At 34.2% G+C, this 72,089-nt stretch overlaps 1 protein-coding gene across 1 annotated transcript; it reads right to left on the bottom strand.

Moving 5' to 3' along the window:
- Positions 1–41,742: 41,742 nt before the first annotated feature.
- LOC149254401 (uncharacterized) lies at positions 41,743–48,424 on the bottom strand. The gene is made up of 4 exons (XM_089454770.1): positions 48,259–48,424; positions 47,846–48,149; positions 42,722–46,901; positions 41,743–42,627 (listed from the first exon to the last, which is right to left on the bottom strand). Exons 1-4 carry the CDS (start codon positions 48,422–48,424, stop codon positions 41,743–41,745), a joined length of 5,535 nt encoding a protein of 1,844 aa, XP_089310896.1.
- Positions 48,425–72,089: the final 23,665 nt, after the last annotated feature.

Here is a 72,089-nt window from a genome sequence, read left to right as displayed (position 1 = left end):
TAACTCCTGTACTGTCTCCCTAATATCTGTGTCGGTGTTCCGTGGCTCCTCGCCCAGCTGTACCCACACTTCAGGATTGCCCTCCTAAAATGACGTGGCTCTTGTCCCTATTGTGGATCTGAGTGGTGGGTTACCTGTTCTCCTCATACTGGTTGTTCCTGCTTCCTACGTGCATATCACAAAATTTGTTATTTCCTTGATTCCAGAGGTCTCAGTTTAGCAACCTGAGCTGCTCTAATACCATATGCCACATATCCATATGAAAGGAATAAATACATATTAATTTTTTTTTAATTATCAAATTTTAAACCTTTACTTGAAAACAGCTACTATGACAAATATATCAACTGGATTTAGTTTGATAGTCTTACCACATGCGGTTATGTATTGGTACATTTCTTATAATTACAAGGGGTCAATGCAACATATAATTACTATAGTCATTACATATTGGTTTCCATCGCAAAATTGTTTAATCTATTTCATAAACCCTTACCTTAGTCGTTTTGTACACAAATACAAATATTTTTACACTGTGTAAGCTGCAACTGGTACCGCCTCCTTTATGGTAGTCTTTAATAGGGTCTGGCCACCTGCCTAGGGAAGCGAGGCTGCTCCTTCGCGAGTCTTCGTTATGATCTACAGCTGGCCTCCAACTGCATGGTTGACCGTGCCCCATCGAGGGCTCTCCTTGCTGTTGATCATCCGATGGTGGAGGCTGAGTCGAAAGTCTTTAAGCCGTAGCCAGGTTCAGATTGGGGTTTTTCTGTTGGCATTTTTGTTGTGGAGGGGTTCGGCTCCAGCTTCCAACAGAGGGTTTCATAGTGAGTAATGCTTAGCCCCTTCGCATCTGTTAAATTTCTGAGAGCTTGTTATTTTTGGTGTGGCCTTGCCGTATCTTACTGTCTCTGCTCGCCATCAGTTTCTATCATGGCTATAAAAGTTGGACTGGGTATGCCGGGGAAGCTTCTCGACAAGCCGGAGGTATTCAACAACTACCTGGGTAAGTGACTGCAAATTAGTTTATGTTTTTTATTTTGTTTTCGGTGTCTGCTTCTCATTATGTTTATGAATCCCTGACTTTCGCAATGCTCTGCCAGGTTTCACAGGCTTTGATCCTGGTGGTTTCTCTCCGGCTGTCGCTTCTCCAGGTCCATCCATCGACTTTAAATGGGTATGAGATACAGTGAAAATGGTTCCAGGGTTTGAGGCTTCGTATTTGTCATAAGTCTTGGACCTGTCTTTTATTTATTTGGTCTATGCTATTTTCGTGGAGTTGAAATTCTCCTACAAGCCCGACTCAGTTTTGTTTGAATTATGTAAACCTTCATTTGATGAGGTTCTAGGTCTCTTAGTCTATCCGAAGACAGTGCTTTAACTGGTTAGGGTTAGGCCTTAGAGATTTGGAAATCTTTGTTCGGTTATAGTTGTTTTTATGTAATTTTATAACCTAGGGTCTACTATGCTTATTCGACCACTGCAAGATTTGGGGTCTGTCGACTGGGGTTTTGGCTATGCCGGCATTTCGCATATGTGTCCTGTTGAGAGAAAACTTCTGATATTACTGTTACTGTATTATTTTTTTGGTGAATACGAGGAATCCTCGCGGAAATATGACTGTGCATTTTGATATTTGCAAACGTTGTATTGTGAATATTGTACAAGAATTTTCCTTATGCATTTTGTGGAAATTTTCTACTATGTTCCTCTCTAAATTTTTCAAGGGTTATTACTTCCTTTCTTCTGTTGAAGTATCAATGGGTGGATTTTCTGAAAGATCTTTATGCATTTTCTATTAGTTATATAAATCTTCAGGAAGATAGTCTAACAATTTTTCTAGTAAGGGCTATTTTTTTTTATTTAAGGAATAACAGAGTTGTGTTCTTTTTTTTTTTCTTGTATAAAGATATGTATTTATCTGCTAGGTTCAAAACAGAGTTGTGTTCTTATTTCTTTTATAAAGATATGTATTTATCTGCTAGGTTCTTAGAGAACATTCCTTAATTCTGTTAATGTATGTTGTAATTTTATTTATGTTTCATGCTCCTCTGATGGAGGTTTTACTTGCTACCTAAAGGAATAATATCTAGCTTCATTGTCGTTCTTTTCTAATTTATTCTACTCAATATTGGTTATTTTATACTGTATTCAAATGTAACAGAGTTACCCTCAGATTTTCTTTCGCTAGTATTTACATGTACAGATATTTAAAGCATAAATATATTTATAACCATGTACTTAACCAGATATAGAGTAGTTATACTAATTATAATATTGGAACTTAAATAGCTCCATTATCAGCTAAACAAAATAATCTTTCCAGATTTGTACTTGTTTGGCTATCTGAACCGAATAGAATTGTTAATCTCGACTTGCCTCCCAACCTTGAGACTTGCGCTGCAATGCCTCTGTCTCCCCCTAAGCTGCCCATTTGCTGCTCTTCTTTTGACTATCTGAACCGAATAGAATTGTTAATCTCGACTTGCATCCCAACCTTGAGACTTGCGCTGCAATGCCTCTGTCTCCCCCTAAGCTGCCCATTTGCTGCTCTTCTTTTCAAGAAGTTTCGATCTTGATCCGTAGTAGTTATCTGGTCCTGACTAGACTTAACTACAACAGTTCATTCCTATCCTTACAACGCAGTTCTTTTCTTTTCTCCCTTAAGTGTTTCTCCTTCCCTGATCTCAGATCCCCTCATCCTCTTGATCTTTTGGGATAAAACCTTTCTTAGGAGTAGTTAGGGTTGGATACCTGCCCAACCTAACTATTTCTTGAGAATTACATCCATCACCCTTTGACATATGTCTTCTCATGAAATTATATTAAATCACTTTCTTGCCAAAATTCCAGTACTGCATTTCTTTTAATAATTTAAAACAGAAATTCTATTTATTATTAAATCAGTTTCTAGTTTGTTTTAATATGCAATAAATAAAAGAAATATTCACATTTACGGGGGATATCACAACTACTATGAATATTCTAGCATATTTAATGAAGAGTACATCTCCACCATCCACTCAATAATTTTTGATAATTAAATTAAAATTCTAGAAGGTCTATTTTGAAATAAACATACCTATCAGCACAATAAAATATTTTAATGGACAAAGAGAAGAAGTAATTGAAAACAAAATCTAATTGTTTCCAATAAAAATAATAAGAAAGAGATGTGTACTTCAATGAATAAGCATTTTAATATGTTCAATGTGATTCATAAATATATTGTTTCCATGTGAACTATTTATTGAGCCCGGATGAGAGACTGATTCTACAACCTAGTATGAGGGGCATCTGTAAGTTTGTCCAAGTTTGTCCGTCAGTAAAAAAAAATAATGTCGACTATAATATCACAAATGAATATGTAAGTTTGTCCGTACGTCCAAAAATAATATTGGCTATAATATTAGAAGTAAAAAAAAAAGGCATGGGTAATTTTATAATGTCAGCTATAATAACGAAAATGAATATGTTAGCATGAAGGGCGTGTGTAAGTTTGTAGATACGTCGAAAAATAATGTCAAGATGTTCAAACCTTATACATTTAAAAAATATTTTAATAGGATATCTATGTGAACTAATTTATGTCAATATCAACTTAATATATATCTATATGAAGAAAAAAAATTGTTAAAATAAAATATTTTAATGTTGTATAAAAAAAATATTCAATATGGGTTATCAATAAAATATTTTAATACGAATTAATATTGACATATACTTAAAAATATATTAATAATAAAAAAACCATTTTAATTTTCCCTGCAAGTTATGTAAAATATTTTAATGCCAATTTTGTATATATCATTTTAAAAAATGATGTATATATAAAAAAAAAGATATTTTTTATGGTTAAAATGTTTATTTGGTCCTATATATACTCTATATAGCATTCAAAATACAAATTACGTATTGTATTTTGCATTCTAAAAAGGTTTGCACATGAAGAAATTTGATCCTATCGAAAGTAATGCTTCCATGTGTTGCCATGAGTTATCATTGAGAGTTCCCAAGTGTTAATCTAGAAGTTATTGTTTCCTATGTATGAGTTGTAGTTATGATCTAGATGTGTGGAAGTCATAGATTTATGTCCTATATTTGTGTAATTGTTGTGATCAATAAAGATAATAAAGTGTGTTTTGGTGTTGTGTGTAATTACCCTTTGATCTCTCTCTATTTTCTAACATGGTCTCAAAGAAGGTTCAACCGTGACTCCCATGATACTCCTTTGTACATCGATCAGTTTAATGGTGTTTGATCTATTGTTTGTATGAATATTAGATTTGTGTATGGATTGTGGATAGTTGCATGCAAAGGAGAATTGCAAAGATCTAGTGTTGCTACTGTTGTGTGAAGTTCCATTGTGGACAAATATTTATAAAAGAAGAGGAGATCTATTTGTGAAGAAGTTGGATCAACATAGATTTGGTTTGATCTAGTGTGGATCTACAATTAAGAACAATGTCTACATGTTTTAAATGGTGGTTCTTGAGATTATCAAATGGTGCAAGATGTACAATTGTAGCATGCAGGTGGAATGTTGGCGTTTCTCATTCTAGATCTGAAGTAATAAAATATTGTTGTATTGTTTATCCAGAGGTCGAGATCCAAACACTGTAGATCTTATGGAAAATACCAATATGCAAAGTTATTACCATTATATTTGATGTGATCTGCACAAATTAATAAAGAGAAGTCATTGATTTTGTCTTTGTACCCTTTGGTGGTTGATGTTTTTGTTTTTATTGGCTATAAAAAGGGTTGATGGTTCTTAAGTTGTAAGCCCCGGTGTTTGAAACATCAATTCTTTTGTGTTTTTATTGGTTATAAAAAGGGTTGATGGTTCTTAAAATGGAAGCACCGGTGTCTGAAACATTAATTCTTGTGTGTTAGTAAGGTCAAGTTGTTTGATCAACTTTTGAAAACATTCAATATCCAGACTTCCATCCTAGCCATTGACGGATAACTGAAAGCAAAATCTATGACATATGGTGGTTGGTCCATAGGATGGTTCATTACTTGACGACTCTTATCGTGGAAGCCTCGATAAGTTGAGGTGTCAATATTGTTGGTCTTGCAAAGTTCATCAATGATGGTCAGAGGAAATTATAGTTTAAATGGAGGTCAAGCGAAAGCTCAAAGATGTGATGGTGAAATAGCGGTGTTTGCAAGATTCCAGAGTGGATGTGAGTGCTAATGAAAACCAATCATATATAGATTATCATTGTTGTTGTAATGTGTTTTCAATGTTTTCCATGTAAGCATTAATGGAGGGTATTGGACGTAATGCTTCCATGTGTTGTCATGAGTTGTCATTGAGAGTTCCCAAGTGTTAATCTAGAAGTTTTTGTTTCTTATGTATGAGTTGTAGTTATGATCTAGATGTGTGGAAATCATAGATTTATGTCCTATATATGTGTAATTGTTGTGATCAATAAAGATATTAAATCGTGTTTTGGTGTTGTGTGTAGTTGCTCTTTGAACTCTCTCTATTTTCTAACAAATCCCTCTCAGCTCATGTTAGATTCGTATGTAAGATGGGTCTAAAAAACATAAAATTGCGTTTCAAGGGATTTGATATGTCCAATTTTAATAAATGCATACTTAAGATAAATTTAAATTTGTGTAGTTATTGTAAAATTATTTAATTAGTTTTATTTATTTGAATTAAATATTTGTTTTTAATCTTGATTTAACTAATTAAAAAAAAACTAAGTATCGTAACATTTATTTTTAAATTTTAAAAACTCATTTGGTCGTGAAAATACTTTAATTTTAACTGAGTGAAAATAAAATAAAAACAACTCAATAATAATAATAATGCTCACGAGGAATACACTGTAATGGGGCTTATTGTTAAGTCACTCTTTGATATAAAAGTCACAAGTTCGAAATTTTGTGAGAAAAAATCCAATGATGTTAAAGGTTGGTGTGGCCTAGAAGAAATGCCATCCCTAACATAACTTAGATGCCTCTAAATCACGCTTTTTCAAACTATAAGTTAAATCAAATATAATCTCAAATGCACTCAAACCACTCAACAAACCATTAATGTCTCGATCACTCTTTCACCCAAAAGCAAAGCTGCAAGGCTCGTGACTGGTAGTCCTTCCGCGTACTTTACTGTAAGTTACTAGTCACTGCAGTGCAATATCAAATATCTATCTTTATTGATAAAATATATTGCGTCAAACAAACAAAGCCCTCGGTCATTTCACTTTTGAAAGGGGAAATGAATTTTCAATACAATGGGCATCTCTATCGCCATTTTGTCATCATGTTAAAACACAAATTTCCAGAAGGTAGTCTTGTGATTCGGCCCATTGTTCACAAATCAAAGAATGCTTTTCATTATTGAAATGTACGCTGTGAAATGCAAGATTCAAAGTTGGGTGCATTGTTTGAGATACGGTGTCACACACTATGTCACGTGTATTTGTCGGAATTTCTATATTCGTAAAAACCACGAGTATGAACAAAAAGTTACCCTGACTATAAACATGTCTGCATGCGCTAAGGCTATTGGTACTCTTAACGCCCCATTTCATCGAATAATTATGGAATTTGTGTGCTACATTCTCTTTTACCTCACTATATAAAAAAAAAAAAAACCATCACTCAACTGTGGTCTCTTGTTCGACCATGTCCATCTCTTCTATAGTTCATGAAAGGTATGCTCCCATCAGTGAGTTACAACTTCCACCTTGGCTTAACCCTGTGTTGGGACAAGGTCCCTCCTTCCTCTACTTCCTAATGAGTATAAGAGTATTTGCTGGGACAAGGTCCCTCCTTCCTCTACTTCCTAATGAGTGTAAGAGTATTTGCTGGGACAAGGTCCCTCCTTCCTCTACTTCCTAATGAGTGTAAGAGTATTTGCAGTGAAACATACTAAGAATCAAGACCAGAATTGTAGCGATGTTAATAATGCCAACTATTGAAGCAAGTCTCAAAGCACTCTAGCTTGCTAATAACCCCTTGAGAGAAACACACTTGAGAAAGGGGAAGTCAAGTCAAACTCAAATGTACCTATATAGGAGATGAAAGTCCAGAATACCAAGATACAAATGGAATAGGGGTGAAATTGGGAAGAGATAATTCACATATCTTTTAAAAATGTTGAACCATAATTCTCAAGTGACAACCATCTTGCTTGAAGTGCTCCTAGGCCAAACCAGGTCGTAATAATGTTCATGTACGAGGATGATCATTTGAGCATGCAAAAAGTAATTGAAATGACCACCCTTAAGTGCTCTAATAGTCCAACTAACACACATGTCGACTAATTCCACCATTTGTCCTTACCTCGCAACCATCAAAGGTGGTAGTTGCATGGAAATAGTAGTCCCTCCATACGGGTATCAATATTATTCAACCCCCATGAAGAGGTTAAATTTAAAAATTTTATATATAAGAGATTTAGGCATAAAAATAATTTTAAATAAAAATTTATGAGATAATTGTTTGAAAAACCATTTATAATTACTTTTTTTTAATTAATTAAAAGTAAGATTAAATGTAGAAAATAAGATGACTAAATTTTACATTTAATTTTTTAATTAAAAAACTTCAATATAATTTTTTTATATTCAATTAATTTCATTACATTAAATTATTTTTAATCTTTGAAAACTTTTGTATTTGTTTTGAATTTTTAGGAGTGCAATGATTCACAAAATTTGGCTATATGGTTTTTTTTTTTGGAGGGGTTTGAAATCTAGAATTTGACTATATGGTTTTTTTGGTGGGAGAGATTTGTAAATTTTGATCCAAAAAGCTCTCAAAGATGAGAAAACAATCCAAACTCTTAGCAATGTGATCATTCTCAATTTTGTTGTTTGATTAGGTGGGAAGGATTTTTGAAGGGATAATTTCCACCAAATCAAGTTGAATCCCAAATTCAAATGTTTGAAGGGATTGTTAAATCGTTATTTGAATCTAAGTTATCGAATTCATTTGGTCTCTTCATCCCCCCTAATGGGGTTTCATCTGCACCTTCATTCCTCATGGGGTATACCATCATAGATTTGTGTTTTCCCCCATTCTTTGGGGAGGTTATAGATTCCACAATTAAATCTACATGACTAGCATTAATATTGTTCTTTGGAGATATATCTTGCATATTTCTATAGTATAGTCATTTAAATAAAATAAACACAATTATTTTGGAGATTGATAACCCTTTGGTTTGGATTAGAGACCCTTTTTCCATTTTGAATGAGCTCACATGTAAGGGCAAGAGTCCTAAAGATGACCTATTTGTTCACAATTCAAGCACCAAATAGTTGTGTTCTTATAATATAAGACCTAAGTCCATTAGAAATTTTCACGTTCTAAATTTATTTTGTCTAGTAACCCTTGAATGGTATCAAACTAACATATGTTTGGGCATATGCAAAGAGACATGTTTGAATAATAATGACCAATATCTACTTTTATCTTTGCTTAATCCTTATATTACACTTAATTTCTTCTTATCAAACACCATTACTTTTGAACTTAACAATAATGTTTTCACATAACCATTGCATATAGATGCAACTATCAACTCTAAATTAACCTTTAGATCTTCTAGTCTGTTCCCAAGGTTTTTTCTAGATGCAATATCAAAATATTTATTAAGGTCGTTGAAGCAACAATGTAAATCAATTTTATTATCTCGACTCTCTTTACAATAATCCTAAGAGTAATCAAGCAATTTGATGTTGATATTACAACTCATGATTCTAAAGTAACCTTTAGATATTCCAATCTTTTCCAAGGGTTTTTTCTAAGCATTGTATCTAGAGATTTTTTAAAATAAATGAAGCAATAAGGAGAATTAATTTTATTATCTAAATTACTTTGCAATAACTCAAGAGTAGTATCCCTGATGGGGTGTTTGTGGAGATTTAAGATCCACATTGAGGGATGAGCCAATATTACACTTGAACCATAGGCGAGGGTGGGTGGCATGATAAAATTTAATTCAGGTGTATTAGTTGGTGTGTCAATACGTGGGAACATGAAGTTTATTAAATCTCAGTAGGTATGAAGGAAGTCAGTGGCCTATTCATTTGTGGTGGTGAGGACTCCTCCTCGTCCTCTTCTAATACTTGTTATCATTGTAAGGTGGCTTGGTTTCAATCTCTAGTTTTTCTAGTGGATGCAAAGTGATGGTGTATCTCGGTTGGAGAGTGGTTGTGTTGTTTCTTGGTTTTGATGGTAGTCAAGGAAGAACTTGGTGTGTTCTTACTGGGGTGATGGTGCTTTAATAGTGGGGCTCATTCTCTTCTCTTTGGTAGGCTTTCATCTTGGGTGAGTTCCTTGTCATTTTTTGATTCACGTTGGGTCTGGTTTTTAGTTTTGTCACTGTTGTTTTACTTGTGTCTCCATGTAAGGTATTTAATTGGGTTTGTTTATGGTCATAAGGAAAATTCTGGGCTTTTTCCTCACCCTGTGCTTTGTGTCTGGGTATCGTTTTTCAATTGGGTACGCCCTTGGTAATGTGTGATTACTAGTCTTTGAGGGTCATAATTTTTGTTGCAGTTGATGGTGGATACTTCTTTGGGTTGTTGGGTAGTGCTATATTGGTGGAAAGTGGGTTTTAGAGCAAAGTTTTTTCTATTTTGGTCCCTCTTATTGTTTTTGACTCTCTTTGATGTATTTAGATTTGGTATACTACCTTCGTAGTTTATGAGTTTACTGTGTGGGGAATTGGACAATCTATTGAGTGTTGGTCCTTACATCTGGTCTGTTGGTGACAAAACTATTGTCTTTTGGTTTGGTATGGAAGGTTCTTGACTTCTTTCCCCTCACAGTTTCATTTGGCATGGGTTATTGAGTCAGTGTCCTATGTGTTCTTTTCCTCTGACATCATGCCTCAAAGGCAGTAGATGAGGAGTAGCAAAGGTGGCTTTGATAACTATGGTTATAAATGAGTTCGACCATTTGATTCTGAATCTATTGCGTCTACCTTTGTTGTGGTCCCTTGGAAATTTAGGGGTGATATCCTTCTTCAAGAAAGCAAGGAAGCAAGTGATCGCCCTTACTTTTCAGATTCTGAACTAATATATGAGGAGGAAAAGTGGTTTCCTGCCCTTGGAGGTTCTGTCGACGATGATGGAATTTCTTGAGCTCTCTGGATATTAATCAACATCTCACAATGTGGCTTTGACTTGTCTTTCGTGATAAGCAGGTCAACAACTATAATGTATTTTTTGGTTTGGAGGACCTAAATCGAATGCTTCAAAACATGTGTTTTTTGCCAGACAATGTTGATGCTCGCTTGTCAAATATGGAAGGATTTTTTTCGAGTGATTCTGTTTTCGGGCACTTGACAGACCCTCTAGCAAGTGATAGCACATTGACTCCAACCGTTCCCTTTCTAGATCACGAAGAGTAAATATTTGATGGTGTATGGCTATGATCTGAGTTTTGAGACTTATGATTTTGTTTGGGTAAGCCAAGTTATTTTAGCATGTATCTTGGTTTTTTTAGAGTGGAATTTCGATGGTATGTGTTGTTTCTATGGTGCAAGGCTAGTATGTGTGCCTCTTTTTTTGCAGGGGTCTTTTGTTCCTACTTGCATTGGATTCTTTTTGGCTTGCATCGTTGACATGGTGTCAGGCAGGTTTGTGTTGCTTTTAATGTGGAATGAGGATGTTATGGTTAGCAATATTACTCCTGGTTTTGATTGTTTTTGAAATCTCTTTGGTTTGAAGTGTAGACATGTTCAAAACTAATTTGGGATGCTCTTTTGTTAGATTAGTATATATGTTTCTTTTAGTGATAATGGTGAGTCTTTGTAGCTATTGGGATCCTGCTGGTTATGGTGGTTGATGTTGTGTTTCTTTTGGTGATAATGGTGACTCTTTGTAGCTATTAGGATCCTATTGGTTATGGTTGTTGAAGTTAAAGATACTATGTATTTTTTTGTATTCCAATTAGGCTATGAGATGTCACCTTATGCTTAACTTATGATGTAAAAATGGAGTCGGAAAGAGTCTCTAATGAATTTGAAAAGAATGTGTGTTGGTTCTTAGATTATATGGCATTTTTTCCCAACCTTTTTTGTACAATTTTTCTTACTGAATGCAATATAAAATATTTAATTATAAAGAGAGTTTTTTTTTAAAGAACAATTATGAGAAAATGTAAATCAAAATGGTAATATAATTTGAAGAATTATTTTTATTAAACCATTTCAAAAATAAAATTTATAGATTTTGAAATCTTTCTTTCACTTTAATAGAATGTGTATTCAACTTTTAAAATAATTTTTAAAAGCCTATGGTGAAAAAGTAAATATTAAGGTTTCATTTTTAGAATTTGACATAATACTTTTTAATATTCTTAAAACAGTTTTTGATATTTTTATTATTTATTTAAAAATTTGTAAAAATTTAAATCAATTAAAAAGTTAAATTATTAGAACTTTTACTATAACTTTTGTATCTAAATAATATTGAAAATTAACTATCTAAATAATATTGAAAATTATGATTAGAAGTATGATCGAAATGCAGAACAACTTTGTTATATAAGGGGATATTTTATTTAATAAGTTACTGTCTGTGTTCAGTGATTAGATACCTGGTTTCAGTATCACTATTTATAGTGCATCCATTTTTAAGATTGCAATAATTTAGTATTTTCTGCGCATTTATGATAAACCTATGAAGTTCAATGCTAAAACATAGCCATTAATCTGCATATTCTCTCAATAGCTTTTAAAAAAGGCAAATCATGCTTTCCTGATTTTCTTTTGGATAATAAATGCTTTGTTGTTTATATGGCCACCTTCCCATTCTTGCCCCTCTAATATTTGTAACTTTTCCCTTAACATTATCCTTGCAGAGTCCTCGTCCCTCACGTTGGGAAGAGTGCCACATTTTAGCGTTCAAATCCATTGCAGGTCGTCCAACAAAACTGATGAAACTTTGATTACGGACAATCCTGACATAAAAATATTCTAGGTAAAAGGTTCCCCGTTAAAAAATATATTTTTCCAATAGAACTTTCTTTTTAATGGGAGTGATTCATTCTTCTGGGATACCGGACACTTCTGTCTTCTTTATGTCTGACCTCTCTGTTTTTAAATGTGAGGGATTCAATGTGTTTATCTTCTTGGATATTGGACACTGCTGTCCTCTTTATGCCTGACATTTTTTGGTACATTTCTGGCCTCTTTATCGGAATATTTTTAAAACCCTTTCTGCTTCTTGTTTTATGGGATTCAACGCATAGATATTTTTATAGCTCCATCTATTTGTCTGTTTGCTGCTCCTTTTTGAGTGTTATTCTGCCACCATTTTCAATCACCTAAGTATATCAGATTTCAGTTTGAATATTCTTATTTTTTGAAGGCTGATATATTTTTTTCCTGGTATTTATGTATAATTAAATTTTTGAAAAAATAAAAATAAAAGATGGTTTTTTAACTGGAATAGTTGATGGGATTAGTAATTTACTTAAATATGTGAAGCAGTAAACAAATTACATATATCAAAAATTCATAATTCAACGTGAGATAACATCTCCATGGGACAGTGTCACACTTCTAAGCTGTACATAAAAAAAAAAAAAATTAATTACAGCAATATTAACCTCTACTACATAAGGTTCTTACAATAGCATTTACTTATGTTTGGATACGCATTAATCATAAACACTTATTTACCAATACAAAGTCCCAAATACGCAACAGTCATAATGAAATATAATCCACAGACATCACTTTGAAGGTTTGCGGAAATATACATTCGTGGACTAACTATATGAACATGTATATGTTGAAATGGTATCATCCACATATGTTATAATGGTAACTCGAGAACCAATTAACGCACAGTTGGCACTGTCAGTCTTAAAGGCGTATTTATGGTCACAGCTAAAAAAAACTCAGGGACTTTGTCCGGCGTTTAGCGTCGATCCAGCTGGAGGGTTTAACGTCGTCCATTTGGAGGGATGAAGGGCAGATGGCAAGCTGCCATGTGCGCATGTACTCCGAGCTTGACCCTCGGGCTTGCCATTTTCGCGCCCGAAGTTTCCACCGAGGCCACCGACAATCGAACGGCTAACAAAAGCTTACTGCAGATCTAAGGTTATAATTGTGCCACGAAATGGTGAGGTAATGGAGCTATTTAAATGAATGTTTTTCCTTTCGGTAGCTTTGGTTCTCATTTCATTACCTCTGCTTCGCCACAACGCTGTAAGTCTTAGCTCTGTCGTCATTCCTTCCGCATCCAGCTACACCGCTCTTTGGTCTCAGACATGCAGCTCCTGCCTTTCGGTTCGACCCCTTCATCCTTTGAAGTTATCGGGCATTCTTGCTTAAACGACACCAGACTTGGCTGCTGAAGGTATTAATGTCTTTTCTCTGTTCTTTACATTCTATCATGGATTTACACCAGGGTATTCCGTTTATTAATCCGGCTAAAGTTCTCGATGCAGGTGATTCTTCATTAATCCATAGTGCACGAGGGTTTCTCCAGACAAATGGCTAGCCTTTCGTCAGGTACGTTCCGATACTCTCCCCACTATGTGTATTGGATTTACTTATCTATGACTGAGTTATCTTTTTATTCCCTTGGCAGGGATACCGGGCATTAATTTCTCGGGTCTGTCCCTGCACAAGCTCAGGGTCTTCCCTGATGGCCACTGAATGTAGCCCTTGGTAGATGGACTCCTCCGTGAGGAGGTCCTTCCTTATGAGCTTGATTCGTGTAGCCATAACTTATCATCAAATGTAATTATCGTTTAATTTATGTACTGGTTTCCTTTGAACACAAACTGTGACTCTGAACTGAGAGGGTTTGATCTTGTATAAATTTTGTGAAATATAGTAATCTTGTTTGAATATGGTATTTTCATCACGGGAACCCCGTGGGTTTACTCTACTCGTTTTATATCTTTCTGGTCATTCGCCTTCACTGAACTGTTACAGGCTTATTGTTTGATGTTAATATATGTGTTTAATATAGTCCTTTAGCAAAGAACGCGTAGGTATTTCTTTTTCGATTATCTGAGCATAAAGATTTCTAGTTCTTTTCCTCGATTCTTGAATATAAATACAGGGTTTTGACATATCATTCCCTGTTGATAACTTCCTGCTGTCACCGAAATGATTGAACTGTTTACTTCTGTTTCTGTTTATTTCGAATAAAGAATGCAAGTTTTTCATGTGAACTTTTAATACTCTTCCCTACCGATTGCATGTTATTTCAGTCTCTGTCTATAATACCGAAGTTAATGCTTTTCCTTGTTTTCTATTAAAGAAGATTAGTCAGATGTCCTTCAACTATTTCTATTTTCTCAGTATAGAACAATGCAAGGAATATTTCAATAGATATATGCATTATAAGCCTTACCTGCTTATCTGCAACCTACTTGTAATGCTTGTCAATCCACCCGTCCGTAGGAAGAATTCTTCTTTGATCTTCCACCCCCAAGCACTTGCAGGTCCTCTCGACTGCAATTACACTGGTCTCGCCAGTAATCGTTATCTGGTCCTAACCAGAGGTAGCGTACACAGGAAAATTCCTTTCCTCCTATGCCATCTGATCCTAACCAGACATAGCATGATCATTTTCTTTCTTCCCTGCCATCTGATCCTAACCAGACTTGGAAAATCTTTCCCCTTTTTCCTCTGGGGCCTCAACTACCTCCCGAAGGTAGTTAGGGTTCCATTGTAACTGCTTCCACAGTTACTAACCATGATTAATCATAGGCTCAGCTCAAATAATACTAACACAATTGTTTTTAATTAACATAAAATTAATAACAGAGTTATATACTTTTTCAAATAAAGTCTTTGTTCATAATTACTTTTACTATTTACCAACATTAACTTTTCACGAGGGATGTTACATCTCCCCCTCCTGAAAGTCTACATCGTCCCGATGTTGTTGTTCATTCAAAAACAGTCTGGGATAAGTATTCCTCATCATTTGTTCATCCTCCCAGGTGGCCTCTTCAGGCCCAAAGTGCCGCCACTGCACTTTAACCTGGCTGATGACCTTTTTCCGCAGCTCGACTCTTCTCTGATCTAATATGTTGACTGGTTCGACCAATAACTCTCCTTCCGGTTCCACCTGAAACACATGACAATCAGATCAGCTGCTTACTAGTATTCTATTTCAGTTTACATTATATAACAGTCTTCCCTTACCTGAATGTCCTGCCAACTTATTATATGCCTAGGGTCATACACATATCTCTTTAAAATTGATACATGGAAGACATTATGAACCCGAATATGGCTGGGTAGGGCGAGCTGATAAGATACCGGCCCTACTCATGCCAGAATTTGGAATGGTCCACAAAAACGCGGTGCCAATTTGGCACAAGCATTCCATTGGAGGGTACTTTTTCTAGCTCGAATTCTGATGTACACATGTTCACCCACTTGGTACTCTTTAAATGTTCTCTTCCGATCTGCAAAATTCTTCTGCCTGTCCTGTGCCATCTTTAGATTAGCTCGAACTTTTTTCACCATAACTTCCATTTCCTCCAACATCTCAGGACCCAGCAAGAATTTGTCCTCCGGTCCACCCCAACTGGAGGGTGTGCGGCATTTCCGGCCGTAAAGTATTTCGAATGGGCTCATCTTCAAGGATGAGTGATAACCATTGTTATAGGCGAATTCCACTAGGTGTAAATACTCCTCCCATCGCGTAGGTTGCTGCATCACATAAGACCTCAGCATGTCTTCCACTACTTGATTCACTCGCTCAGTCTGTCCGTCAGTTTGCGGATGATATGCGGTGCTGAAGCTCAATTGAGTTCCTAGACCTTCAAATAAGGTCCTCCAAAAAACTGAGGTAAACTTAACATCACGATCAGATATTATTACTTTCGGCAGCCCATTAAGTTTAAATATACTTTGCATGAAAATGTTTGCAATTTGAGCTGCACGATAAGTGGATTGAACCGGTATGAAGTGAGCTAACTTGCTGAGTTTATCTACTACCACCATTATAGAATCATTGTTCTTTTTGGATTTCGGCAAACCGGTAATAAAGTCCATGGTTATGGTCTCCCATTTCCATTCTGGTATGGGTAATGGCTGTAGTAATCCTGCAGGGTGCTGATGTTCAGCCTTCACCTGTTGACACTCTAAACAGCGCGCCAGGTATTCTATAACATCCTTTTTCATGCCTGGCCAGTAATACTCCTTCCTTAGCTAGGTGATTAATTTCTGGTAACCAGGATGTCCTGCATAAGGACTTCTATGATTTTCATCCAGAATCGTTTCTTTAATACCGCTCTGATTGGGTATATAAATCTTCTTCTGGTAGCACAAAATTCTGGCTGCATTCAAGGTGTAACCTTGTTGTATTGAACGGGTATCTGAATTCTGCACCAAATGCTTCTTTCGCAAATAAATCTGATCTTGCGCCGCAGCCTCCTCGATCTCTTTGTCAAGGGTGGACCATCCTTGACTAATACCAATCTCATAAATGCAATGCACTTTTCGGCTCAGTGCATCAGCTACTCTGTTCTCCTTTCCCTTTAAATGTTTAATTTCGAAATCGAAATTTCCCAAAAAGTCCACCCATCTTGCTTGTCTTGCGTTTAAAGTGGGTTGACTAAAGTAACTAGTCAAGCTGTGGTGATCTGTCATTAAAAAAAATTTCCTCCCTACTAAATAATGGCGCCACATCTTCAATGCATGGATCACAGCGGTTAATTCCAGATCATAGGCATAATATTTCTGCTCATGTTCTTTTAACTTTCTGGATTCATATGCAATCACTTTACCTTCCTGCATTAGCACTCCACCCACGCCCTCCTTACTGGCATCTGTACAAACTACATATTCCTTTTCGGGATCTGCCACACACAACACAGGTGCGGTGGTAAGTAAATGTTTGAGCTGTTCGAAACTCCGTTGACAGTCTGCTGTCCATTTAAACACTTTTCCCTTCTTTTGCAAGGAGGTAATAGGGTAGGCAACTCTGGAAAAACCTTCTACAAACCGCCGGTAATATCCAGCCAGCCCCATGAAGGATCGAATATCTGCTACATCCTTGGGTGTAGGCCATTCCATTATAGTTTTAATCTTTTCGGGGTCTACAGCTATACCTTCCTTCGTAATAATGTGGCCCAAATACTGGATCTGTTCTTTATAAAAATCACATTTGCTGAATTTTCCATATAACTGATGCTCCCGTAATGTCTGTAACACTATCCTCAAATGTTCCTCATGCTCCTTGATATTCCGGGAGTATATAAGTATATCATCAATGAAGATCAATACAAATTTGTCTAGGTATTGATGAAATACACTGTTCATCAAACACATGAATGTTGCAGGTGCATTAGTTAATCCAAAAGGCAGTACCACAAACTCGTAGTGTCTGTAACGAGTACGAAAAGTTGTCTTGGCTATGTCCTCATCTTTGATTCTAATTTGATGGTAACTTGATCTTAAATCGATCTTTGAGAAGATTGTCGCCCCCTTTACCTGATCAAACAGCTCATCAATGCGGGGTAGGGGGTATTTGTTTTTAACCATCAGTTTGTTCAGCTGCCTATAATCTATGCACATACGCAAAGTTCCATCCTTTTTCCTTACAAATAGCACAGGAGCTCCCCAAGGAGAGACACTGGGGCGGATATACTTCTTTTCCAGTAGCTCTTGCAGTTGCATTTTTAACTCAGTTAACTCCGGCACACTCATCCGATAGGGTGCTCGGGACACTGGGGCTGCTCCGGGTATCAGCTCAATGGTGAAGTCTAAATCCCTTTTGGGCGGCAGCCCTGGAATTTCTTCAGGAAATACATCTGCAAAATCTTGCACTACTGGTATATTTTTAACAGTTGCAACCATATCCACAGAATCTGCGAACCCCACTTGTACTGCATAAATCTGGCATTTCTTTCGGATACACTTAACCAGCTGTGAGGCCGTGATCGGCCGAATCTGTACTGGTTTCTGGATGCCTTAAATCTCTTTTCCCACACCCAGTTCATCTCGGTAAGATACTGTTTTTGTTTTACAATTTATTACAGACCATCGCCGTTCCAACCAATCCATTCCTATCAGCACATCATAGGAACCAAGAAGGAGTACGTTTAATTCAGTTGTTATTGTTTGGCCAGCTAACCTTAATGGACAGTTGCTGACTTTAGTTAGTACTCGTCTTTTGGCCCCAGTGGCCAGCTGTACTAGCCAAGGGCTTTTAAATTTAGTAGTTTGCAAACCACAGCTTTCCACAACTTTGGGACTTACATAGCTTAAAGTAGCTCCTGGATCTACTAAAATAGAAACAGTTCGATCAAAGATCTTACCTTCAAACTCTATCATTGTTGGCTGGTAATCAGCTTGTCGATCCTCCAATGCTGCATTGATTCTGGGCATAGATCGAGCCACATCTCCTACTGTCGAAGCTTCATAGATCTGGGACAACTGATCGTTGTCCTTCCGATGAGGGCAATTTTTAATATAATGGGGTCCGCCACAACCCCAACACTGAACAGGTGGCCGAGCTGAGCCTTCATTGTCCAATCTAACTTGCTGTTCACTATATTTGGATTCTGCAGGAGGCTTGAATCTGTTCTGATTTTTAGTTGGATTTCTAGTATTGGCTCCTTTCGAGAATCCTTTTTGAAAACTGATGCGTGCTCCCTTACTTCCCATAGGCATTTTGCTGCCCCGCTTATCTGTCCAACGCTTCCCAAAATTTTCTCCTTTTGATTTGTTTTGCTGATAACACAGTCTTGCCTTTCGAATTGCTTCATCCATCGTCTTCGGATTATCGAACTCTATTCTTTCTCGCATTGCCAGAGGTAGGCTACTAACAAATCTTTGTACCTTAGCCTTCTCCTCACGAATATATGGCACGTAACGAATCAGGGATGTGAATTTAGTTACGAACTCGTCAATGGTCTGCTGTCCAAGCCGCAGATCATGAAATTCTCGCGCTTTTTCATCATAAAAGCGTTCTGTCAGATACTTCTCCTTGAAATATCTTTGAAACATTTCCCAGGTCACATCCTGTTCACTCACTCCCCGCACCATCTTGACCTCCTCCCACCATAGCGTGGCTTTGGCCTGCAGCTGGAATATAGCCAGTCTTCCCTTAAGATGATGATCATATTCGTATACTTGAAAATACTTATTCATATTAATTAGCCAAGCCTCTGCAGCTTCTTCTGATTCCCCATCGAAATGAGGTGGTTTAATCTTCCGAAACTCCCCTTGTAGTTCCATCCGGGGTCTTTTTGGGGTTTGATATTCAGAAGCATTGACAGACTTCTCTCCTCGCGTCTCTGCTCTGTCCTCTGCTTCTTCTTGTTCAGTATGATAGCTCTGTTCATCTGTTACCCGTGGCTGTTCGGGCCTCGGATGTGACTGCTGTTGATGTTGCTTATCGGATAAGCTTTTCAGAATCCTCTCCTGTTCTACATTTAATCTTGCGTTATCCGCACGCAGCCGGGCCATTTCGTCCTTTAGCTCCTGAACTGTCCTCATTAGCGTCGAATCAGTATTGCGGCCTTCTGCTCCCAATTGCACCCAAAGCTCAGGATTTCCCTGAGGTTGCCTCATGTTATCAGGTGGTTCCAAATTTCCATAAGGAGCACTATTTTCTCTCCTCATTCTGCTACTACCTGCTTAAGAATAACTCATTAAACAGATATAATTCATCTTTAGCGTATTCTGAACTTTTATCATGATACTGTTTATATTTATGTTACTGTAATTTTGAAATTTTCCCAAAGGTCACAGAGTTGTAAACCTTGGGCTCTGATACCAATTTGTCACACTTCTAAGTTGTACATAAAAGAAAAAAATTTTAATTACAGCAATATTAACCTCTACTACATAAGGTTCTTACATTAGCATTTACGTATGTTTGGATACGCATTAATCATAAACATTTATTTACCAATACAAAGTCCCAAATACGCAACAGTCATAATGAAATATAATCCACAGACATCACTTTGAAGGTTCGCGGAAATATACATTCGTGGACTAACTATATGAACATGTATATGTTGAAATGGTATCATCCACATATGTTATAATGGTAACTCGAGAACCAATTAACACACAGTTGGCACTGTCAGTCTTAAAGGCGTATTTATGGCCACAGCTAAAAAAAACTCAGGTACTTTGTCCGGCGTTTAGCCTCGATCCAGCTGGAGGGTTTAACGTCGTCCATTTGGAGGGATGAAGGGCAGATGGCAAGCTGCCATGTGCGCCTGTACTCCGAGCTTGACCCTCGGGCTTGCCATTTTCGCGCCCGAAGTTTCCACCGAGGCCACCGACAATCGAACGGCTAACAGAAGCTTACCGCAGATCTAAGGTTATAATTGTGCCACGAAACGGTGAGGTAATGGAGCTATTTAAATGAATGTTTTTCCTTTCGGTAGCTTTGGTTCTCATTTCATTACCTCTGCTTCGCCACAGCGCTGTAAGTCTTAGCTCTGTCGGCATTCCTTCCGCATCCAGCTACACCGCTCTTTGGTCTCAGGCATGCAGCTCCTGCCTTTCGGTTCGGCCCCTTCATCCTTTGAAGTTATCGGGCATTCTTGCTTAAACGACACCAGACTTGGCTACTGAAGGTATTAATGTCTTTTTCTCTGTTCTTTACATTCTGTCATGGATTTACACCAGGGTATTCCGTTTATTAACCCGGCTAAAGTTCTCGGTGCAGGTGGTTCAACGTTAATCCATAATGAACGAGGGTTTCTCTAAACAGCTGGCTAGCCTATCGCCAGGTACGTTCCGAAACTATCACCACTATGTGTATTGGATTTACTTATCAATGGCTGAGTTATCTTTTTATTCCCTTGGCAGGGATACCGGGCAATAATTTCTCGGGTCTGTCCCCTGCACAAGCTCAGGTTCTTCCCTGATGGCCACTCATTTTAGCCCTTGGTAGACGGACTCCTCTGTTAGGAGGTCCTTCCTTATGAGCTTTGTTTGTGTAGCCATGACTTATTGATCAAATGTAATTATCGTTTAATTTATGTACTGGTTCCCTTTGAACGCAAATTGTGACTCCGAACTGAGAGGGTTTGATCTTGTCTAATCTGGTTGAAATGTAGTAATCTTGTTGGAATATGGTATTTTTATCACGGGAACCCCGTGGGTTCACTCTACTCGTTTTATTTCCTTCTGGTTATTCGCCTTCACTGAACTGTTACAGGCTTAATGTTTGATGTTAATATATGTGTTTAATATAGTTCTTTAGCAAAGAACGCGTAGGTATTTCTTTTTCGATTATCTGAGCGTAAAGATTTCTAGTTCTTTTCCTCGATTCTTGAATATAAATACAGGGTTTTAACATATCATTCCCTGTTGATAACTCCCTGCTGTCACCGAAATGATTGAACTGTTTACTTCTGTTTCTGTTTATTTCGAATAAATAATGCAAGTTTTTCATGTGAACTTTTAATACTCTTCCCTACCGATTGCATGTTATTTCAGTCTCTGTCTATAATACCGAAGTTAATGCTTTTCCTTGTTTTCTATTAAAGAAGATTAGTCAGATGTCCTTCAACTATTTCTATTTTCTCAATATAGAACAATGCAAGGAATATTTCAATAGATATATGCATTATAAGCCTTACTTGCTTGTCTGCAACCTACTTGTAATGCTTGTCAATCCACCCGTCCGTAGGAAGAATTATTCTTTGATCTTCCACCCCCAAGCACTTGCAGGTCCTCTCGACTGCAATTACACTGGTCTCGCCAGTAATCGCTATCTGGTCCTAACCAGACGTAGCGTACACAGGAAAATTCCTTTCCTCCTATGCCATCTGATCCTAACCAGACTTGGCAAATCTTTCCCCTTTTTCCTCTGGGGCCTCAACTACCTCCTGAAGGTAGTTAGGGTTCCATTGTAACTGCTTCCACAGTTACTAACCATGATTAATCATAGGCTCAGCTCAAATAATACTAACACAATTGTTTTTAATTAACATAAAATTAATAACAGAGTTATATACTTTTTCAAATAAAGTCTTTGTTCATAATTACTTTTAATATTTACCAACATTAACTTTTCACGAGGGATGTTACAGACAACCACTACATCTCAGAAGGATAACATCCCAATGGGACAACCACTACATCTCACAAGGAGACGTGCCCTCCCAAAAAAATGCTACCTAATCATACAAATAGAAAGAGTTGGACACCACCAAACAAGCTACCTAATCATATAAATAGAAAGAGTTGGACACCACCAAACAAGATCAGTTGCACAACGTTTTCTGATTACAGGAAATAAATAATTTGACCTACTCAATCTTGGGGGTGATTAGATGCGCCTCTAGGTTGGCCACTGAACATATATTGATGGCATGAGACTCGAAGATTGCTATTGATTGGTTTAATGCCTTATATGTGATTTTTGCTCTCTCCTCCTCTCACTGGATGGAGCAAATCACTGACATGTCTGCTCTCTTTTTATCCATTACACTAGGAGTCATTTATTAAGGCGGAGGAACAGCTAAAAGTGGCTAGAATCCCAGAACAAAAATTGCAAAAAAATTTGTAGAGGCATTATTTTAATCATGTTTTTGACAGTGGAAATAGATTTAGCACTATCAAAAACTTTTAGGGCACTTAAAATTATGAAGTTTGACAGCGTTTATTTATATTTACAAAAATCCCTCCCAGAATTTTTCAAAATATGACCAGAATTTCCATAACTTTCAAGGAAAAAAAACATAATTGCTAGACTACGTTATTACATTCTACCACATATACATATACCAGGAGCAGAAAGATTTAAGCTACAAGTAGAGCCCGGCTAATGAGCTTCCAAATCCTAGACAATGAGGTTATGGATTGTACAATGGAGTTATCTGCCAATCGAGGTCTTTCACACATTGATAGATATTTCTTCTTTTTCTTGATTTGGTAATTGCTGCGGGGCATTGTTGGACGCACATTGCAGGATACATCACAGGTTTGCTCTTGCTAACTATAGAATTATGCTAATTTCTGCTATGATTTTAGGATAAAAATAGTTGCTATTTTTTTACATTTATGTAATTTGAAATAGATAGAAAAAATGGTAACTTACTAGACATATGTGCCTGTAACAATGCGTTTTATTTTTTATTAATGAAATAGTATTGTTTATTTATTTTCTAAATCTACTAAACCAACAGAGAAACAATCTCAGTGGTTATATTTCTTTAATGGATACCAAGAACTGGGTCAGCCAGAGGTTATCCCTCAATTGGAGGTAACATTCTATGAAAATTCTTGAACACATCGTGCTTAACCTTTTGGAGGTGACACCGTTCACAAACAGAGTTTCATATAATTCACTGTAATTTATTTTTCTTTTCTTAATTTATTTTCTAATTATATTTTGTTTAATTTATTTTTTAATTATATTATTTTGTTTAATTTATTTTTTAATTATATTGTAGGATTTAAAATAGAGATACGTAATTTTTTTAGTGTTAAATTTCAAAATATTTTTTAAATGAAAAGTTAATATTTATTATAATAATATATTAAAAATAAATTAGGTAATTAATTAGTTTTAATTAAAATCATTTTAAAATATTAATAATCACATTATTATTGTATTTGATCAGATCATTATTGTATTCGATTGTTGTGGACATTACAATTTAGCCTAAAAAAATGTGGTAAATATATTTCACTCTTCTTTTAAGTGATAAATAAAATATTTCAACGTCTAAGAAGTAACAACATTTTATATTAAAAGTTATAAAAATATATATATATTTTCACTACACTTAGTCAATAAATTTTTATTGTAAAAATATTTCACTCACTCTTAGACATAAATAAAATATTTCAATGTTTATGTGAAATAACATAATTTTATATCAACTTTAGTTAGCGAAAAGTAATAAATAAACAAAATCTTTCACTTTTACCATGCTCACTCCAATATGGAGGAGATGTGAAAATATTTCACTCTTAGTGATAAATAAAATATTTCAATATTAAATAGTTAATAAATACCCATAAGCATCAATCCATGATAAACATCAAGCATTTATTGCAAGAGACAATTCACTTTTCTTATATTAAAAAAAAAATACACATAAAAATTAATTAAATTATAACTTGATTTTAAACTACTATTATTATTGTTATTATAACCATTAATATATGAGTTAAACAATATTCTTAACCATGAATATTCAACCCATTTTACCGTGGAAATTCTTGTAAATAGTTTTTGTTACAATGCTATGGGTCAATAACATATACCCAATATGACATGTGTTGATAGGACATTCTATTTAAATAATTAATTTGATAATACAAATAATTAAAAGAGCATAATTAACTTGGAGATAAAGCTTAACATTTCCTTCATATGTGTATACTATTATGAATATTTTAGTAGGTTATTTGTCTAAAATGATACTCTGAGATTAGCCAACATATTTATATCCGGCCTCCTATAAATCTTTCTTTTTGTTAGATTTAGATTAAGATTATAAAAGGATAAATTCTCCCAAATCCAAACAGAAATATATTGTTCTGGCCTGCACTAAAGGCTTAATGATCTAGGCATTATCTTAGAGAAAAAAAGGCTTAATAGTCTAGGCACTATCTCATCTGAAATTGACCAACATATTTGTGTCTGGCCTCCTATAAATCTTCCTTTTTGTTAGATTTAAATTAAAATTATAAAAAGATAAATTCTTCCAAATTCGAAGGGAAATACAAAAAGTTTAATGATCTAAGCACTATCTCAGAAAAAAACACCGTAAAATAGACATGTTTGTGAAAATGAGATTTTAGCAAAAAAAAAAAAAAAAAAAAAAAAAAAAAAAAAACAAAAAATAGTCAATTAGTAATGACTCATTGCTTAATGACTCATTACTCAATAAGGTAAGTATTCAAGTGACAAAGTCTAGCGAACCCTTGGCCGTAAGTCAAGAGGCGAGGGGCTAGCGTAGATTGAAGTATGAATTCCTCGAATAAATTCACATAATTTTGTCTTTCTTGGGGTGTTAAAGACCTAGACAATTTTATATATTTAGGCTTAACTATTCTATGTTAAAGGTTTGTTATTCATTTAATAATTTTAAGCCTATTTTGAAATAGACAGTTATATTATAAGTGTAATAAAATATTTAATAGATAAATTAATTTTTTTTTTCTTTAAAAATAATAAAAAAGACCTATTTTATTCAATTTTAATATTAAATTAATATGTGATATTTCAAAAATATTATTAATAATAATAATTTAATATGAATGATAAATAAAATATTTCAATATCATCTGTTAAGTGATATTGACATACGTTTAAAAATATATTAATAACAAAAAATACATTTTAATATGGTTAATGTGATTTATAAATAAAATATTTATATGTGAACTATTTATATATCTATAAAAGAATATGAAAAAATTAAATTTTGAAGGTTAACACATTTTAAGTATTTTCACTATTGTACATTTTGGTCTTTTTTTCAAGCATAATTTTCTTTCAACTTTGTCTAAATATTTAAACTGTGTAGACCACATAATCTAAATATCAAATGAAATTTTCAAAGTGTGAAAGCCATTTATAGATTTTAAAATGTAATATATCACTACATGGATTTACTAGAGTGATCAAACCATTTTTCATATTGTACTTCATAAACGTATGATTAAGATAAATTAAAAATTACTTTATTTATATATTTATTCTAATTAAGTATTCATGATTTTAATTTTGATTTAACTAATTTTTATATGTTAAGAAACAAAAATACTTATCATAACATTTAAATTTTAATTTTAAAAACTCATTCCATCTAGAGTTGTTCTCAAAGTTAATTCATTCAAAATAAAATAAAGTTAACAAAATAAAAATAACTTTATAAAAATAAAATAACTGAGCTGACATGCTCATTCTACAGCCCAGTATGATGTGTAACTCGTCCATCATTAAAGTTGAAATTTTTTACATCTTGATCAAAATAAAAAAATCTAAAAATCTAAAAAAATAACTATACAAAACATTTAAATAATGTTGGCTCATAAAAAAATTGCACATCACGAAATTGGATCCCTCTCAACTCATGTTAGATCTCTATTTAAGATGGATCTATGCTGGCAATAATTGAGTCGAGAGGCTCATTCTACATACGAGGGGATGTGTAAGTTTGTTTGTAGGTCCATGCCCCTTTAAAATAAAAATAAAAAATAAAAAATATGTTTTAAATAGAAAAATAATTTTGGTTATAATTAAAAAAATGAATATACTATAAAGTAATTATAAATAAAAAAAATAAATGTGTGAATCACATATTTAAATCTTATATTTTTAAAAAAATATTTGAGATCTATGTTAACTCATTGTATTTTGCACTCTTGCTCTCGAGTCATATTAGATCCGTACTTAGAATAAATTTATGCTGGTAATAATAACAAGTCAGGATATTTAAAATCTATAATATTAATTCATTTATTCATGTGGAATACAATCAATTTAAAAGAAAGAATTTAACCAACTTAAATTCATCTTAATTTAATGTATCAAATATAAATCAAATCCCTTTAAATAATTTGGTTTCTATTAAATAGAAATCAAATCACTCTAGATGTTTAAAAACTATGAAATTAAAATAAAACTAAACTAATCATAACACATCACAAAATATTTATAACTACAATCTCTTATATTATTTATAATATATAAAAAAGTGTTTTAAATGTTTTCTTCTCATTTTTAAATTAATTTTTTTCCAGAGGAAATTTTTTTAAATTAATTTGATAATATGTCGGTCACTCTTTCACCCCAAGCAAAGCTGAAGGGCTCATAACTGGTAGTCCTACCGCATACTTTAAGGCACTGATCATGCAGTACAATTATTCTATAATTGAAACACATTGTTCTCTTACGAAAATAACAATTAATTGAAATTGTTATATTGTAATTGGTTTTTAGTTAAATTTATATGACTTTTCATTATTTTTTGTTTTGCAATAAAGTTTTCTAAAATTATTATATTAATTTCATTTTATATATATTAGATTTTATAAATTTTATTATTATTTTTAATTTTTATAAAATTTTAATTAAAATTGTCAAAAAAATATTTAATTTCAAAATTATAAAAAATAAAAATATTTCAAAGTGTCACTTATTTATAAATTGTATTATGATTGAATACCTATGATCTTATCAATTTATAATTTAATACCTATGATATTATTAAGTGACTAATTTTATATAATTTTTATTAAAATTATTTAAAAAATAATCAATTAATAAAAATTCCAACTCGTTATTAAATAATATTGTCCCTGTCCTCGCTGGCCCCACGTGATGCCATGTAGATAGTTAAATGTTAAATGTTCTCTTTCTACCTTTTAAACCTTAGGTAGCATCACATGTAAAATTATTACTCGGTTTTCACTTTTGATGTATATATGTTATATCTTTTAATATTTTGATGTATATATATATATTATATTTTTTAGTATCAATAACGGGTTGGATCACTTTTAAAATCTATAATAAATGAAATAATAGATAGTTATACGAAACAGCAATTTCATAGCTAAATTGTTGGACAAGTCAAATAATTATATATGTATGTTTCGTAAATTATTGTTACAACTTATTTTTTTTAATATTTGTTTATTTTTTTCTCTCTAGTAATACAATTTTTATTGTCTTTGATGTGTTCTATCTCAAAATCAAAGTTGGTGAAGAGGGCTTGCCATTTTATGAACTTTGATTCTTCTCGTTTCTTTATATTTTTACTTACCACTTTTTTCATGTCTGAAGCATCAGTTAGGAATACAATTTTTAGTGCCTTTGATGTGTTTTATCTCAAAATCAAAGTTGGTGAAGAGGGCTTGCCACCTTACGAACTTTGACTCTCCTGGTTTCTTTATATCTTTTCTTACCACCTTTTTCATGGCTGAAGCATCAGTTCTAAGAAGGAACTTTTTGTTTATTAGGTGTATATCGAACTTTTCATTGCAATTCCATGTATCTTTTACTTCCTTTTCAATAGTACAATAATTTTTCTCTACAACATTCAGGAATACAATTTTTATTGCCTTTGATGTGTTATATCTCAAAATCAAAGTTGGTGAAGAGGGCTTGCCACCTTACAAACTTTGACTCTCCTAGTTTCTTTATATATTTGCTTACCACCTTCTTCATGGCTAAAGCATCATTTCTAAGAATGAACTTTTTGTTTATTAGGTGTATATCGAACTTTTCAATGCAATTCCAAGTATCTTTTACTTCCTTCTCAATAGTCGAATAGCTTCTCCCTACAACATTCCACATGCCTGAGGCAAACTTAATAATTTGTTCCTGGCCTTCCTTGAGTTGTTTGAGGATTCCTCCTCAACCTATATCATTAGCGTCTATTTCAGCGATCTTTGGCAAACTTTCATCTTAAACATAGAGGACAAGAAGATTTTTTACCTTTTATTTTATTTTTGTAACAACCACTGTGTGCATCATACTCTGTGGTTTTGGTTTCTTTTTCAGTTTTTGATTTAAATCCTCCTATCTTGCACATAGTCTTTATAAAAGTTACAAACATAGTTTAGATAACCCATTAATCTTTGTAATTGGGTTTTGTCCTTTATTTCGTCTGGAAATTTGTTTGCAAATGCCACTACGTGTTGTTGAATAACAATCTGACCATTTTCAATGATGTGTCCAAGGAATTTAACCTTGGTCTGGAAGATTTCCATCTTCTTTTTGCTGAGAACTAAACCACTTCTTTTGACAACTTGTTTAAATTTATGTACATGCTTGAAATGTTCATCAATTGATCTAGAAAATATCAAAACATCATCAATATATACAATAAGCCAATCAAAATATGGCTTAAACACTTGATCCATCACCTTTTGAAATTTGGAAGGAGCATGCTTCAATCTAAATGGCATGACATTCCATTCATAATGTCGAGAGGGGACACTAAAGGTTGTTTTAAACTTGTCTTCTTCCTTAATTTAAACTTGTCAGAAACCTGATTTCATGTTAAATTTTGAAAATATCTTGGCTGCTGTAATTCTGGATATCAAATTTTCTTTGTGAGGGATAGAATAAGTGTCATCAACCAAAACATTATATAATGGCTTGTAATTTATTGCTAGTCTAAGTACTCCTCTAATTTGTTCGAAAAACTTATTCACAGAGAATCCATAATAGTTCATGGGCTGCCAAATTCTCTTATTAGCCTTCTTTTTAGGAGGTTTTGGATTTCTCCTAGGCGATTTTTTCTATATTCTTCGTTCATTGGAATAGCTTTGCTTTTACATGGCTTCCCTATGTATTCATATTTGTAGGGTAGTTCTACACAATACTGTTTTTTGTGCCAAAAAGCATTAGGTCCCTCTGCACAACATTCTGCCTCTAACTGTTTTCTCAATTCTCTTATTTTTCTTATTACTGAAACTTGTTTCAGTCCTTCATTTATCTTTAGGTAGGATTTTAGATCTTTAAATTCTTCTATCCTTTTTTCTGATTTTCCTATCTCTTGCCTGGCTTGGATCATTATAGAAATCTTAGGGGTGGAGACAAATGGTAGAGTGATGGCATGTAAATACCCTTCTTGATTTGGAACTGAGATATAATATCCTAATCTTCAATCATCCAATTTTGTTAAACCATGAGGTTCAACAACTAAAAATGGGTTTCCCAGGATGCAGTCTACTGGAATACTTCCTACTTTGAATTTGACATCAATGCAATAGTTTTCTAAACAAATAATGGCTTTAGGAACTTCATACTGGAAGTTGTACTCTTGTGTTCCTATCCCTATGACTTCTCTTTTTTCCTTTGTCCAATATTTTGCAGGGATTGATTTTTTGTTCAATACATTTATATTTTCCCCTGTGTCTAACAAAGTCTTTAGGGTAAAGACTTCTCCCTAAATCTTGAATGTAAGCATAACATGATATGATGATGTTGTACTATCATAATTTTCATGTTATTTAGACCTGGATAGTCATGTGATCTAACTTCATATATTTCTACATTTGAATTCTTTTTTAAAGAGGATTTTTGTTATAATATTTCATCTTCTTCCATTTTACCTCTTTCTACTCTAGAGACCTAAGCTTTTATTTCACTGTTTTCTTTTTTCAGACTTCTTATCTCTTGACTAACTTCATTTATAGTCAGAATTCTTTGCTTGTCTTGCCAGTGTATTCTTTGAAATGACTTAGTATTTTTCTCATAAGAAGCATAAAACAAGGGGCTTTCGGTGCAATACCTTTTCCTGAATTTACAAATGTAGATCCTTGGTTTTTTAGCATGGTCTGTAAAAATGTCTCCATCAATTTCTCCTTCATTTCACCTTCAGGAATCATTTTTATTCTGGCTAAATTTTTTGCTTCTTCATTATCAGAAATGTGAGCCATGCATATTTTTAATTTCTGGTGTAGTTCAAGCTCCTCTTCAAAGATATTTTCAAAATCTTACTCGTAACCACTACAATGACAATTATTTGAATCTGTACATTTGCAATGGTCAACAACAAATACTACATCATGATCTTCTGGATATTCTTAGTCATAAAGACTAAAACTTGAAGTCTCAGTAGAATCACAACAATTTTGTCCTATAACATGTATTTCTTCTTTAATATGAATGTTAGGACAATTTTCTGCTTTGTGGAATTTGGATCCACATTTATAGCATTGAATTGAGGTTAGTGATTTTCCCTTTTCTCTCCTATGCCTATATTGCGGATATTTCTTAGCAAATTCTTGTGACCTTTTCCCTTTGTGTAGCTTATATTCTTCCCCTTGCAGGCATTTATTTGAGGTATGGCCCTATTTCCCACATAACAAACAAGTAAGTGTGTTACAGACTTCTTGCTTATGTGTTCCTAGATGAATGTCTTGTGGACCATAGTAATGGGATATATGAATTCTTTTATAATATCCCTTTGTTATTTTTTACTTTTGAGGTTTTGCAGAGAAGTCTTTTGTTTTTGAAACCTTTTTCACTCTCTTCCTTTGTACAACTGGGTCATCTAAAGACAAACCATATTTATTGCATATAGATTTTCTATTAGGTAGCCTCGACAGTTTTTGTATGGACTTGTTCACTTTCATATTTGTATAGAGGCCTACCATGGATTTAGTTATAATATTGTATATCTCCCCCCAAGTATAGGACTCATAGGGGTTCTAGAAAACATTTTGTATTTTCAAATAATCTACAAACTTTGAAGGAAGGGCTACAAGATAAACCTGTTTCCATAAAATATTTTTACTATCTTTTACTTCATAGATTCTTTGGACCCAATCTCTATGGAAATCTTCACATTGTGACATTCTTTTGCATTTAAGATTCATTAACACTAGAGAATGTTTGTGAGAAATCTTTGTTTTTGCACTGCACCAGTGTTCAAGGATGAAAGATGCCAGTGTTCCTAACATGTTGCTTTGTGGACTTCCATCTGCACTATGTATAATATCACCAACTTCATCTTTCACTATTTCTTCTACCATTTTATCTACAAGTGTTGGGGAAGATTCTACTTCCCACCATCTTTGAAGGGTATCAGTAAAACACTGAATTAATGTCTTACATGCTTCCACTTCACTTTTTCCTCTCATGCACATTAGCTTATACTCAATAAACATCTGATCTATCATTTGTCTTATTTGTCTTGAACTCAAGTTATCAATATTCCATTCCTTATGAGCATCAGTAAAAAAAATTGAGTCTCAGGAAAATTTCTCTTACCACTTAGATCAGGTGCAGGATACCGAGAGTATTGGCAGGGAAGTGGCTCATAAACTGCTAGGAGATGGGACTCAGATGAAGACTCTATTTTTTCTGTTTTTTGTTTTGGAAACAAGCTGGGAAATGTGTCTATATATTTTTGAACAGAATGTATTTTTACAGGATCGTTGAATTGTAATGAAGAAGGGATTTCTTTGTCTTTGTTTTTCAAAGACAATTTTACAAATTGAGAGGAAAGGTCATCAGTCTTTTCATGGGTTGAGACAAATCCTCTATGTAGTTCATTTTCAATTTCTTCAAAATGATTTTCCATCTTTTTCGATCATGTCTTTGATTCATTATATCTTTCTATGACAAATCCTTCTATAATAGAAATGAAAAATTGAAATTCATTCAAACTTTTATTTACACTATTTAAAGAAACTTGAAGAGTGTCTACTTGATCTTTTTGTGCACTAGTTGTAGATGAATGCATTGCTAGACCTTTTAAAGTAGCATTGGTCTAAATTACTTGTTCACTGACCTTCTGTATTAGGCCTTCAATCCCTATGGTAGAATCATCTTTCATAACTAGAGGTACTACTTTGGCAACTTTTCATGTATCTTCAAGAGTGATTCCTTTGTATGGAGGAAAGATAGTCGGAGATTCGATTTTTTTCCATCTATGGTTGTCCACTGATGTTTAGAAGAGGTAGATGAGGATTCTGCAAATATCTTCTACTCATAGAAATAAATACATACATTGTTCTAATCCATATAATCTTTCCAGGATAATGAAAGATTTTTCTTTTCTTCTAAAGATGTGGAGATGTTGAATTCTTTTGTGTCTCGATGAGTGAATAAATCCCAATTTAACATCCTTTTCATCCAGTGCATATCAACTTTTTGTTTTGGGCAACCTTCCATAAGAGAAAATAATTTATACATCTCATATTTTGATGGCTTTTTGTAATCATTTGGAACATGATTTTTGAATCTACGGGATGGAATAAGCTCATCCATTTGTTTTAAGTATCCAAGTCCATATCTTGGCATGTCGAGAGGTCTCATTAGCTAAAAATTTCAATTATCCTGGGGTCTTCATTTTCAAGAGATGGCAATTCATGTATTACTAGGATAGAATCATGAGGAAATGAGTTATCACTACATTTGGGATTTGGACATGAATTTTTCAACATGGAAGATGGTGCTTCACTCGTTCTTGGGTTGTGGTTCTCATGAGTGCCAATATGTACAAGAGACTGTAAGTTAACCAATGACTGACAAGAAGGACATTTAACTACTAACTTAGAAAAATTTAAAACTTGAGAAAGTTCAAACAACTTGGTATGGACACAATTTGTACAGGCGGGTGATGAATCTTCAGTGAATTCTTCGAAAAAAATGAGTTATGAGTTTTTGTATTCTTCTATTTATCTATCTATCCTTCTTCTGGGAATGGTAGAACGTCTTGGAAAGGATAAGATAACAGAGGAGGAATCTTCTTTTATCTGAGCAGAAGTTATATTCTAAATTCTAGGAGTTTTGGGTATATCAACTACCCAATTTTCAGGGAAACTCAACTCCTCCCATTTTATCATTTGGTGTTCTATTTTCTGATTTTGGGCATCCATAATAACTACAACACTTGACTTAGAATCTTGGCTTGGGGAATGTAAAAGTGTATTTGTGTGTTGAAAGCAACCCCTTGTATGGGCTGAAATATTTGTCCGTTCCTTTTTCATATCAAACCCAGAGGTTTTGATCTGCAACTGTAAAATATATTTGATGTGTTCATCAAAGACATACATAGAAAAGTTTGGATAATAGTCAAACCAAACTGGGCCATTTGAAAGGGGAGCAACAATCCCACCAAGCAAGGAGTCTGTGTATTTATTATGTGTCAAATATCTGATTGTAGCCAACACAAAACTATTCAACCCTCTGTGGGTTAAGGCAAAGATTCATACCCTTATACACCCGAGATGGACATAAGATGTGTTATGCTTTTGGGTTTCTTTATGTAGTTCTTTGGTATCTAGTAAAGGAATCTTCTGGATGGATTCTACATTTTCTCGAATTTGGCTGACACGTTATTTGACAAACACTCCAATAATGCCTTTTAAATGGAACATAGATAGAACTGAGTAGACTTTAGAAGGACTGATTGATGGAAGTTTCCAGCATGAAGAGGGTTGGTTTTCAACAATATCTAATTCGACAAAATTTGTCATAGAAGAAGAAGTCTTATCAAAAGGATTTTGTATATCAATATTATCAATTTGTTGTTCTTTTCCTTGATTTCACCGAAAGATATAGATCTTCTTCCAGCTTCCATTTTTAATAAGAAGAAAGTGTTTAAGAATTACCAGATGAACCAACTATTACTGGTTCTGATACGAATGTGGATTTTGTCGATCGTAGAGGCTTCCTCCGGCGGAGAATGAAGCTTGCAGAATGATCTTTGACAGATTTACATGAACTCTTACAGGAACTCATACACGAAACTTCAGACAGATCTAATGCAAAGCACACTCTTTCGACGACTTCCTGCATATACGAGCAAAACTGCACTCCAAGATCCTAAGCAAACCTCCAATGAAATGCAAATGAACTTCACTCAGTCAAAAGATATAATAGAGATATAAACACAAGAAAAAATTCAAAACATAATGACTTCTTCTTTTATTAATTTGTACAATAGTTGGATATTACAATCATAGAGTCTTGGTTTCTACCAAATATTAGGTATTAAGGCATTTATCAGTTATACTAGCTTAAAGCAAGCTAGAAATGGAAGGCTTCCTAGCCTTTTGTAGACTATGTCTATGAATTTGAGAACTCAAACCAAAAAAATCTTTCCCAAAAAGTCCGATTACTTTAGGTTCTCATCAGGCTCATAGGTACTGATGCGCATGCTTCTCAAACTTTAGACTTTCTATGACTTCATTACAGACTGGAGAATCTCTTCATGATGCAAGTAGATCACCTTAAAGATGTAGATGCAGAGTAGCGATAATTCTCATCTCTTGTCTCTCAAACCCCTAATCTCTCTAACTCTCTGTGCCTCAAATGGTTGTCTTCCCCCTTATTTATAAGAAGTTAGGGAAGATAGAGGGCATCTTATGGTACTACTGATTTTGACTAATATCTTTTCCGTAGATGCTTTGAGATGTGGGTGAATCCGCACCAATCGTCGGAGAAATGCTCCAATTCTCAGAGAATCATTCGGTAAAGTTTTATAATAGTGACCTCTCGGACAAAGAATCGTCCAAAAAGTATACAAAGTGGAGATATTATCGGAATCCCACAATACTGGTCATATTAATAGTTAGGTGACTAGAATTTACATTATTTTACATAGTGGATGCTTTTATCATGCAAAGCCGACGAGAAACAAATATAGGTACAGTAATTATGTTCCAAACATACTAATAAAAATGTACATGACATCCCTATATTATATTATATTATTTTTAATCTATATTACATTGGAAAATAAATATGATAATAAAAAATTTAGACTATTTTTAATTTTTTAAACTAATAATTGGGATAATGAATTTAATATAGAATAAAAACAACATATTTAAATTAATTTATTTGGATAAATAATTTAGATTTTTTTTTTTTTTAAATATAGTTGAATATTTTTTATGCTTTTATATTTTTTATATAACAAATATTGATATTGCATTTCAAAATTTATATAGTTATCATTTTTAATACAACTTATTATTTAATAATAATAATATAATTTTAAAGTTGTAATTAAACTTTTAAAACTAGTTTAAAAATATTTAACAATTCAAATTCAAATTGAATAAAACTATAATCAATTACGTAAATTAAATAAATTATATAACTAAAAAAAATTAACTTTAAGTGCAATCAAACTTGTGATTCCAATGAATCCCTATTTGATTCTAGACAAAATAGATTGGAAAATAAACCCGAAAACTTTCTAAAAAGTCACACTTAAAGACTATTCTTACAATTAATATATAACAATTTAACCATAAGAAAAATTATAAATCCCAAGGCTACCTTAAATTGAGCTTTATTATCACTATGTAGCATACTTTATATGTAGATACCTTAAACTAAGGTTTATTAACATATGGTGTACAATTAATATATAACAATTTAACAATAAGAAAAGTTATAAATCTCAAGGCTACTTTAAATTGGGCTTTATTACTATGTAGAATATTTTATATGTAGATACCTTAAACTAAAGTTTATGATTACCTTGTAACATATTATATACAATTAATGTATAATAATTTAACTTTAACCAAAGTATAAATCCAAAACTACCCTAAATTAGAGTTTATAATTTTACTTTTTATATAAATAATTTTGAAGATTTCTAACTCTATAACCATTTATATTAATCTAAAATAATTATCAATTTGAAACACAAATATACACTTTTTCAAAAAAATGAATTTACAATACCATGCTCATCTCCATCCCCATTTTGTCATCATGTTAAATCACAAATTTCGAGAAAGGAGTCTTGTCATTTGGCCCACCGTTTCACAAATCATAGAACGCTTCTCATTACTGATATGTATTCTCTGAAATTCAAGAATCAATTTAGGTGCCTTGTTTGAGATAGGGTCACGTGTATCTGTCGGAATTTCTATATTTGTAAAAATCACGAGCATCAACACAACAGGTACCCTCACTATACACATGTATCCGTGCACTCAGGCTCTGGGTTTCATCGAATATTTATGGGGATAAAACACAGCGTTCGTTTCAACAAATTCCAATACTGATAAATGCTTTAAACAGTAGTACAAAGAAATCACAGATAAAGGAGGATCTTCACAAATTAAGATAAAGACAAACATTTACATCATATATATAATTTTTCCCTTTTGTGAATTAGGCAGGAATTGTATTACTTAAGCAAAAGTTTATAATTATTGGTTTATCATTTATAGAAAATTCATTTAGAAAGTCTATATATAGTTTTGTTTTTGAAATTTTGATAGGAATTGTATTATTTCCAGCAAATTATTATAACTTTATAGTTATTAGTTTGATATTTAAGAAATTTAGTAATATAAATATAAGTTTTTGGTTAAAATTAGTTTTCTTGGCTATAATAACAAAAATGAATATGTTAGCATGAGGGGCATGTGTAAGTTTGTAGATACGTCGAAAAATAATGTCAAGATGTTTAAACCTTATACATTTCAAAAATATTTTAATATGATATCTATGTTAACTAATTTATGTCAATATCAACTTAATATATATCTATATGAAGAAAAAAAATTGTTAAAATAAAATATTTTAATGTTGTATATAAAAAATATTCAATGTGGGTTATCAATAAAATATTTTAATACGAATTAATATTGACATATACTTAAAAATATATTAATAATAAAAAAACCATTTTAATTTGCCCTACAAGTTATGTAAAATATTTTAATGCCAATTTTGTATATATCATTTTAAAAAATGATGTATAAAAAAAAAAAAGAAAAAAGAAAAAGAAAAAGAGAGAGTTATCATTGAGAGTTCCCAAGTGTTAATCTAGAAGTTATTGTTTCCTATATATGAGTTGTAGTTATGATCTAGATGTGTGGAAGTCATAGATTTATGTCCTATATTTGTGTAATTGCTGTGATCAATAAAGATATTAAAGTGTGTTTTGGTGTTGTGTGTAATCACCCTTTGTTCTCTCTTTATTTTCTAACATGGTCTCAAAGAAGGTTCAACTGTGACTCCCATGATACTCCTTTGTACATCGATCAATTTAATAATGTTTGATCTATTGTTTGTATGAATATTTGATTTGTGTATGGATTGTGGATAGTTGCATGCAAAGGAGAATTGCAAAGATCTAGTGTTGCTATTGTTGTGTGAAGTTCCATTGTGGACAAATATTTATAAAAGAAGAGGAGATCTATTTGCGATGAAGCTGGATCAACATAGATTTGGTTTGATCTAGTGTGGATCTACAATTGAGAACAATGTCTACATGTTTTAAATGGTGGTTCTTGAGATTATCAGATGGTGCAAGATGTACAATTGTAGCATGCAGGTGGAATGTTAGCATTTCCCATTCTAGATCTGAAGTAATAAAATATTGTTGTATTGTTTATCCAGAGGTCGAGATCCAAACGCTGTAGATCTTATGGAAAATACCAATATGCAAAGTTATTATTATTATATTTGATGTGATTTGCACAGATCAATAAAGATAAGTCATTGATTTTGTCTCTATACCCTTTGGTGGTTGATGTTTTTGTTTTTATTGGCTATAAAAAGGGTTTATGGTTCTTAAGTTGTAAGCCCCGATGTTTGAAACATCAATTCTTGTGTGTTTTTATTGGTTATAAAAATGGTTGATGGTTCTTAAAATGGAAGCACCGGTGTCTGAAACATCAATTCTTGTGTGTTAGTAAGGTCAAGTTGTTTGATCAACTTTTGAAAACATTCAATATCCAGACTTCCATCCTAGCCATTGACAGATAACTGAAAGCAAAATCTATGACATATGGTGGTTGGTCCATAGGATGGTTCATTACTTGACAACTCTTATCGTGGAAGCCTCGATAAGTTGAGGTGTCAATATTGTTGGTCTTGAAAATTTCATCAATGATGGTCAGAGGCAATTATGGTTTAAATGGAGGTCAAGCGAAAGCTCAAAGATGTGATGGTGAAATAGCGGTGTTTGCAAGATTCCAGAGTGGATGTGAGTGCTAATGAAGACCAATCATATATAGATTATCCTTGTTGTCGTAATGTGTTTTCAATGTTTTCCATGTAAGCATTAATGGAGGGTATTGGACATAATGCTTCCATGTGTTGTCATGAGTTGTCATTGAGAGTTCCCAAGTGTTAATCTAGAAGTTTTTGTTTCTTATGTATGAGTTGTAGTTATGATCTAGACGTGTGGAAATCAGAGATTTATGTCCTATATATGTGTAATTGTTGTGATCAATAAAGATATTGAATCGTGTTTTGGTGTTGTGTGTAATTGCTCTTTGAACTCTCTCTATTTTCTAACAGATCCCTCTCGGCTCATGTTAGATTCGTATTTAAGATGGGTCTAAAAAAAAAATTGTGTTTCAAGGGATTTGATATGTCCAATTTTAATAAATGCATACTTAAAATAAATTTAAATTGGTGTAGTTATTGTAATATTATTTAATTAGTTTTATTTATTTGAATTAAATATTTGTTTTTAATCTTGATTTAAAAAAAATAAAATAAAACACCTAAGTATTGTAACATTTATTTTTAAATTTAAAAAACTCATTTGGCTGTGAAAATACTTTAATTTTAATTGAGTGAAAATAAAATAAAAATAACAAAATAAAAACAACTCAATAATAATAACACGGGGAATACATGTAATGGAGCTTATTGTTAAGTCACTCTTTGATATGAAAATCACTAGTTCGAAATTTTGTGGAAAAAAATCCAATAATGTTAAAAATTGGTGTGGCCTAGAAAAGATACCATCCCTAACATAACTTAGATGCCTCTAATCACGCTTTCTCAAACTATAAATTAAACCAAATATAATCTCGAATTCACTCAAACCACTCAACAAACCCAAAAAATTAATATCTCGATCACTCTTTCACCCAAAACCAAAGCTGCAAGGCTCGTGACTGATAGTCCTTCCGCATACTTTACCGTAAGGTACTAGTCACTGCAGTGCAATATCAAATATCTATCTTTATTGATAAAATATATTGTGTCAAACAAACAAACCCCTCGGTCATTTCGCTTTTCAAAGGGGAAATGAATTTTCAATACAACGCGCATCTCTATCCCCATTTTGTCATGATGTTAAGACACAACTTTCCAGAAGGTAGTCTTGTGATTTGGCCCATTGTTCACAAATCAAAGAATGCTTTTCATTATTGAAATGTACGCTGTGAAATGCAAGATTCAAAGTTGGGTGCATTGTTTGAGATACGGTGTCACACACTATGTCACGTGTATTTGTCGGAATTTCTATATTCGTAAAAACCACGAGTATGAACAAAAAGCTACCCTGACTATAAACATGTCTGCATGCGCTAAGGCTATCGGTACTCTTAACGTCCCATTTCATCGAATAATTATGGAATTTGTGTGCTACATTCTCTTCTACCTCAATATAAAAAAAACCATCACAACCATCACTCCACTGTGTCCTCGTGTTCGACCATGTCCATCTCTTCTATAGTTCATGAGAGGCATGCTCCGACTTCCACATTGGCTTAACCTTGTGTATGGGACAAGGTCTCTCCTTCCTCTACTTCAGTGAGTTATTGAGACTTCCACATTGGCTTAACCTTGTGTATGGGACAAGGTCTCTCCTTCCTCTACTTCCTAATGAGTGTAAGAGTATTTGCAATGAGACATACTAAGGATCAAGACCAATACACAAGGTCTCTCCTTCCTCTACTTCCTAATGAGTGTAAGAGTATTTGCAATGAGACATATTAAGGATCAAGACCAAAATTGGAGCGATGTTAATAATGCCCACTAGTGGAGCAAGTCTCAAAGCACTCTAGCTTGCTAATAACCCTTTGAGAGAGACACACTTGAGAAGGGGGAAGTGAAGTCAAGCTCAAATGTAGCTATATAGGAGATGAAAGTCCATAATGCCAAGATACAAATGGAATAGGGGTGAAATTGGGAAGAGATAATTCATATATCTTTTGAAAATGTTAAACCATAATTCTCAAGTGACAACCATCTTGGTTGAAGTGTTCCTAGGCCAAACCAGGTCGTAATAATGTTCATATACGAGGATGATCATCTGAGCATGCAAGAAGTAATTGAAATGACCGCCCTTAAGTGCTCTAATAATCCAACTAACACACATGTCGACTAATTCCACCATTTGTCCTTACCTCGCAACCATCAAAGGTGGTAGTTGCATGGAAATAGGAGTCCCTCCATACGGGTATCAATATTATTCACCCTCCATGAAGAGGTTAAATTTAAAAATATTATATATAATAGATTTAGGCATAAAAATAATTTTAAATAAAATTTTATGAGATAATTGTTTGAAAAATTATTTATAATTACTTATGTTTTTGATTAATTAAAAGAAAGATTAAATGTAGAAAATAAGATGACTAAATTTTACATTTAATTTTTTAATTAAAAAACTTCAATATAATTTTTTTTGATATTCAATTAATTTCATTACATTAAATTATTGTTAATCTTTGAATACTAAACTTTTGTATTTGTTTTGAATTTTTAGGAGTGCAATGATTCACAAAATTCGGCTATATCGTTTTTTTGGGGGGGTTTGAAATCTGGAATTTGACTATATGGTTTTTTTGGTGGGAGAGATTTGTAAATTTGATTCAAAAAACTCTCAAAGATAAGAAAACAATCCAAACTCTTAGCAATGTGATCATTCTCAATTTTGTTGTTTGACTAGGTGGGAAGGATTTTTGAAGGGATAATTTCCACCAAATCAAGTTGAATCCCAAATTCAAATGTTTGAAGGGATTGTTAAATCCTTATTTGAATCTAAGTTATCGAATTCATTTGGTCTCTTCATCCCCCCTAATGGGGTTTCATCTGCACCTTCATTCCTCATGGGGTATACCATCATAGATTTGTGTTTTCCCCCATTCTTTGGGGAGGTCACTGATTCCACAATTAGATCTACACGACTAGCATTAATATTGTTCTTTGGAGATATATCTTGCATATTTCTATAGTATAGTCATTTAAATAATCCAAACACAATTATTTTGGAGATTGATAACCCTTTGGTTTGGATTAGAGACCCTTTTTCCATTTTGAATGAGCTCACATGTAAGGGCAAGAGTCCTAAAGATGACCTATTTGTTCACAATTCAAGCACCAAATAGTTGTGTTCTTTTTTTTTTTACAAGGTCGTCTACTCATATATTATAAAAACTGCAGTAAGCAGAAGATAATACATAATATGTTGAAAGAGGAATTAGAGGAGAAGTCCAAAGAAGGGGCGCAGCCCTTGACTTCTGAGAGTTTAGCTTGAGGAAAGAGTGCTGGAAAAGATATCTACTATACTGTCTTACAAAAAGGCCATCTATAAGGCAGACTTTGCTGTTCATGAGATTAACCCCAGAATTGGTTCACTGTGTCCTCCATTTGATCTTCTTTTCTGCTGCTCCTTTTGGCTGTCTTTGGTAGAAGCCTCTGCCTGCATGCTTTCCGTGAGATTTTTAATGTGCTTGATTGCCTCCTCTAAATGCTCGCACCTGTCCTTAAGGCTCTCGATTTCCTTCTTGCGTTTTTCCAACTTTTTACGCTTGGATCTGCTGTCTGCAATGAAGTCCTCACGGAGTTCGTTGTGATGCTTCATAAACCGGGCAATCAAGAAGCAATGCTCTTTACCAAGTGTGCAAGTGTCGTTGCCCAAAACTCTGTCAAGTGGATTCACACGGGGCGCCTCTCCCCCCTGAGCCTCTGGCTGTTGTCTTTCTGCCATGACTGTGAGCAAACTGGTTAGTGAACAAATAACTTGCAATAAACTTGATTTATACCTGGATGCTGAGTTAAGGGCCGGAGTGTCGCTAATGCTCTGATGGCTTGCTTGCTGAATGCTGGTGAGATGATCGGGCGCGGGAGGCAACTGATTACTGCCGCTGAGACTGCCTTGCTTAGGAGACTCCTCTTTCCCAAACTGATTCTTGCAAAACAGGGAAGTTCTGAAGGAAGAAGGGGTAGGGGGGGGAATATAAAGGAGCGGGAGAGATCCTTCATGATGAGGGGACTCGGGATTTTTTTCTGGGGAAGCTGAGGGCGAATCCAACTGCGAATTTGGGAGGCAAACTTCGATGGTGCGGAGAGGACGTTTACCTGACAAGTTGTAGGGGAAATCACGAGAAAGATGTGGGAGAGTTGCTTTGGGATCAAGGTAGGAGGAATGCGCCGGCGAAATGAGGGAGAAAGGATGGACGGGGAAGGGAGAACCAGGAGTGTGGTTGATTTTCTGACAATTTCTGCGAAAGCTTACCTTGTGTTCTGTCTGACCACTAGAGATCTTATGGTATTGCTCTTGCATAGATTCTGCCATTTTCACTTACTTGTCCTTGTTGCCGGTTGACCGCTTTGCTCGCTAGGGAGTCCGCCTCTGCATTGTTCTCTCTTAACACGTGCATAAAGGTGACTTCCCCCAAATGTCTGAGGTTATCTGTTATCCTCGCCTTGATGCTGTTGAGACTTGCTTTATTGAACTCTTTGCCTGTGTTCATTGCTGCTATAATGATAGCCGAGTCCCCAAGGATTATGGCGTTCCGTAAACCTGTCCTGTGTAGAATCGAGGTGCCTAAAAGCAGGCTGTATGCTTCGGCGACGTTGTTAGTGGCGATTCCAAGTCCCCATTCATAGCTGCAAATGATATTCCCATTCTGATCTTTGATTATTCCTCCTGCACCTGCACTCCCGGGGTTGCTCTTTGATGCTCCATCAAAGAGGAGAAAGGGACGATTCTGAGCTAGGATCCATTTGTTTATATCTTCTTTAGCGCCCCTGAGTTTCCAATTGTGTCGATTCTGCGGAGCTTTAAGTTGAGGAGAGGGATTTTGAGAGTGGCTAATATTAAAGCTGTTGTACCAGTCTTTCTCCTCTTTTGTCCATCTTTGTTGATCTGGGAGAGCTATATGGTTGGCACTGATAGCCTCTGAAATCCCTGCAATTGTCTTTGCGATGATCCTGTCGATTTTAATCTGTCCATTTTTGAAGACATAATTATTCCTTTCTAACCAAATGTTCCAGCACAGCGTAGCTGGAATGCATTTCCATATTCTTAAGAGATTATTCTTACCTTTCCTGTTCAAAGGGTATTCTTTCTTCCAATTTCTCTGGAGGTTGTTCACCTGATCATAACTTCTTCTAACTTCCAGAGGGCTAATTAGTTGTTTCCAACAGCTTTGGGCGAAGGGGCATCGAAGGAAGGAGTGATGAATGGACTCTTCCTCTGCTTGACAAAAACAGCAAATCGAGGGGCCTTGTATTCCTCTCTTTCTCAGATTCTCGGCTGTAAGAATTTTCCCTTTTAAGAGGGCCCAGTTGAAGTGTTTTACCTTGGGGATGCATTCGGTCTTCCAGGCTGCCTTATGAAGATTCCAATTTACTGTGGGAGTCATGTTTTGCAAAGATTTATAGCCCTCTTTCACTGTAAAGCTTCCACCACAGGTGTCCCAAATGTATCTGTCATCCATCTCCTTATTGATTGGAGCTGAACCGGATAGAGAGAGTTTCAAATTGTGCCATTGGTCTCTGAGATCCAGAGGGAGGTTCAGGACCTTCCAGTCAAGCCATCTATTTTGGGACCAGGTGGATATGTCAAACAGAGAGGATATATTTCGCTCCTCCATCCAGACTTGAAGAGGTCTTAGTTCTTGAAGTGAATTCCTTGGGTTGGAGCCCATGATTCTGTCAAGCCAAATTTTGACATTCTTTCCGCTTCCTGGGATTTTGGAGGTATTTCCTCTGAAGTGGGGTAAGACTTTTTTAATCAGTCTCCACATTGGAGTACACGGCCTGTCCACAATTGGATCCTGAAGAATGTTGGAGTTTGGACCGCTGAGGTATTTCCTTTTTATTGTCTCCACCCACCACGAGCCATTCCCTGAGAGGATCTTCCATATCAGCTTAAGCCCCAGAGCCTGATTGGAGAGACTTGGAATTTTTATGGATAATCCTCCTTTTTCATACGGAAGGGTGACTTGGTCCCAATTAACAAGGCTGAATTTCTTTGAGTCCTGTTTTCCCCCCTGCCAGAGAAAACTTCTCATAATGAGTTCTATGTGCTTGTGGATGCTAGCGGGAGCCATAATTACCGCATACTGGTAGATTGGGAGGCCTGAGAGGACAGCCTTTATAAGAATGGTTCTGCCAGCAAGATTTAACCAGGAGGCACCCCAACTCTGAAGGAGGCCTCTCATCTTCTCGATGTGTTTTGTCCAGACTTCTGCTTTGATGTGTTCTTTTGCCAAAGGGAGACCCAAATAAGAGAAGGAGCTCCAGCTTCTTTGCAGAGGGATGTCTAGAATCTGAGAAATTCTTTGTTGGATCTGAAAGGGAACATTCCAGGTGTAAATTTTGCATTTACTGTTGTTTAGTTTTCCCCCAGATACAAGGAGGAAGGCATCCAGGACTCTTTTGAACCTCCTAGCCATCAAACTGGAGGCGCCCCCAATTAGCAGAGTGTCATCCGCGAAGAGCGAGTGATTAATCTCCTTTATCCCTCGTTCAATGCGAATGCCCGTGATTTCTTTTTTGCTGCGAAGGTTTTCTAGTTGGGCACTCAGAGTCTCGGCCATAAGAATGTAGAGGAAGGGGGAGAGGGGACAGCCCTGCCGTAGACCCCTCGAACTTCTGAAGTAGTTGCTTGGTCGTCCATTGATCAAAGGCGCGGTCCAAGGATTAGAGATGCACCCGTTGATGATGTTGACAAAGTTGGAGGAGAAGCCAAATTTTTTGAGAACTGCTCTGAGGAAGGTGTGATCCACCCGGTCGAATGCGTTTGCCATATCCAATTTGATGATCATTCCCCGCTCTCCTCTATTGAGGCTGCTATGAATGGCTTCCTGAACTAGAATGACATTGTCTATGATCTGCCTACTTGGGACAAAACCACCCTGATTCTCAGAGATTAGAAGTGGAAGGAATTTCTTTAATCTGTTGGCGAGAATTTTTGTAATGATCTTGTATGAGACATTGCAGAGCGATATGGGGCGAAATCTGTCGAAGGTTTTTGGATTTGCTTCTTTAGGGATCAAAGCTATGTGCGAGGATTTTGTATTTTCCCCTACCTTGTGATTTCTAAAGGCATTCTTTATCATTCTCACAAAATCCTTCTTTATAGTTTCCCAGTGTTGCCTGTAGAAAGCAACAGTGAAACCGTCCGGCCCTGGGGCCTTGTCTTGTTGCATGCTGAAGGTGGCTTCTCTGATTTCTTCTTCTGTGGGATCTTGCTCCAGCTCATTGTTATGGTTTTCTGTTATTTTACTCTTTATTATACTAAGGAAAGCCTCGCTGTTGTGATGTTGGATGTCTGCTGTGAGAAGATCCTTAAAGTGATTAAAGGCTGCGCTTTTTATTTCTTCTTGTTCTTTCAGCTCAATCCCTGCTACTTCAATTTTATCTATTTGGTTGCTGGCTCTTCTGATCTTGATATTATTGTGGAAAAAAGAAGTGTTTTTATCCCCTGCCTTCAGCCAAAGGCAGCGGGATCTTGTTCTTTGATCCTCTTCCTCCACTCGATTTTGCCGATAAAGCTCCTTGTACAAAGTTTTTTCCTTCTCGAGGTCCTCTGCTGTGAGTTGAGTTTGCTCCTTTTCTTTGTGCCAGCGTTCCATCTCTGCTAGCAGTTCGGTTTTCTTTTTTCTGTCAAGATTTGCCTGCTCCCTCGCCCACTGCTTTATTGCTGTCCGGAGCTGTTTCAGCTTTGTTTCCCATACGAAATAAGGCGACCCTATCACTTCTTTGGCCCACTGATTTTGAATAAGGATGCGGAAATCTTCGTAGAGATCCCAGTTTTTGTTGTATTTGAAAGGAAGGGGGCCGAGGATTGGTCCTTTATCCAAAGTGAGGACCACCGGCTTATGGTCCGAAGCTGAACCATGGATTAATTGGCTCCTTATTGAATGGAAGTTGCCTGCTACACCTTCCTGTATAAGAAACCTATCCAGCCTCTCCTTGATATTGTGTGTGCCTGATCTTTTGTTAGACCAAGTGTATTTCCCATTTGACAGAGGGGTGTCTATCAGGTTGAAGAGTTGTATTATAGATTCTAACTTGTCTCTTGAGGGATCTGCGTGGTAACTTCCACCATACTTTTCTCCCACATGCCTTATAAGATTCATGTCTCCCCCAAGAATTAGCCTGCTGCTTTGGAGAGCGGTGATGTCCTCTTCTATGGTGTTCCAGCAACTTGCTTTGTCCCTGTAATGATTGGGAGCATATATATTATATATATGAAAAGTTTCCTGCGAGCTTTTATACTTTAGGTCTGTTCTGATCCACCAAGAGCATTGGTGTGAGTTGGTGATTTCCCACTTGTTTTTGTTCCAAAGTGTTCCAATCCCTCCTGATGCCCCATCAGATCCTTTGGAGAGGCCTGTGAAATTTTTGAATCGTTGGGTTTGGTGAAGAAAGTCCTGTTCGTTGAGTTTGGTCTCCTGGATTAGGAGGATGTCCGGCTGTTCCTGATTTAGTAGATCCTTGATGGCTTTCAGCTTTAAGGAGGAGCCCATCCCCCTACAATTCCAAGAGACCAAGTTCATTATTTACCAGCTATGGGGTGGGATCCGGACTTCTCCTTTGTTTTTTCGCCACTTCCTTTTAGCCTGCCTAAATATGAGTCCATGGGTTGCTGAGTTCCGGTTGCCATCTCCTTTGCTGCTGTTTCATCCCTGAGTTCTTTGTTCGTTTTCCTGCCTACTTTTCTCGGAGGATCAGAAGGCTGATTGGCTTCTTTGGCTTTGTTCCTTGTGAGAATTCTTTCAATGGTGGGGGGAGGAGAGGGAGGGGGATTTGAACAGGGAGAGGCGGGGCGGGGGGATTGGGGTGGGGAGAGAGGGGTTTCAGCAGCTAAAGATTCGAAGGGATTAGAGGTTGAGGGGAAGGTTGAGGGAGGGGGAGGGGGGGGGAAGCTTGATGCCGGGGGGGCTGTGGAACTGGGGCCCTGATTAGAAGAGGACTTTTTCCTTTTAACTTGTTCCCATGATCCCTCTGTGTTTCCCTCGTTATTTTCTATTTCCTTTGCTTTTAACTTGCTACATCTATTAGCAAAATGACCATACTCGTGACATACCTTGCATTTGAAGGGGAGCTGTTCGTAGTCCAGCTGCTGAATGTGCATCCACTGGTCCACCTTAATCTTGATGGCTTCAGGGAGTCCTTTCCCTAAGTCAACTTCAACACAGATCCTTGCGCATGCGTGCATGTTTTCTCTTGGTTCCGATCTGTCAATATATTTTCCAACTGCATTGCCTATGGCTTTTACCGATTCATCCCCCCAACAGTGAAGCGGTAAGTGAGGGAGGCGCACCCAGACAGGAACTGCGTTAGGGATGTCCATTTCCGGATCAAAATCCGGGGTCCATCTGTTCAGATAGAGGCCTCTTGTATCCATGAAGTAGGGGCCATTGCGGAAGATGAGATTCTTGTCTTCTTTTGATTCGAACAGGAAGGTGAAGTACCCACGTCCACAAAATCTGATGGCGATCTTTCCCTGAATCATTGTGCTCCAGTTGCGCTCCACCCATTTTTGGACAGTTCTTGGGGACGGCCAGAGCCCAGTAAACTGGCCTACAAGACCTCTTTCTGCAAGGGCTATTGCCGATTTCCTTGGAAGGGAAGGAGGGAGATTCACCTCGGGTATTTCATCCAGCTTTTTTATGAACTTTGTTTGAGAAGGGCGCGGTCTAGCATCTGAAGGTTCAGACAGGAGGGAGGCGAAAATTTCTTCTTGGTTCTCTGAAGCAGGGGGAGGGGAAGCGGATCCTGCCATTGCAGGCCCGCTGAGAGCGAGAGGGATCAGACCGACGGGCAGCAGACCCCGAGGGGATCTGAGCTAGAGGACGCAGCGAGGGTCGGGGCGCGAAAGCCCGACCAGGCAGAGCCTGGGGGCAAGGGCAGAGGCGCACGGGGAGATCAGGCGGGAGCAGGGCCTTCAGCGGGCGATTCCAAAAGGTAGTGGGCTTGGCCACGGTTCGGTTACCTTTTCGCACGACGAGCACCAACCTTGCTCGGGATCGAACACAAGACCGGTCCGTCATAACGAGGTCGACCTTACCACTACGCCGCCTCCACGACCTTGAAAGGTAGTGGGCTTGGCCACGGTTCGGTTACCTTTTCGCACGATGAGCACCAACCTTGCTCGAGATCGAACACAAGACTGGTCCGTCATAACGAGGTCGACCTTACCACTACGCCGCCTCCACGACCTTTTGTGTTCTTGTAATATAAGACCTAAGTCCATTAGAAATTTTCACGTTCTGAATTTACTTTGTCTAGTAACCCTTGAATGGTATCAAACTAACATATGTTTGGGGATATGCAAAGAGACATGTTTGAATAATAATGACCAATATCTACTTTTATCTTTGCTTAATCCATATATTACACTTAATTTCTTCTTATCAAACACCATTACTTTTGAACTTAACAATAATGTTTTCACATAACCATTGCATATAGATGCAACTATCAACTCTAAATTAACCTTTAGATCTTCTAATCTGTTCCCAAGGTTTTTTCTAGATGCAATATCAAAATATTTATTAAGTTTGTTGAAGCAACAATGTAAATCAATTTTATTATCTCGACTCTCTTTACAATAATCCTAAAAGTAATCAAGCAATTTGATGTTGATATTACTACTCATGATTCTAAAGTAACCTTTAGATATTCCAATCTTTTCCAAGGATTTTTTCTAAGCATTGTATCTAGAGATTTTTTTAAATAAATGAAGCAATAAGGAGAATTAATTTTATTATCTAAATTATTTTGCAATAACTCAAGAGTAGTATCCCTAATGGGGTGTTTGTGGAGATTTAAGATCCACATTGAGGGATGAGCCAATATTACACTTGGACCATAGGCGAGGGTGGGTGGCATGATAAAATTTAATTCAGGTGTATTAGTTGGTGTGTCAATACGTGGGAACATGAAGTTTATTAAATCTCAGTAGGTATGAAGGAAGTCAGTGGCCTATTCATTCGTGGTGGTGAGGACTCCTCCTCGTCCTCTTCTAATACTTGTTATCATTGTAAGGTGGCTTGGTTTCAATCTCTAGTTTTGCTAGTGTACGCAAATTGGTGGTGTATCTCGGTTGGAGAGTGGTTGTGTTGTTTCTTGGTTTTGATGGTAGTCAAGGAAGAACCTAGTGTGTTCTTACTGGGGTGATGGTGCTTTAATAATGGGGCTCATTCTCTTCTCTTTGGTAGGCTTTCATCTTGGGTGAGTTCCTTGTCATTTTTTGATTCACGTTGGGTCTGGTTTTTAGTTTTGCCAGTGTTGTTTTACTTGTGTCTCCATGTAAGGTATTTAATTGGGTTTGTTTATGGTCATAAGGAAAATTCTGGGCTTTTCCCTCACCCTGTGCTTTGTGTCTGGGTATCGTTTTTCAATTGGGTACGCCCTTGGTAATGTGTGACTACTAGTCGTTTAGGGTCATAATTTTTGTTGCAGTTGATGGTGGATACTTCTTTGGGTTGTTGGGTAGTGCTATATTGGTGGAAATTGGGTTTTAGAGCAGAGTTTTTTCTATTGTGGTCCCTCTTATTGTTTTTAACTCTCTTTGATGTATTTAGATTTGGTATACTACCTTCGTAGTTTATGAGTTTACCGTGTGGGGAATTGGACAATCTATTGAGTGTTGGTCCTTACGTCTGGTCTGTTGGTGACAAAACTATTGTCTTTTGGTCTGGTATGGAAGGTTATTGACTTCTTTCCCCTCACAGTTTCATTTGGCATGGGTTATTGAGTCAGTGTCCTGTGTTTTCTTTTCCTCTGACATCATGCTCAAAGGCAGCAGATGAGGAGTAGCAGAGGTGGCTTTGATAACTATGGTTATAAATGAGTTCGAGTTTTTGCTTCTGAATCTGTTGCGTCTACCTTTGTTGTGGTCCCTTGGGAATTTAGGGGTGAGATCCTTCTTCAAGAAAGCAAGGAAGCAAGTGATCGCCCTTACTTTTCAGATTCTGAACTAGTATATGAGGAGGAAAAGTGGTTTCTTGCCCCTGGAGGTTCTGTCGACGATGATGGAATTTCTTGAGCTCTCTGGATATTAATCAACATCTCACAATGTGGCTTTGACTTGTCTTTCGTGATAAGCAGGTCAACAACTATAATGTATTTTTTGGTTTGGAGGACCTAAATCGAATGCTTCAAAACATGTGTTTTTTCCCAGACAATGTTGATGCTCGCTTGTCAAATATGGAAGGATTTTTTCCGAGTGATTCTGTTTTTGGGCACTTGACAGACCCTCTAGCAAGTGATAGCACATTGACTCCAACCGTTCCCTTTCTAGATCACGAAGAGTAAATATTTGATGGTGTATGGCTATGATATGAGTTTTGAGACTTATGATTTTGTTTGGGTAAACCAAGTTATTTTAGCATGTATCTTGGTTTTTTTTAGAGTGGAATTTCGATGGTATGTGGTGTTTCTATGGTGCAAGGCTAGTATGTGTGCCTCTTTTTTTGCAGGGGTCTTTTGTTCCTACTTGCATGGGATTCTTTTTGGCTTGCATCATTGACATGGTGTAAGGCAGGTTTGTGTTGCTTTTAATGTGGAATGAGGATGTTATGGTTAGCAATATGCCTCTTGGTTTTGATTGTTTTTGAAATCTCTTTGGTTTGAAGTGTAGACATGTTCAAAACTCATTTGGGATGCGCTTTTGTTAGATTAGTATATATGTTTATTTTAGTGATAATGGTGAGTCTTTGTAGCTATTGGGATCCTGCTGGTTATGGCGGTTGAAGTTGTGTTTCTTTTGGTGATAATGGTGACTCTTTGTAGCTATTAGGATCCTATTGGTTATGGTTGTTGAAGTTAAAGATACTATGTATTTTGTTGTATTCCAATTAATCTATGAGATGTCACCTTCTGCTTAACTTATGATGTAAAAATGGAGTCGGAAAGAGTCTCTAATGAATTTGAAAGGAATCCGTGTTGGTTCTTAGATTATATGGCATTTTTTCCGAACCTTTTTTGTACAATTTTTCTTACCGAATGCAATATAAAATATTTAATGATAAATAGACTTTTTTTTTTAAAAAACAATTATGAGAAAATGTAAATCAAAATGGTAATATAATTTGAAGAGTTATTTTTATTAAACCATTTCAAAAATAAAATTTATAAATTTTGAAATCTTTCTTTCACTTTAATAGAATGTGTATTCAACTATCAAAATAATTTTAAAAAGCCTATGGTGAAAGAGTAAATATTAAGGTTTCATTTTTAGAATTTGACATAATACTTTTTGATATTCTTAAAAACAGTTTTTGATATTTTTATTATTTATTTAAAAATTTGTAAAAATTTAAATCTATTAAAAAGTTAAATTATTAAAACTTTTGCTATAATTTTTTTATCTAAATAATATTGAAAATTATGATTAAAGGTATGATAGAAGTGCAGAACAACTTTGTTATATAAGGGGATATTTTATTTAATAAGTTACTGTCTGTGTTCAGTGATTAGATACCTGGTTTCAGTATCAGTGCATCCATTTTTAAGATTGGAATAATTTAGTTTTTCTGCGCATTTATGATAAACCTATGAAGTTCAATGCTAAAACATAACCATTAATCTGCATATTCTCTCAATAGCTTTTAAAAAAGGCAAATCATGCTTTCTTGATTTTCTTTTGAACAAGTGGCACCCTTAAGTTTTTCCAAATGTGGATAATAAATGCTTTGTTGTTTATATGGCCACCTTCCCATTCTTGCCCCTCTAATATTTGTCGCCTTACACTTCCTTTCCCATTTTAAACATTATCCTTGCAGAGTCCTCGTCCTTCACGTTGGGAAGGGTGCCACATTTTAGCGTTCAAATCCATTGCAGGTCGTCCAACAAAACTGATGAAACTTTGGTTACGGACAATCCTGACATAAAAATATTCTAGGTAAAAGGTTCCCCGTTAAAAAATATATTTTTCCAATAGAACTTTCTTTTTAATGGGAGTGATTCATTCTTCTGGGATACCGGACACTTCTGTCTTCTTTATGTCTGACCTTTCCGTTTTTAAATGTGAGGGATTCAATGTGTGTATCTTCTTGGATATTGGACACTGCTGACCTCTTTATGCCTGACATTTTTTGTACATTTGTGGCCTCTTTATCTCAATATTTTTAAAACCCTTTCTGCTTCTTGTTTTATTGGATTCAACGCATAGATATCTTTATAGCTCCATCTATTTGTCTGTTTGCTGCTCCTTTTTGAGTGTTAATTCTGCCACCATTTTCAATCACCTAAGATGCTTTTAGATCTACATACATTGGTCGACTCACTATTCATATGGTGAGGACCCGGTAGGGGGCTCGACTAAAGGGAGAGGAAATAAGGAAGGTCCGGAGTGCAAGGACCATTTTCAATCACCTAAGTATATCAGATTTCAGTTTGAATATTCTTATTTTTTAAGACTGATATATTTTTTTCCTCATGGCATGGGTATTTATGTATAATTAAATTTAAAAAATAAAAAATAAAAGATGGTTTTTTTAAACTGGAATAGTTAATGGGATTAGTAATTTACCTAAATATATGGAGCAGCAAGCAAACTATATATATCTAGCAACTTATTTAAATATATGCAGCAGCAAGCAAATTACATATATCAAAAATTCATAGTTCAACGTGAGATAACATCTCGATGGGACAGCCACTACATCTCACAAGGATAACATCCCGATGGGACAACCACTACATCTCACAAGAAGACATGCCCTCCCAAAAAAATACTACCTAATCATATAAATAGAAAGAGTTGGACACGACCAAACAAGCTACTAATCATATAAATAGAAAGAGTTGGACACCACCAAACAAGATCAGGTGCACAACGTTTTCTGATTACAGGAAATAAAGAATTTGACCTACTCAATCTTGGGGGTGATTAGATGCGCCTCTAGGTTGGCCACTGAACATATATTGATGGCATGAGACTCGAAGATTGCTATTGATTGGTTTAATGCTTTATATGTGAGTTTTCCCCTCTCCTCCTCTTACTGGATAGAGCAAATCGCTGACATGTCTGCTTTTTTTTCATCTATTATATTAGGAGTCGTCTGCCGACGGCTAAAGTGGCTAGAATCCCAACACAAAAATTGCAAAAAAACTTGTAAAGGCATTGTTTGAATCATGTTTTTGACGGTGGAAATAGATTTAGCACTATCAAAAAATTTTAAGGCACTTAAAATTATGAAGTTTGACAGCATTTACTAATATTTACAAAAATCCCTCCCAGAATTTTTCAAAATATGACTAGAATTTCCATAACTTTCAAGGAAAAAAAACATAATTGTTAAACTACGGTATTACATTCTACCACATATACATATGCCGGGAGCAGAAAGATTGTCAAAAAAAGAAGCTACAAGTAGAGCTCGGCTAATGAGCTTCCAAATCCTAAGACAATGAGGTTATCGATTGGACAATGGAGTTATCTGCCAATCGAGGTCTTTCACACATTGATAGACATTTCTTCTTTTTCTTGATTTGGTAATTGCTGCGGGGCATTGTTGGACGCACACTGCAGGATACATCACAGGTTTGCTCTTGCTAACTATAGAATTATGGTAATTTCTGCTATGATTTTAGGATAAAAATAGTTGCTAGTTTTTTTACATTTATGTAATTTGAAATAGTTAGAAAAAATGGTAACTTACTAGACATATGTGCCTGTAACAATGCGTTTTATTTTTTATTAATGAAATAGTATTGTTTATTTATTTTCTAAATCTACTAAACCAACATAGAAACAATCTCAGTGAAAATTAACACATTCAATTTGTAAAATAAATAAAAATTAAATTGATTTCAACTGATACTGACCCACATGCAGCACCAAATTTGACGTGCAACGGTATTGAATTATTATATTTCTTTAATAAATACCAAGAACTCGGTCGGCCAGAGGTTATCCCTCAATTGGAGGTAACATTCTATGAAAATTCTTGAACACATCGTGCTTAACCTTTTGGAGGTGACACCGTTCACAAACAGACTTTCATATAATTCACTGTAATTTATTTTTCTTTTCTTAATTTATTTTCTAATTATATTTTGTTTAATTTATTTTCTAATTATATTGTATGATTTAGAATAGAGATACGTAATATTTTTAGTGTTAAATTTCAGACTTTTTTAAATGAAAAGTTAATATTTATTATAATAATATATAAAAAATAAATTAGGTAATTAATTAGTTTTAATTAAAATCATTTTAAAATATTAATAATCACATTATTATTGTATTTGATCAGATCATTATTATATTTGATTTTGTTGTGGAATTACAATTTAGCTTTAAAAATGTGGTAAATATATTTCACTTTTTGTTTAAGTGATAAATAAAATATTTCAACGTCTAAGTAGTAACAACATTTTATATTAAAAGTTATAAATATATATATATATATATATTCACTACATTTTACATTTACTCCATAAATTTTTATTGTAAAAATATTTCACTCACTCTTAGACATAAATAAAATATTTCAATGTCTATGTGAAATAACATAATTTTATATCAATTTTAGTTAGAGAAAAGTCATAAATAAACAAAATCTTTCACTTTTACCATGCTCACTCCAATATGGAGGAGATGTGAAAATATTTCACTCTTAGTGATAAATAAAATATTTCAATATTAAATAGTTAATAAATACCCATAGGCATCAATCCATGATAAACATCAAAGCATTTATTGCAAGAGACAATTCACTTTTCTTATATTAAAAAAAAATACACATAAAAATTAATTAAATTATAACTTGATTTTAAACTACTATTATTATTGTTATTATAACCATTAATATATGAGTTAAACAATATTCTTAACCATGAATATTCACCCCATTTTACTGTGGAAATTCTTGTAAATAGTTTTTGTTACAATACTATGGGTCAATAACATATACCCAATATGACATGTGTTGATAGGACATTCTATTTAAATAATTAATTTGATACAAATTAATTAAAAGAGCATAATTAGCTTGGAGATAAAGCTTAACCTTTCCTTCATATGTTTATACTATTATGAATATTCTAGTAAGTTATTTGTCTAAAATGATAGCCAATACCTCTGAGATTGGCCAACATATTTATATCTGGCCTCCTATAAATCTTTCTTTTTGTTAGATTTAGATTAAGATTATAAAAGGATAAATTCTCCCAAATCCAAACAGAAATATATTGTTGTGGCCCGCACTAAAGGCTTAATGATCTAGGCATTATCTTAGAGAAAAAAAGACTTAATAGTCTAGGCACTATCTCATCTGAAATTGACCAACATATTTGTCTCTGGCCTCCTATAAATCTTCTTTTTTGTTAGATTTAAATTAAAATTATAAAAAGATAAATTCTTCCAAATTCGAAGGGAAATATATTGTTCCGCCCTACTAAAAGCTTAATAATCTAAGCACTATCTCAGAGAAAAAAAAACTTAATGATCTAGGCACTATCTCAGAGAAAAACACCGTAAAATAGACATGTTTGTGAAAATGAGATTTTAGCCCAAAAAAAACAACACCAAAAAAAAATAGTCAATTAGTATGGACTCATTTCTCAATAAGGTAAGTATTCAAGTGACAAAGTCTAGCGAACCCTTGGCCGTAAATCAAGAGGCGAGGGGCTAGCGTAGATTGAAGTATGAATTCCTCGAATAAATTCACATAATTTTGTCTTTCTTGGGGTGTTAAAGACCTAGACAATTTTATATATTTAGGCTTAGCTATTCTATTCTATGTTAAAGGTTCATTATTCATTTAATAATTTTTTATTATTAAATTAAAATTTTAAAAGGTCTATTTTGTAATAGACATTTATTAGTGTAATAAAATATTTTAATAGATAAATTTAAATTTTTTTTCTTTAAAAATAATAAAAAGGAGATATGTATTTTATTCAATTATAATATTAAAGTAATATGTGATATTTCAAAAATATTATTAATAATAAAATATGTGATATTTCAAAAATATTATTAATAATAAAAATTTAATATGAATGATAAATAAAATATTTCAATATCATCTGTTAAGTGATATTGACATATGTTTAAAAATATATTAATAACAAAAAATACATATGGTTAATGTGATTTATAAATAAAATATTTATATGTGAACTATTTATATATCTATAAAAGAATATGAAAAAATTAAATTTTGAAGGTTAACACATTTTAAGTATTTTCACTATTGTGCATTTTGGTCTTTTTTTCAAGCATATTTTTCTTTCAACTTTGTCTAAATATTTAAATTGTGTAGACTACATAATCTAAATATCAAATGAAATTTTCAAAGTGTGAAAGCCATTTATAGATTTTAAAATGTAATATATCTCTACATGGATTTACTAAGTGATCAAAGCATTTTCTATATTGTACTTCATAAACGTATGATTAAGATAAATTAAAAATTATTTTATTTATATATTTATTCTAATTAAGTATTCATGATTTTAATCTTGATTTAACTAATTTTTATATATTAAGAAACAAAAATACTTATCATAAAATTTAAATTTTAATTTTAAAAACTCATTCCATCTAGAGTTGTTCTCAAAGTTAATTCATTCAAAATAAAATAAAGTTAACAAAATAAAAATAACCTTATAAAAATAAAATAACTGAGCCGACATGCTCATTCTACAACCCACATTCTACAACCCAGTATGATGTGTAACTCGTCCATCATTAAAGTTGAAATTTTTTACATCTTGATCAAAATAAAAAAATCTAAAAATCTAAAAAAAATACCTATACAAAACATTTAAATAATGTTGGCTCGTATAAAAAATTGCACATCAAGAAATTGGATCCCTCTCAGCTCATGTTAGATCTCTATTTAAGATGGATCTATGCTGGCAATAATTGAGTCGAGAGGCTCATTCTACATAAGAGGGGATGTGTAAGTTTGTTTGTAGGTCCATGCCCCTTTAAAATAAAAATAAAAATAAAAAATATGTTTTAAATAGAAAAATAATTTCGGTTATAATTAAAAAATAAATGAATATACTATAAAGTCATTATAAGTAAAAAAATGTGTGAATCACATGTTTAAATCTTATATTTTTTAAAAAAATATTTGACATCTATGTTAACTTATTGTATTTTGCACTCAATAAGTTTGCACGTGAAGAAATTTGATCCCTCTCGAATCATATTAGATCTGTACTTAAAATAAATTTACGCTGGTAATAATAACAAATCATGATATTTAGAATCTATGATATTGATTCATGATATTCATGTGGAATATAATCAATTTAAAAGAAAAAATTTAACCAACTTAAATTCATCTTAATTTAATATATCAAATATAATAATTTAGTGTCTATTAAATAGAGATCAAATCACTCTGCATATTTAAAAACTATGAAATTAAAATAAAACTAAACTAATCATAACACATCACAAAATATTTATAACTACAATCTCTTATATTATTTATAATATATAAAAAAGTGTTTTAAATGTTTTCTTTTCATTTTTAAATTACTTTAATGCACTGATCATGCAGTACAATTATTCTATAATTGAAACACATTGTTCTCCTACGAAAATAACAATTAATTGAAATTGTTATATTGTAATTGGTTTTTAGTTAAATTTATATGACTTTTCATTATTTTTTGTTTTGCAATAAAGTTTTCAAAATTATTATATTAATTTTATTTTATATATATTACATTTTATAAATTTTAATATTATTTTTAATTTTTATGGAATTTTAATTAAAATTGTCAAAAAAAATATTTAATTTCAAAATTATAAAAAATAAAAATATTTTAAAGTCTCACTTATTTGTAAATTGTATTATAATTTAATACATATGATCTTATCAATTTATAATTTAATACATATGATATTATTAAGTGACTAATTTTATATAATTTTTATTAAAATTATTTAAAAAATAATCAATTAATAAAAATTTGAACTCGTTATTAAATAATATTGTCCTTGTCCTCGCTGGCGCCACGTGATGCCATGTAGATAGTTAAATGTTAAATGCTCTCTTTCTACCTTTTAAACCTTAGGTAGCATCACATGTAAAATTATTACTCGGTTTTCACTTTGGATGTATATATGTTATATCTTTTAATATTTTGATGTATATATATATATATTTTTTAATATCAATAACGGGTTGGATCACTTTTAAAATCTATAATAAATGATGAAACATCAATTTTATAGTTAAATTGTTGGACGAGTCAAACAATTATATATGTAGGTTCCGTAAATTATTGTTACACGTTATTTTTTTTAATATTTGTTTATTTTTCTTTCTAGTAATACAATTTTTATGGTCTTTGATGTGTTTTATCTCAAAATCAAAGTTGGTGAAGAGGGCTTGCCATTTTATGAATTTTGATTTTTCTCGTTTCTTTATATTTTTACTTATCACCTTTTTCATGGCTGAAGCATCAGTTAGGAATACAATTTTTATTGCCTTTGATGTGTTTTATCTCAAAATCAAAGTTGGTAAAGAGGGCTTGCCACCTTACGAACTTTGACTCTCCTGGTTTCTTTATATCTTTTCTTACCACCTTCTTCATGGTTGAAGCATCAGTTCTAAGAAGGAACTTTTTGTTTATTAGGTGTATATCGAACTTTTCAATGCAATTCCATGTATCTTTTACTTCCTTTTCAATAGTACAATAATTTTTCTCTACAGCATTCAGGAATACAATTTTTATTGCCTTTGATGTGTTATATCTCAAAATCAAAGTTGGTGAAGAGGGCTTGCCACCTTACAAACGTTGACTCTCCTAGTTTCTTTATATATTTGCTTACCACCTTCTTCATGGCTAAAGCATCAGTTCTAAGAATGAACTTTTTGTTTATTAGGTGTATATCAAACTTTTCAATGCAATTACAAGTATCTTTTACTTCCTTCTCAATAGTCGAATAACTTCTCCCTACAACATTCCACATGCCTGAGGCAAACTGAATAATTTGTTCCTGGCCTTCTTTGAGTTGTTTGAGGATTCCTCCTCAACCTATATGACTAGCGTTTATTTCAGCAATCTTTGACAAACTTTCATCTTAAACATATAGGATAAGAAGATTTTTTACCTTTTATTTTATTTTTGTAACAACCACTGTGTGCATCATACTCCGTGGTTTTGGGTTCTTTTTCAGTTTTTGATTTAAAATCCTCCTATCTTGCACATAGTCTTTATAAAAGTTACAAACATAGTTTAGATAACCCATGAATCTTTGTAATTGGGTTTTGTCCTTTATTTCGTCTGGAAATTTATCTGTAAATGCCACTACGTGTTGTTTAAGAACAATCTGACCATTTTCAATGATGTGTCCAAGGAATTTAACCTTGGTCTGGAAGATTTCCATCTTCTTTTTGCTGAGAATTGAACCAATTCTTTTGACAACTTTTTGAAATTTATGTACATGCTTGAAGTTTTCATCAATTAATCTAGAAAATATGAAAACATCATCAATACATACAATAAGCCAACCAAAATATGGCTTAAACACTTGATCTATCACCTTTTGAAATTTGGAAGGAGCATCCTTCAATCTGAATGGCATGACATTCCATCCATAATGTCGAGAGGGGACACTAAAGGTTGTTTTAAACTTGTCTTCTTCGTTAATTTAAACTTGTCAGAAACCTGATTTCATGTCAAATTTTGAAAATATCTTGGCTGATGTAATTTTGGATATCAAATTTTCTTTGTGAGGGATAGAATAAGTGTCATCAACCAAAACATTATATAATGGCCTGTAAATTATTACTAGTCTAGGTACTCCTCTAATTTGTTCAAAAAACTTATTCACAGAGAATCCATAATAGTTCATGGGCTGCCAAATTCTCTTATTAGCCTTCTTTTTAGGTGGTTTTGGATTTCTCTTAGGCGATTTTTTCTATATTCTTCGTTCATTGGAATAGCTTTGCTTTTACATGGCTTCCCTATGTATTCATATTTGTAGGGTAGTTCTACACAATACTGTGTTTTGTGCCAAAAAGCATTAGGTTCCTCTGCACAACATTCTCCCTCTAACTGTTTTCTCAATTCTCTTATTTTTCTTATTACTGAAACTTGTTTCAGTCCTTCATTTATCTTTAGGTAGGATTTTAGATCTTTAAATTCTTCTATCATTTTTTCTGATTTTCCTATCTCTTGCCTGGCTTGGACAATTATAGAAATATTAGGGGTGGAGAAAAATGGTAGAGTGATGGCATGTAAATACCCTTCTTGATTTGGAACTGAGATATAATATCCTAATCTTCAATCATCCAATTTTGTTGAACCATGAGGTTCAACAACTAAAAATGGGTTTCCCAAGATGCAGTCTACTGGAATACTTACTACTTCGAATTTGACATCAATGCAGTAGTTTTCTAAACAAATAATGGCTTTAGAAACTTCATACTGCAAGTTGTACTCTTATGTTCCTATCCCTATGACTTCTCTTTTTTCCTTTGTCCAATATTTTGCAGGGATTGATTTTTTGTTCAATATATTTATATTTTCCCCTGTGTCTAACAAAGTCTTTAGGGTAAAGACTTCTCCCTGAATCTTGAATGTAAGCATAACATGATATTGATGATGTTGTACTATCATAATTTTCATGTTATTTAGCCCTGAATAGTCATCTGATCTAACTTCATATATTTCTACATTTGAATTCTTTTTGAAAGAGGGTTTTTGTTCTAAGATTTCATCTTCTTCCATTTTACCTCTTTCTACTCTAGAGACCTAAGCTTTTATTTCACTGATTTCTTTTTTCAGACTTCTTATCTCTTGACTGAATTCATTTATAGTCAGAATTCTTTGCTTGTCTTGCTAGTGTATTCTTTGAAATGACTTAGTATTTTTCTCATAAGAAGCATAAAACAAGGGGCTTTCGATGCAATAACTTTTACCGAATTTACCAATGTAGATCCTTGGTTTTTTAACATGGTTTGTAAAAATGTCTCCATCAATTTCTCCTTCATTTCACCTTCAGGAATGATTTTTATTCTGGCTAAGGTTTTTGCTTCTTCATTATCAAAAATGTGAGCCATGCATATTTTTAATTTCTGGTGTAGTTCAGGCTCCTCTTCAGAGATATTTTCAAAATCTTACTCGTAACCGCTACAATGACAATTATCTGAATCTGTACATTTGCAATGGTCAACAACAAATACTACATCATGATCTTCTGGAAATTCTGAGTCATAAAGACGAAAACTTGAAGTCTCAGTAGAATCACAACAAATTTGTCCTATAACATGTATTTCTTATTTAATATGAATGTTAGGACAATTGTCTGCTTTGTGGAATTTGGATCCACATTTATAGCATTGAATTGAGGTTAGTGATTTTCCCTTTTCTCTCCTATGCCTGTATTGCGAATATTTCTTAGCAAATTCTTGTGACCTTTTCCCTTTGTATAGCTTATATTCTTCCCCTTGCAGGCATTTATTGAAGGTATGGCCCTATTTCCCACATAACAAACAAGTAAGTGTGTTACAGACTTCTTGCTTATGTGTTCCTAGATGAATGTCTTGTGGACCATAGTAATAATATATATGAATTCTTTTATAATATCCCTTTGTTATTTTTTACTTTTGAGGTTTTGCAGAGAAGTCTTTTATTTTTGAAACCTTTTTCACTCTCTTCCTTTGTACAACTGAGTCATCTAAAGACAAACCACATTTATTTCATATAGATTTTCTATTAGGTAGTCTCGACAGTTTTTGTATGAACTTGTTCACTTTCATATTTGTACAGAGGCCTACCATGGATTTAGTTATAATGTTGTACATCTGCCCCCAAGTATAGGACTCATAGGGGTTCTGGAAAACATTTTGTATTTTCAAATAATCTACAAACTTTGAAGGAAGGGCTACAAGATAAACTTGTTCCATAAAATATTTTTACTATCTTTTACTTCATAGATTCTTTGGACCCAATCTCTATGGAAATCTTAACAATGTGAAATTCTTTTGCATTTAAGATTCATTAACACTTAGAGAGAATGTTCATGAGAAATCTTTGTTTTTGCACCGCACCAGTGTTCAAGGATGAAAGATGCCAGTGCTCCTATCATGTTGCTTTGTGGACTTCCATCTGCACTGTGTATAATATCACCAACTTCATCTTTCACTATTTCTTCTACCATTTAATTTACATGTGTTGGAGAATATTCTACTTCCCACCATCTTTGAAGGGTATCGTAAAACACTGAATTAATGTCTTACATGCTTCCACTTCACATTTCCCTCTCATGCACATTAGCTTATACTCAATAAACACCTGATCTATCATTTGTCTTATTTGTGTTGAACTCAAGTTATCAATATTCCATTCCTTATGATCATCAGTAAAAAAAATTGAATCTCAGGAAAATTTCCCTTACCACTTAGATCAGGTGCAGGATACCGAGAGTATTGGCAGGGAAGTGGCTCATAAACCGCTAGGAGATGGGACTCAGATGAAGACTCTATTTTTTCTGCTTTTTGTTTTGGAAACAAGCTGGGAAATTTGTCTATATATTTTTGAACAGAATGTATTTTTACAGGATCGCTGAATTGTAATGAAGAAGGGATTTCTTTGTCTTTGTTTTTCAAAGACAATTTTACAAACTGAGAGGAAAGGTCATCAATCTTTTCATGGGTTGAGACAAATCCTCTATGTAGTTCATTTTCAATTTCTTCAAAATGTTTTTCCATTTTTTTTTATCATGTCTTTGATTCATTATATCTTTCTATGACAAATCCTTCTATAATAGAAATGAAAAATTGAAATTCATTCAAACTTTTATTTACACTATTTATAGAAACTTGAAGAGTGTCTACTTGATCTTTTTGTGCACTGGTTGTAGATGAATGCATTGCTAGACCTTTTAAAGTAGCGTTTGTCTAAATTACTTGTTCACTGACCTTCTGTATTAGGCCTTCAATCCCTATGGTAGAATCATCTTTCATAACTAGAGGTACTTCTTTGGCAACCTTTCACGTGTCTTCAAGAGTGATTCCTTTGTATGGAGGAAAGATAGTCGGAGATTCGATTTTTTTCCATCTATGGTTGTCCACTGATGTTTAGAAGAGGTAGATGAGGATTCCACAAATATCTTCTATTCATAGAAATAAATACATACATTGTTCTGATCCATATAATCTTTCCAGGATAATGAAAGATTTTTCTTTTCTTCTAAAGATGTGGAGATGTTGAATTCTTTTGTGTCTGGATGAGTGAATAAATCCCAATTTAACATCCTTTTCATCCAATGCATATCAACTTTGTGTTTTGGGCAACCTTCCATAAGAGAAAATAATTTATACATCTCAGATTTTGATGGCTTTTTGTAATCATTTGGAACATGATTTTTGAATCTGCGGGATGGAATAAGCTCATCCATTTGTTTTAAGTATCCAAGTCCATATCTTGGCATGCCGAGAGGTCTCATTAGCTAAAAATTTCAATTATCATGGGGTCTTCATTTTCAAGAGATGGCAATTCATGTATTACTAGGATAGAATCATGAAGAAATGAGTTATCACTACATTTGGGATTTGGACATGAATTTTCAACATGGAAGATGGTGCTTCACTCGTTCTTGGGTTGTGGTTCTCATGAGTGCCAATATGTCCAAGAGACTGCAAGTTAACCAATGTATGGCAAGAAGGACATTTGACTACTAACTTAGACAAATTTAAAACTTGAGAAAGTTCAAGCAACTCGGTATGGACACAATTTGTACAGGCGGGTGATGAATATGTAGTGAATTCTTCGAAAAAAATGAGTTATGAGTGCTTGTATTCTTCTATTTATCTCTCTATCCTTCTTCTAGGAATGGTAGAAAGTCTTGGAAAGGATAAGATAACATAGGAGGAATCTTCTTTTATCTGAGCAGAAGTTTTGTTCTAAACTCTAGGAGTTTTAGGTATATCAACTACCCAATTCTTAGCGAAACTCAACTCCTCCCATTTTATCATTTGGTGTTCTATTTTCTGATTTTGGGCATCCATAATAACTACAACACTTGACTTATAATCTTGGCTTAGGGAATGTAAAAGTGTATTTGTGTGTTGAAAGCAACCCCTTGTATGGGTTGAAATATTTGTCCGTTCCTTTTTCATATCAAACCCAGAGGTTTTGATCCGCAACTGCAAAATATATTTGATGTGTTCATTAAAGACATATATAGAGAAGTTTGGCTAATAGTCAAACCAAACTGGGTCGTTTGAAAGGGGAGCAACAATCCCACCAAGCAAGGAGTCTGTGTATTTATTATGTGTGAAATCTCTGATGTAGCCAACAGAAAACTATTCAACCCTATGTGGGTTAAGGCATAGATTCATACCCTTATACACCTGAGATGGACATGAGATGTGTTATGCTTTTGGGTTTCTTTATGTAGTTCTTTGGGATCTAGTAAAGGAATCTTCTAGATGGATTCTTCATTTTCTTGAATTTGGCTGACACGTTATTTGACAAACACTCCAATAATGCCTTTTAAATGGAACATAGATAGAACTGAGTAGACTTTAGAAGGACTGATTGATGGAAGTTTCCAACATGAAGAGGGTTGGTTTTCAACAATCTCTAATTCGACAAAATTTATCATAGAAGAAGAAGTCTTATCAAAAGGATTTTGTATATCAATATTATCAATTTGTTGTTCTTTTCCTGGATTTCACCGAAAGATATAGATCTTCTTCTAGCTTCCATTTTTAATAAGAAGAAAGTGTTTCAGAATTACCAGATGAACCAACTGTTACTGGTTCTGATACGAATGTGTATTGTGTCGGTCGTAGAGGCTTCCTCCAGCGGAGAATGAAGCTTGCATAATGATATTTGATAGAGTTACATGAACTCTTACACGAACTCGTACACGAAACTTCAGACAGATCTAATGCAAAGCACACTCTTTCGACGACTTCCTGCATATACGAGAAAAACTGCACTCCAAGATCCTAAGAAAACCTCCAATGAAATGCAGATGAACTTCACTCAGTCAAAAGATATAATAGAGATATAAACACAAGAAAAAATTCAGAACATAATGACTTCTTCTTTTATTAACTTGTACAATAGTTGGATATTGCAATCATAGAGTCTCGGTTTCTACCAAAGATTAGGTACTAAGGCATTTATCAGTTATACTAGCTTAAAGCAAGCTAGAAATGGAAGGCTTCCTAGCCTTTTGTAGACTATGTCTATGAATTCGAGAACTCAAACCAAAAAAATCTTTCCTAAAAAGTCCGACTACTTTAGGTTCTCATGAGGCTCATAGCTACTGATGCACATGTCTCTCAAACTTTAGACTTTCTACGATTTCATTACAGACTGGAGAATCTCTTCGTGATGCAAGTAGATCACCTTAAAGATGTAGATGCAGAGTAGCGATAATTCTCATCTCTTGTCTCTCAAACCCCTAATCTCTCTAACTCTTTGTGCCTCAAATGGTTGTCTTCCCCCTTATTTATAAGAAGTTAGGGAAGATAGAGGGAATCTTATGGTACTACTGATTTTGACTAATATCTTTTCCGTAGATGCATTGAGATGTGGGTGAATCCGCACCAATCGTCGGAGAAATGCTCCAAATCTCAGAGAATCATTCGGTAAAGTTTTATAATAGTGACCTCTCAGACAAAGAATCATCCAAAAAGTATACAAAGTGGAGATATTATCAGAATCCCACAATACTGGTCAGATTAATAGTTAGGTGACTAGACTTTTACATTATTTTACATAGTGGATGCTTTTATCATGCAAAGCCAACGAGAAACAAATATAGGTACAATAATTATGTTCCAAACATACTAATAAAAATGTACATGACATCCCTATATTATATTATATTATTTTTAATCTATATTACATTGGAAAATAAATATGATAATTAAAAATTTAGACTGTTTTTAATTTTTTAAACTAATAATTGGGATAATGAATTTAATATAGAATAAAAACAACATATTTAAATTAATTTATTTGGATAAATAATTTAGATTTTTTTTTTTTTTTTTTTTTTTTTAAATATAGTTGAATATTTTTTATGCTTTTATATTTTTTATGTAACAAATATTGATATTGCATTTCAAAATTTATATATTTATCATTTTTAATACAACTTATTATTTAATAATAATAATATAATTTTAAAGTTGTAATTAAACTTTTAAAACTGGTTTAAAAATACTTAACAATTCAAATTCAAATTGAATAAAACTATAATCAACTATAATCAATTACGTACATAAATTAAATAAATTATATAACTAAAAAAATTAACTTTAAGTGCAGTCAAACTTGTGATTCCAATGAATCCCTATTTGATTCTAGACAAAATAGATTGGATAATAAATTGGAAAACTTTCTATAAAGTCACACTTAAAGACTATTTTTACAATTAATATATAACAATTTAACGTAAGAAACATTATAAATCCCAAGACTACCTTAAATTGGGGTTTATTATCACTATGAAGCATACTTTATATGCAGAGACTTTAAACTAAGGTTTGTTAACATATGAGGTACAATTAATATATAATAATTTAGCAATAGGAAAAGTTATAAATCTCAAGGCTAATTTAAATTGGGCTTTATTACTATGTAGGATATTTTATATGTAGATACCTTAAACTAACGTTTATGATTACCTTGTAACATATTATGTACAATTAATGTATAATAATTTAACTTTAACCAAATTATAGATTCAAAACTATTTTAAATTGAGATTTATGATTTTACTATATAACATACTTTATATGTAAATAATTTTGAAAGTTTCTAACTCTATAACCATTTAAATTAATCTAAAATAATTAATCAATTTTATTAATCTAAAAAGTGAATTTAGAATACAATGCTCATCTCTATCCCCATTTTGTCATCATGTTAAAACACAAATTTCGAGAAAGGAGTCTTGTCATTTGGCCCACCGTTCACAAATCATAGAACGCTTTTCATTATTGAAATGTATTCTCTGAAATTCTCTGAAATTCAAGAATCAATTTAGGTGCCTTGTTTGAGATAGGGTCACGTGTATCTGTCGGAATTTCTATATTTGTAAAAATCACGAGCATCAACACAAAAGGTGCCCTGAGCATACACATGTGTCCGTGCACTCAGGCTCTGGGTTTCATAAATGCACTTCCAATACTGATAAATGCTTTAAACAGTAGTACAAAGAAATCACAGATAAAGGAGGATCTTCACAAATTAAGATAAAGACAAACAAAGCCCACAGGACTTTGGATTGACGGTGAATGGGTGCACTGTTAAGGCACTCCTTGCGATAGGTCACTGGTTCAAATCTCCTGTGGGTGCTTACCTACCAAAAGAAAAAAAGATAAAGACAAACATTTACATCATATATATACTTTTTCCCTTTTGTGAATTAGGTAGGAATTGTATTACTTAAGCAAAAGTTTATTTAGAAAGTCTATATATATATTTATTTATTTTTGTTTTTGAAATTTTGATAGGAATTGTATTATTTTAAGCCAATTATTATAACTTTATAGTTATTAGTTTGATATTTAAGAAATTTAGTAATACACATATAAGTTTTTGGTTAAAATTAGGTTTTTAAAATTGGTTTGGAGATTTCTATTACCAGTAAATAAAGAAAGTTTACATTTAATAAAAAAATTATGTTTCCACCATATTCTCATTGCTTTCCAGAGCAATATTGTGAGTGGACATGTCTAGAACTATGAAAAAACAAAAGGATAGATCTATAAACTTAGATTAGTTTGCTACTATATACTAAACAAAGAAAAGTAGATTATGTGTCGTATACATATATGTGTAACAAAATAGACAAAAAACTGACCAATCCCAATAGAAGCTCAATTTCCGTTAATATGCCAACAACCCAATTTGTCCTTGGACTCTTTAGTCCAGAATTATGACTAGTGATGTGACAGTAGAGTTAGCTCGAGGGGAGGCTTGAGTTGGAGCATTGATGACCGCATGTCCTTCCTGGTGCTCATTTGACTCGTGTCTAAGTCTGAAACTACATAGCGTTCTATGTCAGACAACAAAACAACTATATCATCCAAGTTGTATCTGATGTCCCTGAAAATGCGTTTGATGTCGACCTGCGAAGAGTTTATAGTTGTCTACTTTCTTGTATTTGATGACCATGCTGAGAAATTTTCCATTTGACAATGATGAGTGATGGAATGAAGGAAATGGATCCTTCTCTTACGAAACTTCCCCGGATCCGAAATCAATTTGAAACTACTGCCTCCAATATCTGAGTCTGAAAAGTAAGCATGATCTCCAAATTCTTTGCCTCTAATTGAAGAATTTATTTTCGTGCCTCCTAGGGTGTCACTTCGAAGAAGTTGTCAAATGATTCCTATCCAAACAACCTCATGTGTCGCGACGAAGAGGACCCCAAGGCACCTCCTCTATGACTGGGAGCACATAACCTTGGCGCCATGAGAATGGTGAACATGCAATACAAATAGCGGCAACCTGTGGTTGAAACACTCACTTGAAAGGACCTACAAATGAGATAAAACCACAAGGGACTAAGGTGATATAGGAAGCGTAATGACAATGAAATGACTTCAAAGGTTAAGTTGTAACAATTGAAAATGACCCCATTAAAACCTTATGGAGAAGGTACCCAGGTACTAAACTCCATATACCAGAACTAGACAAGGAAAGGAGATCCGTACAGGCTCCAAGTTGTCTGGAGCCACCAAGGGAAGGACTACAATGAGTTCAAAGGAAGTTCCATACCCAGAATTATGGAGAAAAAGAACAAAAAACATTGACCCACAAGAGAATTAAACATCGTAGTGCGAGACGAGAGAAAAAACAAATGATGATTGATAACGAATATGTGAACCACCATCAACCCAACTTGTAGAGGTATAAAAATTAACCTATTCATTAATGACCCACGGCTAAATTTGAGAGGACAACTCGAACTCAAGAAGACAATGACTAAACTTTGCATAAACAATTTAGAAAGGATAGATTTATAAATTACTCGAATACCCAATGAGCTCCCAACAAGGATGGAGCATATAGAAAACCAGTCTTTGAAGGCTAAGTAAAGGAATCAATAACCAATACCTCCATCGAGACGGTCTTTGACCATAGCAGGGAGGTCCTGAAAGCAAATTCCCTCATAATTGTAAGCATTATGGAACTGTTGGCAAATTCTAGAGAGCTTTTTTGTAAACAAACCCCTTCGCCACCCTGAGTCCTTTTCCATGCAAATATATGGCAACCAAAACGTGAGAGTATGAGTGTGTGAGTCCATTTCTAGCCAGATGTAGAGAATGCAACCGCAGGATTTCCTTGAGAGGCTGCGAACTATAATTTGTTCATTAATGAGCTTAACTTTTTTGTCAAACTGGAGAGCAAAGGCATCCAATCCTCCACGAGAGGGGCAACCCATCTCCAAACCAATAGAAAGGAATAAATAACTAGGCCTTATACCACACACATGGGTTGATACTTTGTGTTGTAGACATTTAAGGGTCTTCAAACTCCGTATTTGTAAACCTTCAAACGATATGAAATCCTCCCACGCTTGCATCCTACTCCACTAGGTGTAATGCTCATCGCTACCATCGAGAACCACCACCTTGTTGGCCACCCAAATTTTGCGCATGGTCATTATGACTAGATTGCCCATAAAATACCACCGTCAGGGCTTGTTGCCGGAGTGTCGCATGGTTTGAAACATTTGGCCAGAAATCACCCCCATAGAGGATTGGTCAAAATTATCAAATCAATTGACATATAGTGTTTATATTGAGTTTAAGCCTATTTGAAAAGTTACTTATTGAGATAGAACTTAAGCTTTACAACAAGTCTAACATGTCTACTTAATAATAAAAAAACTCAAAAAACTTTGAAATAGAAACATCATTTAAGTAGTGGGAGAGTCCACTTGGGTAGGAGTTAGATCACATTCTTCCTCGTGGCTACTATGCAGATCCAAGTTAATAATTTTCTTAGCTAGCAATGAGACTTTGTTGTCCAACGTGGCAAGCTTAATTTGCAGTACATCCATGTTGAGAAATATCTCTTGTTGAGCTTCATTGTGCTCGATCAAAACTTTTCCCATGATGGTTTTATCTTGCTAGTAGATAACCATTGGTTGCATGTGCTAAGTTTGTCAAGAGTGAGATCTCCCAACATTTAGAATCCTTGCACCACATTCTCCTCTACCTTAATGTCAGAAAGGAACCATCACTCAACTATGGCCTCCTGCTCGATCATCTCCATCTCTTCTCTAGTTGCACGAGAGGTATTCTCCCAGTAGTGAGCTATTGATACTCCCACATTGGCTTAACCCTACATGTGGGATAAGGTCCCTCCTTCCTCTACTTCCTAATGAGTGTAAGAGGAGTCGTTGTGACGCATAGTGAGAATAGAAACAAGAATAATAGGGGTATTAAAAATGCCAACTGGTGGAGCAAGTCTCAGAGCACTCTATCTTTCTAGTAATCCCTTGAGAGGGGCACACTTGAGAGGAGAGGAGCGAAGTCGATTTCCATAGCTAAACACGAGATAAAAGTCCAGAAGATCAAGATACAAATGGATCAGGGGTGAATTTAGGATGACAAAAAAGAGGATTTTGTGAAGGCTAGAATCAAAATGAGATCACTACTAGACAGAGAAGACTACAAAAAATCCATGGATACTCAAGTAATTTACCCAAATGAAGCATAGAACAAGGTGTCTTTCCACATTCACATAACTTTTAAAATTGTTGAACCATAATCCTTAAGTGACAATCATCTTGGTTGGAGCACTCCTAGGCCAAACCAAGTCATAATAATATTCATGTACTAGGATGATCAACGAAGCATGCAAGAAGAAAATGTACTAGGATGATCATTAGAGCATGTAAGAAATAATTGAAATGACTACCCTTAACTGCTCTAGTAGTCCAACTAACACTCATGTCTACTAACTTCACCATCTTTCCTTACCTCAAAATCATGAAATGTGGTTGTTGTATGAAGATGGGAATTCTTGCATAAGGTATTAATATTATTTACTCACTATAGAAGAGATCAAATTTAAAAACATTATATGTTGAACCTCCAAATTTTTTCTCTTTTTTACAGTTTATCTTTCCTTTTTCACTTTTTTTGTCATTTCCTTCCATCTTCTCCTTGGGTTAAGAGTCATCTAGGCCATGCAATTACATTAATAAGGTAAATTTCCATCATCATCTCAAGTCTATATGTTTTACTTCTTGAAATTGGTTTAACTAAACAATAGCTACCGAATTGTGCATATTCCACAATAGTTCTGACATTATGCAGCTAAATTGAAGGTTCTATAGGTTCACATGTGTTAAAAAACAGTTAAATCATATGGCAAGCTGCCAAATGTTTCCAAGATGGATATCCACCTATTGGCCACATGTGGAAGATCACAGGTTCAACGCAACCCTTAAGTCAAACCTATGGTCAAAATGGCCATGGCGCATCTGTAATAAGAAAAATATCCTGTGAATATGTCTTATAATCAAGTGAGTGAGGTTTGAAGATGAGATTGAACATTGATAATGTGTGATGATGTGTCTTCTTATGGTTTACTCCTTCATTAGTGAATAGTGAGAAGAAATACTCCTATTTTAATTCAAAGATTGAGATGTCAATCTCGATTCTAGTTCTTAGGCAGCAAATTCTCAAGTTGTTTTATTTTTGATACTCTATATAAACGCTTCACCTGGAAGCAAAACAC

The sequence above is a fragment of the Pinus tabuliformis genome, chromosome 7 (assembly GCF_031772625.1).
Source record: "Pinus tabuliformis cultivar Carrire ecotype Pingquan chromosome 7, CPIR1, whole genome shotgun sequence".
NCBI lineage: Eukaryota > Viridiplantae > Streptophyta > Pinopsida > Pinales > Pinaceae > Pinus > Pinus tabuliformis.
This window is presented reverse-complemented; position numbering and strand designations above follow the sequence as displayed.

Coding starts and splice junctions, on each gene's coding strand:
- LOC149254401 (XM_089454770.1), bottom strand. CDS start 48,424: ATGACGGACCGGTCTTGTGTTCGATCCCGAGCAAGGTTGGTGCTCGTC. Junction 48,150..48,258: donor TTGCCCCCAGGCTCTGCCTG/GTCGGGCTTTCG, acceptor CTGCAATGGCAG/GATCCGCTTCCCCTCCCCCT. Junction 42,628..42,721: donor TCAACCGGCAACAAGGACAA/GTAAGTGAAAAT, acceptor AGAAATTGTCAG/AAAATCAACCACACTCCTGG.